The following is a 70,260-nucleotide window of genomic DNA, read 5'->3' on the forward strand; positions in this document are numbered from 1 at the left end:
AAATTTTAATTCTTTAGCAGCCACGTTTAAAAAGTAAAAAGAAGCAGGTGACATTAATATATTTGATTTAATTGAATATATATATATTATTTGAACATGTGATCAATATTCAAGTTATTAATGAGATATTTTACATTTTTTCATACTAAATATTTGAAATCCACCTCCTGGGTTCAAGCAATTCTCCTGCTTCAGCCTCCTGAGTAGCTGGGACTATAGGCATGCACCACCACACCCAGCTAATTTTTGTATTTTTTAGTAGAGATGGGGTTTCACCATGTTGGCCAGGATGGTCTCGATCTCTTGACTTCGTGATCTGCCCGCGTTGGCCTCCCAAAGTGCTGGGATTACAGGCATGAACCACCATGCCTGGCCAAGTAGTAGTTTTTTTACATTTACATTTAAGCTAATTAAGATTAAAATTAAATAGTCATTTCCTTGGTCACACTAGCCACATTTTGAGTTCTCAGAAGCCACATTTGGCCAGTGGCTACTACTGCGTTGGAGAGCATACTTCTACAACCTTGATGCTTAAGCTCATTTTTAATCAAATTCCCCGTACCCAAGGACACAGTACTATGCTAGCAAGTGACCACCTCTATTTAGATGGTGCACAAAATCTACCACTACAAGACTGGAGACCTGCCCTGTAGTTGTTTCCCTATTTCCAGTTAGCTGTGTGACCTCAGGGCAGTCACTCTAATTCTCTGGGCCTCTATTTATTCATTTGTCAAAGAGGGAGTGTCATCTCAAACATCTCCTCCAGCTCTCAAATGCTGTATTATTTCTCTCCTCTAAAAGAGGAAGGAATGAGGGCATTGGTAAAGCCCTGGGCCTGAAGGTACACACACAAGCTCTCTTCAATAAAATCTGTAAAGAGTGGAACACGTTGCCACTCTCTAGCACCTGCTGACGTGCTGCAGCAATCTGAAGGCACTCGGCGCTCTCTCCTTTTATCCAGTACTAAGGATCCAGCTAATTCTGTCTCCAGAATGCCCAGAATAAAGACGAAGGGAAGCATTGTCCGAGCTCCGAATTCCAGGAAATATTGGTAGCTTTTTCCTTTTTATACATTGCATTTTAAACAAGGAAAGGTCTACACAGAGATGGAAACTCCCGTATTACGTTTCTGCAATGGCTTTGTGCTCCTGGCTTCCTGGAGTGGGCTGTTTTCTTTCAGTATAAAAGAGAGGGCCTTTCTACTCTCCCGGACACCCGTCTTGTTAGACTGTTTAGACTGTGTGATCTTGGCTTACAGTTAGAAAGGGGCTTTTGGCTTATTGGATAGCATAAAATCTCTATTCTATTTTAGCTGCAGAGCTGTGAAAGGATGGCCGGGGGAGTCAGGTCAAAGTCAAAATACCTGTGGAGGCCCAAGGACCAGCTTCCAGATAATAATTGGGTTTCGCAGGCTGGGCACAGTGGCTCACGCCTGTAATCCCAGCACTTTGGGAGGCTAAGGCGGGTGGATCACTTGAGGTCAGGAGTTTGAGACCAGCCTGGCCAACATGGTGAAACCCTGTCTCTACAAAAATACAAAAAAATTAGACAGGCATGGTAGCCCATGCCTGTAATCCCAGCTACTCAGGAGGCTGAGACAGGAGAATCGCTTGAACCCAGGAGGCGGAGGTTGCAGTGAACCAAAATCGTGCCATTGCACTCTAGCCTGGGTGTCAAAGCGAGACTTCATCTCAAATAATAATAATAATAATAATTGGGTTTGGCCAGGACTTGCCTGCCAAATGGAGGACTTGAGGTATCAGTGGGGTTGAACTTTAGGGCTCTGTGGGAAGGTCCCAGTTCTCAAAAACAATTCCCTCACTCCTGTGACCTTTTACTATTAGAGGTTCATTTCTTTGGGGGTCTATAAGTTAGGCAGAGTGGAAATAGCTTCTTTTACCCACAAATGAGAGGTTCTAGTCTTAGGCTTGAATTTGAGAAAAGAAGAAAATAAGAAATTGAACATGAGAAGATGCTAGGAGGAGGCAGGAGGACCCAAAAGGACACTAAAGGAAGATTCTAAAGATTGTCAGCCACTTTCTATTACGCTAATACCATACCGGAGCTTATAAGATCAGGAAATACACAAAAAGTTTGTTGCCAGTAATGCTCTGCTTAAAGGAAAGACAGGCTAAAAGGAAGCAGGAACCTGTGGTTTCATTTCCTCATTTCTTCAGTCAGCGTGGGAATTGGAAGGAAGCTGATGACTTACTCATTCATCTCTTCACCCAGTAATTGTGGTAGAGAGCTCTCAAAGATGGCCGTCAATTCCCGCCCTCCCGGACATGCCTGCCATTCCTTTCATCAAGAGCTGGGGCTTATTTTCCCCTCTACTTGACTCTGCACTGGCCGGTGACTTGCTTTGACCCCTAGAATGTGGTGGAAGGGATGCTACACCGGTTCCAGGCCCAGCCTTCCGGCGGTTGCACCATGCTGTAAAGAAGCTTGGGCTACACCATTGGATGCTGAGAGGCCGAATGGAGAAGGGAGAGGCCATGTGCAGGAGCCTGAGGGGCCAGACTTACCAGCAAAGCCTCTGGGGCCTCCCCTCAGCCCAGCCACGGTCTAAGTGCAGGTGAGTGAGTGACCCCCGGCCAAACGCCATGTGAAACAGAAAAACTGGCCAGCTTGTAACACTCCAAATTCATGACCCACAGAATCATAAAGAATGTAACTTGTTGGGGTTTTAAGCCACTACATTGTGGGATGGTTTCTCATCCAGACATAAATGAACATTTATTGTATGTTTTTGGCAGCTATATTTAAAGGGATTCCTTTTTATTCCAGTTTTCTAAACTAGATTTTTAATCATAAAAAATTGTTGACATTGGTTAAATGACTTTCTGCTTTTATTGAAATGATCATGTGATTAGTTTTCTTCTTTAGTCCATTAATCTTTAATTTTTTCTGAAAATTTTTTTTTTTTTTTTGAGTCGGAGTTTCACTCTTGTTGCCCAGGCTGGAGTGGAATGGTGCAATCTTGGCTCACTGCAACTTCTGCCTCCCAGGTTCAAAAGATTCTCCTGCCTCAGTCTCCCAAATAGCTGGGAATTACAGGCATGCACCACAATGCCCAGCTAATTTTGTATTTTTAGTAGAGACGGGGTTTCTCCATGTTGGTCAGGCTGGTCTCAAACTCTCGACCTCTGGTGATCCTCCTGCCTTGGCCTCCCAAAGTGCTGGGATTACAGGCATGAGCCACCGTGCCCAGCCTTGTTCTGAATATCTTATAGTTTTTCAGAGGGAGTCCTTGCATATCTTTCATTAAATTTATTCCTAAATATTTAATGTTTTTGATGCTTTTATAAATAGTATATATTAAAAATATTTTCTAATGGTAACAGTATATTTGAATAAAAGTGATTTTTGTATATAATTTTGTATTCTGTGACTTTGCTAAATTCAGCTATTAGTTTTAGTCATTTTTAAAAAATCCTTAAGATTTTCTGTATACACAATTATATTGTCTACAGATACAGATGGTTTTACTTCTTTCTGTCCAATATTTTCAGGTTTTATTTGTTTTTCTTGCTTTATTGAGCTTGCTATGACCTCTAGGGAAATGGCACATAGAAGTGGTGAGAGCAGACACCCCTGCCTTGTTCCTGCTCTTAGGGGAAAGCATTCGTCCTTTCATCATTATGTATGATGTTAGCTGTAAGTGTTTCATAGGTGCTCTTTATAAGGTTAAGAAAGTTGCCTTCTAGTCATAATTTACCAGAAGTTTTTATTATGAATGACTGTTGAATTTGTCAAATACTTTTTGTTCATTCATGATATGATCGTGTTTCCTCCTTTCCTCTGTGAATGGGATGCATTACAATGTAGTTGGCCACCCCCAAGATGGTCTCCTGTAATCCCCTCTTCCTGGTATTCATGCCTCTGTGTAACTCCCTCTCCTTGAGAATGACCTGAACTTACTGACCCATTTATGACAAATACAACGTGGCTGGGTTGGTGGCATGTCATTCTTGAGATTTAAGTTATAAAAAGACTGTGGCTTCCATTTTGTGTGATTTCCTTTACTCATTTGCTCTGAGGAGAGTCAGCCGCTATGTCGTGAGCTGCTTCTGTGGAGAGGTCCACATGGAATGGAATTGAGGGAGGCCTTTGGCCAGTAGCCAGAGAAGAACTGAAGGCTTCAGTCCAACAGCCACAAGGAACTGGATCTTGCCAACAGCAAGATGCAGTGATCTTGGAAGCAGACCCTCCCACAGTGAAGTCTTCAGATGAGATCACCACCCCAGCTTACACTTGGCAGCCTCATGACAGACCCTGTGCCAGAGAACCCAGTTAAATATCACTTGGATTTTTTGCCCACAGAAATAGTGAGATAATAAATGTTTATTGCTTTAGGATGCCAAATTTTGAAGATGATTTCTTTATATGGCAATAGATAACTAATAAGTACATTGGTTACCTTTCTCATGTGAAATAAATCTTGCACTTGGCCATGATATGTTATCGTTTTACACATTGTTAGATTTGATTTACCAATTTAAAAAAAACCTTTTCTTTTTTTTAAATAAAATGGGAACCACTCAAACTGTGTCTTCTCCCTCTCCCAGAGGAAGAGAATGATCATCAGTGACAAATGACAGTTGCAGTGAAACACCACCAAGAGCCGGCTTCACGCTCAGGAGAGAGTGCTGCGCCTCCTCCTCATGGTTTCCAGTGTTCTACACATCTAGAGAAATTTCCCTAGTAACAAACTATAGAATGATCCCTGAAAGTTTACAGTTTTTGGGGGGTGGAGTTTCACTCTTGTTGCCCAGGTTGGAGAGAAGTGGTGCAATCTTGGCTCACTGCAACCTCCACCTCCTGGATTCAAGTGATTCTCCGGTCTCCGCCTCCGGAGTAGCTGGGATTACAGGCGCCTGCCACCACACCCAGCTAATTTTTTGTATTTCTAGTAGAGAGGGGATTTCACCATGTTGGCCAGGCTGGTCTCGAACTTCTGACCTCAGGTGATCCACCCACCTTGGCCTCCCAAAGTGCTGGGATTACAGGCGTGAGACACTGCACCCAGCTGACATACCAATTTTTTAAAAGGATTTTGTGTCTAGATTCATGAGGGCTATCAGTGGCCTTTTTTTTTTTTTTTTTATGTCTCTGTCAGGTTTTGATGTTGGGGATATACTAGCCTCATAAAATGAAATCTCTCCTCTTCTATTTTTTGAAAGAGCTATGTAAGATTCATATTATTGCTTCCCTACTTTTTTTTTTTGAGACAGGATCTTGCTCTGTCACCCAGATTGGAGTGCAGTGGCATGTTCGTGGCTCACTGCAGCCTCAGCCTTCTGGGCTTAAGCAGTCCTCCAGCCTCAACTTTTTGAGTATCTAGAACTGCAGACACATACCACTACACCCAGATAATAAACAAACAAAACAAACAAACAAAAAAACAAAAGACAAAATCAAAACACATTTTTTGTGAAGACGAGGTCTTGTTATGTTCAGCCCAGGCTAGTCTCACAATCCTGGCCTCAAGTGATCCTCCTGCCTCAGCCTTCCAAAGTGCTGGGATTACAGGTATGAATCACCATGCTGGCCCTCTTTAAATTTTGGTAGAATTTACCAGTGAGCTTGGAGTTTTCTTTGTGATAACTTTTTAAAAATTCATAAATTCAATCCTTTTATAGATACAAGGCTATTTAGATTTCGGTTTTTTCTTAGGTCACTTTTTTTTTCCTTCTCTAGCTTTAAAGGCCAAAAGAAAAAATATATATGGGCTGATTATCAATTGTAAGGCCATGATGGCATAACAGGAGTGCCCAAAGCTGCTGAGCATACCAGGACCATGCACTTTAAAAGGAGTGTGTTATGTAGAAATGCATTTGCAGAAAACAGTTCAAGGAACCAAGATGGTGGGGAAAGACAGCATAGATGAGAGAGTGGTGTTGGAGCAGAAGGGTGAAACAGATTTAGGAGCTTTAGGGTGCTTGAGAATAGAGAACAGGAAACTTTAATGGGTTTTTATGGCCTAAATTGGACTCCTTTAAAGTTTTGAAAGAAACATGAATTAAGATTAAAATTCTTGTCTGCACTATGCTTCTTTAACAATGATATCCCTTTGGTGAGGCCGGGCGCGGTGGCTCACGCCTGTAATCCTAGCACTTTGGGAGGCCAAGGCAGGTGGATCATGAGGTCAGGAGTTCGAGACCAGCCTGACCAACATGATGAAACCCTGTCTGTACTAAAAATACAAAAATTAGCTGGGCGTGGTGATGCGCGCCTGTAATCCCAGCTACTCAGGAGGTTGAGGCAGGAGAATTGCTTGAATGAGGGAGGCAGAGCTTGCAGTGAGCCAAGATTGTGCTACTGCACTCCAGCCTGGGCAACACAGTAAGACTCTGTCTCAAAAAAAACGAAAAAAAAAATGGCATCCCTTTGGGATACCACTGTGAATGCCAGGGGCACAGGGGAGGAATGATGGCACAGTTTAGTAAACATTGCTATTCCATTGCTCTATTTAAATCCACCTGAACTTCAATAAAATAACTTATGTACCTTGTTCCTATTGCTGTGTAACAAATTACCCCAGAACATAATGGAACACAACAAGCATTCCTTATTAGGCTCATGGATTCGTTAGGTCGGGAATTTGAATAGGACACAGTGAGCACAAGCAACCTCAGCTCCACACTGTCTTAGAGGCTCAGCTGGAAGACTCAAAGGTTGGGGGTGACCTGACCCTGAAAGCTGACATCTGAAAGCCTGTTAACTCATGAGAGTGGTGATTGATGCTGTTGGCTGAGACCTTAGCTACAGCTATTGGTCAGAACACCTACACGTGGCCTCTTTTGCGGCCTGAGCTTCTTCATAATATCTTGGCCGGGACCAAGCATCCCATGAGAGAAGGCCAGGTGGAGGCCTTTTCTAACCCAGCCTCAGTGGTTAGAAAGTGTCACTTTCAGCCCCTTTTCTTCATCAAGACCAACTGAAAGCCCATCCCAAGTTTAAGGTGAGAGGAAAGAAAGAGACTGTACACTTGATGGGGGAGTGGCAAGGTTCTGGAAAAGCATATGGGCCTGAAAATATTGCTGCAGCAATTTTTGGAAAATATAGTCTGCCACATACCTCCATGGTTGTCCCCTACAATGTCTGCTCTTGGAAATACTAGTGAAGCAACCGTCTCTCCCTAGTCACCTTGTGAGATGCTGACAGCTAGGTTGGAGGGGCAAAGTTCTTCTTATACCCTGCAGATTGATCATGAACTGTCACAGCAGTGGAGGCACCCATGTGCATTAACACGTGCCATGGGAGGGTATGAATGAGGGACCAGCTATTGGGGATGATACTTACATAGAATCCTATGTTGCCTCTGAGATCATGAGAAGGCTTAGAAAGCTTCCATCCCAGCTTTGGTACTCCACGGCCTTTTGTTGCCCTATCTCTTCTACTTCTGTACACTGTCCTTGGCTCTTTTTGTTATTGACCTTAGAACTCTGAGTTTTGTTTTGTTTTTTTCCCTTTTAGTTCCTGCAAGCAGAATGTGAGGTTTTTGTTGTTGTTATTTTTCTCTTACATACATACAGCAGGCACTTGGTAAATGCTTTGGGATGATAATGAGAGGAGGGAAAGGGGTGGCAGTTTTTCAGAGAGGAAGTGTGAGAAACTCTGCAGAAGCAGGGGATGCATTGCATCAGGAATCTCGAGCCAGAAGGGCTGTGGGGATTGGGTTCTCCTACAGCGGTGACCGTGGTTGCTGCAACTCGGTGAGGGGCAGCCCTATTAGACTTAGAACCAAAGTTCATTTCTACAAGCTGATGCTATTCATGTTAAAACATCCTCAGGAACCCAGAAAGCCCCCAGAACAAGATTGCAGAAGTTTTTCATTACAGAGCTAGCTCACTGGGGGCATTAAACTAGGAGTCAAAAAGCAAAAATAAGTGAGGCATCCTGTCTTAACAGCTAGAATGTTTTGGGTAAATTGTCTCCTTAATTGTAAGTCAGAGGAGTTTTAACTAAGAGAGGAGGTTTTTATGTGTTGCCCTGTGGCACTGGAAAATTGGAGGGAAGTTCCAAGTTTTTCCATGTTCTTGGCTTCTGTAATAGACCTTTCAGGGCTATTGGCACAGCCTAGGAACTCTGCCTTTCTGACAACTCCCTCCTCTTCACATCCACAGGGGTGGCAGCCATGTTTGTGTTGGGAGTGAGGTACATCTCCCACAGCCACAGTTGATTGCAGAATTCATCTTTTCTCCCAGTGAGGAATTTCAGTGTGGGTCTGAGAGATGCTAGTCAGTGCCTTCTTGTTTTTGAGTCAAGGATGAGTAAATTGAATGTCTGGGTGGCCTGGCCTGTCACAGCACACAGCTCTGGGGATAAGCACCTTTCCCTCAAGATAATCTCTTATGGCTTTTGTGAATCAGGAACTGGGAGAACAGCTTGGTCAGATGGTTATGACTCAGTGTCTCTCATGAGGTTGCAGTCAAGCAGTCAGCTGGGGCTGAGTACATCTGAAGGCTGTGATCATAGAAGCCAACTGGTACTGGGTATTGGTGGGAGGCCTCAGTTCCTTTTCACATGCACCACTCTGCAGGATTGCTTGGATGACCCCATCACGTGGAGTTCAGCTTTTCCCGGAGTGAGGGGTCTGTGAGACCAAGGTAGATTCTATGACCTAGCCTCAAAAATCACACCCTTCTGCTCCCATCGCAAATTCTAGCAATTCCATGGGATTAGCCCTGGTTCAGAATTGAAGGGGACTACACAAGGTGGACTACTGGGAGGTGAGGCTCACTGGAGCCCCTTCTGGGAGGCTGGCTGTCATAACTCCTTATATTTGCACAGCATTCCATGATTTATAAGGATTTTCCACATGCAATATCTCCCTAGATATTCAGAACAGCCCCCAAACCTGGCCTCTGCTTAGCTTTCTCTAGTCGTCCTTTCTCTCTACCCACTATGTCTCCCAGGCCCAGTCTCCTGTAAGTCCTTTAGCTTTTCCTTAACACACTCTGTATTTCTCTTACTGAAGCCATCCCTCCATGCATGCTTTCCCCAGTCTAGAATGCTCTTCTCACATCTCTTTGCCTAACTAATTCTCAGATGCCACCTTCCCTGGAAGTCCTCCCCAGTCCTCCATGCCTGGCTTTAGGGCTTAATATGGTTTGATGTTTGTTCCCTCCAAATCTCATGTTGAAATGTAATCCCCAGTGTTGGAGGTGGGGCCTGGCAGCACCAAAAGGCCATGCAGGTGTTTGAGTCGTGAGGATGGATCCCTCACAAATGGCTCGGTGCCCTTCCCACAGTAATGAGTTCGCATGAGATCTGGTTGTTGCAAAAGGAGCTTGGCACCTCCCACTCTGTCTTGCTCCCTCTCTTACCATGTGAGGATGTGCTGCTCCCGCTTCACCTTCTGCCATGAGCAGAAGCTCCTTGAGGCCTCATCAGAAGCCAAGCAGATGCCAGCGCCATGCTTCCTGTGCAGCCTGCAGAAACATGAGCCAAAGAAGCCTCTTTTCTTTATGAACTACCCAGCCTCAGGTATTCCCTTACAGTGACACAAAATGGACTGACACAGTGCCCTTCCTCTAGGTTCCCAAAGCTCCTCATATTCCCCATCTAAACACTCCTCACGTGCTACTAACTTCCTGATTCTAATGTCTGACTCCCCACCCAGAGTGCCCGCTCCATGAAACCAGAGATGGTGTCTGTGCTGTTTGAGTGCCATTCCCACCACCTGGCACAGGGCTCAACATGTTTGTTGAATGCATGAATGGACAAGGCAAGCATCATTGTCCCCATTTTACAGAGGTGAAAACAGGGTGGAGGAGAGTAAGAGTTGGTCTGATCATGGTCAGTTTATGGCATAGCTGAACCTAAGCCCAGGTCACACCACCACCCAACACCCTTGTGCATCCTGGAAACAGGTTGCCAAGCAAATTTACGGCACTGTCCTCCGCCCCCACCCCTCATGGCTTTGGTCCTTGGTACTCTGAGAGTTGTGTCCACTGTCTTTCTGGCCTGGACATCCCAGGCTGCTGGATGCGTGGCAGGAAAAGCCCTGATTACTAATTGATTTTATTCATTTCCCTGTGAAGCACATAGCAGGAGAATGTGCCATTAACGCATCTCAGTGAGACACAGCCAAAGATGCAAGCTCTATTCCCATGATTATGACTCCTGCACAACTAAAATAGTGATCTTAATTAAGAAGTAATGCATGGGGAGAGTGCTGGGGAAAGAGGCGGTGAACTTGGCGACGACAGGCTTTTGTGAGAAGAGAAGACGGCACTTCTGTCTGCTTAGGTTGTTGACATTTTCCTTCCCCCGCCACGAATCGTGACAAATAGTTGATATTTTTATTTTTCATTAGGGAAAAAGTACCAGCAATGTACTTAGGGAAAAAACCCAAGCCCAACAACCAGACTACCATTCACCGTGTCGCTTTAGCAGCTGCTATTAAAGGGGGCCAAATCAATGCCTTTGAACCCACAGACTTCCCAGAGCGGCCACTTCCAAAAGCCTGGCTCTGACAGGGGAGCCAGGAGGTGAGGCAGGGCTGGACCAGCCAGAGTGGGGACTGTGAGGTGGTCACCAAGTGGCAGGCACAGCCGCTCTGAAGGGCAGGGCCACCAGGAGCTTGTGGCAGGATGGAAGCAGAATTCAAGACAGTGGCGTCTCATGGCAGCGTGAGGGAGAGCTCCCGCAGCAGGGAGCTCAAAGGGCCAGAGGCACAGGAAAAGAAGGCACCTGGTTACCAGAGGCGAGAGATCCAGGCAGTCAGGTATGGGAGTCTATGAGTTCAGCAGCAACCAAACGACAATGAACTAAACTTAATATGGAAGCCAGATCCCACTCCACAGAGGAGCTTCCCATACACTCCCTTTTAAGGATAAAACTATTTTAATAATCAATAACACGTAGAAACACTTAACAAAAGAAGCTATACAAGTAGCCACTAAACATATGAAACAGGCCTCAACATTTTTAGTCACCAGGGAAATGGAAATTAAAGCTGTCATGAAATACCATTCATGCCACCAGCATGGCTGCAATCACAGTGACACCCACGTGGGGAACATGTGGGGCAACTGCTGGTGGGAATGCAAAACAGTAAAATCATTTTGGGAAACTGTTTCCCAAAGGTTTCTTATAAAACTAAACGTACATACATCTGCCTTACAATCCAGTCATTTCATTCTTAGATATTCACTCAAGAGAAGTGAAAGCACATGCCCACAAGATGATTTGTGTCTCAATGTTCATAGGCAACTTTATTCATAATAGCCCCAAACTGAAAACAACCCAAAAGTCTCTCAACAGGAGAAAGGATAAATACATTTTCCATATAGTGAAATGCACTCAGCAACTTACAAGAGAGAACTAACAATATAAGCAATTGGATGAATGAATCTCACAGGCATTGTGCTGAATGAAAGAAGCCAGATACAAGAGTCCACATTCATTTCTATGCAATCCAAGAACAGTCAAAACTTATGGTGATAGGAATCAGAATGCGGCTGGGGCCCAGTAACTAAGAGGGATATAAGGGAACTTTGCCAGCTGATGAAAACGTTCTATATCTTGTTTTGGGTGGTAGTTCCAGGGGTGTAGACATTTGTCAAAATCCATCAAGCTGAACTCCTATCATTGCACTTTGTTGTGTGCTAATTATACCTCAATTTTAAAAAATAATAGGCATATTGGGAGGCTGAGGAGGGCGGATCACGAGGTCAGGAAATCGAGACCATCCTGGCTAATACAGTGAAACCCCGTCTCTACTAAAAATACAAAAAATTAGCCGGGCATAGTGGTGGGCGCCTGTAGTCCCAGCTACTCAGGTGGCTGGGGCAGGAGAATGGCGTGAATCCAGGAGGCGGAGCTTGCAGTGAGCCGAGATCGTGCCACTGCACTCCAGCCTGGGCAACAAGCAAGACTCCGTCTGAAATAATAATAATAATAACAATAATAAAAATAATAACAACATTAGGCCTAGGCAAACTGGAGTCTCTAAGTCTGGAATGACAAATACAAAATTCATATACTGTTACTGCCCCGGCAGACATTATTAATTGATTTCAGTGTTCTGTGCCTCTGAGCTTCAATGAGGCTTCAAATACATTACAATATTGCTGTCTAATCAGCCACTTATCAATCCATCGATCTGTTAGGTGTCCAAACCAATGCAACTCATTACGGCTAGTGTGACCCTCAATCTGTTCCTCTAGTTTGGTAAGGGCTGGAAAAATTCAAGTTAGCTGTAAAAATAATAACCCTATTACAGAAAAGTTTTTAAATAACTCAAAATCCCATTCCTCTAGTACCACCACTAAACTGTTTTGTATATCCCCTTCTACTAAGTTGTCCTAGGCATAGCTTAACATACAAGGGTAGGGCAGGAGGGAGCCCCAGAGGGGGCCTCAGGGGAAAGGCTGCTGTGCTGGCCTATTGCTGCCAACCACAGCATCCATGCCGGTGAGGCCAGACCCTACCTTGCCGCCTCCAGCAGGCCCTCCGCAGCACCTGGAGGGTTTAAAAGGACTGTATTCCAGAGGTCAGCTGGTTTGCCATTGAGATGCATTCTAAAAGTGGCTGATTCACTCTAGTAATTCTGGTGGGTCACTGCACAGCTCAAGGTCAACCCAACAATCAGAGGCTTTCACTGAAGAGGTGGGTGATGGGAATGTCCTACCTTCAGCATCTTCCAGGGGCCCCTCTGCCCTGTCTTAGGGGCAGAACTCTGCAATGCTATCAAGTATCATTTAATTATTAAAGCTGATTCAGGCCTGCTTTTTTTTCTTTTCTTTTTCTTTTTTTTTAAGGAAAGTCTGAGGATTGCTCATGGGCACTCCTGTGGCCTGCTCGCTGGAAAAGACAGCACTGTGAGTAGTGAAGTGGCTTGTTCTGAGCCCCTCTTTTACCATATATGAAATGGGGTACTAGTGCCCACTTCACATGCCTCACATGAGGAGTAATGAGTCAGCCTATGCCGAATACTTACCAGTAACTAGTAGTTTTCTTGTTCTCCTGCCCAAATTAAAGGGCCCTAGAGCTGCCCAAGACGACTTTTTATTTTCAGCAAAGCCTCAACTTTTCCATCAGCATGCTTGCTGATTATAGCTTCTAAACCACCTTTCTAGTTAGCAGTAAAGGGCGCCTGTCCGCCAGACACTTACAGTGAGCAATTTCCATTGTGGTGGACTTTCAGGGGTATCTGCTCATCTTCTTCATTCTCCAAGACCTGAAGCCACCTTTGCACTCACAGGATGGGCCCTATGGTCTCATGTGGCTGCTCTGACCCCACTCCTCTGGCCAGAGCTGGTGGGCACACAGTCTGACACTGCCTGAGCTGGACCCTTAAATCTTATCTTTCAGAAATTTAGATTGTCATTGAGAAATGAGGTAGGTCACTCTTGGTCACATGACAAAGACAAAGGGATTTAGGGGCGGCCCCCTTTGGCCCCATGCATGGGCATATACAGACAGGAAGTGGGCAAATAGAGAACAGCAAAAACCTGCAGAGAGACGCAGAGCCCAGGGGCCCTGTGATATCCAAAAAGAGCATCTGAGAGATGCAAAAGAGGACATGCTGTGTGGTTTCATTTTTACAATGATCTAGGAAAGACAAAACAAATCTAAGGTGGTAGAAATCAGAACAATGGCTTCCTGGGGCAGGGAGTGAGGGGAGTTGGACAGCAAGGGGCCTGAGGGAACTCTGAGGGGGTGTAGTGATTATATAGGTGTAGGCATTTGTCAAAAGTCACCTTTCTATACACTTAAAATATGTGCATTTGGACCAGGCACGGTGGCTCACACCTGTAATCCCAGCACTTTGGGAGGCTGAGGTGGGTGGATTGCTTGAGGTCAGGAGTTCAAGACCAGCCTGACCAGCATGGTGAAACCCCGTCTCTACTAAAATTACAAAAATTAGCCAGGTGTGGTGGCGCATGCCTGTAATCCCAGCTACTCAGGAGGCTGAGGCAGGAGAATGACTTGAATCCTGGAGGTGAAGATTGCAGTGAGCTGAGATTATGCCATTGCACTCCAACCTGGTTGACAGAGCAAGACTTCAACTCAAAAGAAAAAAAAAAAGTGCATGTGATTTTATGTAAATTATACCTCAATAAAGTCAACTTAAAAAAATAAAAAGAGGAAAGAGTGGCAGTCCTTCACAGCCTCTGTCTTTCCTGCCAGCAGCTGGGGAGAATGGTGCCTGGTTCTCTTCTACAGTGTGAGCATTCTGTGGGACCCTTGGATTCTTTTAGCAACTTTCCCCTACCTTCTGCTTAAGCCCATCTGAGAGGGTTTTTGCCACTTACAGCCCAAAATTTTTGAACAAGATAGTTTTGTGACAACTGATCCTGGAAAGAAACAGTGGCAGGGGTACAGTAATGTGTCATCCCCTGGGTTTGTGTAAGCCTCTCAAAAAGGGGACTTGCTCCTCTCCACTAACCCAAGCTTAAGTGTCTCCTTCCAGAGCTTTTACCAGTCATGTAGGATCATGTAACATATGTGTATGTGGTAGACATCAATTGAGTTAATCCATCCAAAATCCATTCCACCGTCCCCTGAAAACAATAACCCAATTTCTTTGGGGACCACTCCCTATCGAGCTTATATTTTTTGTTTAGCCTATGAGACTCAACTGAGGGAGACTGACCCCACCTCCTGGGACAAGGGTTGGGATATGGCCCAGGCCTGGTCCTAAGAGCATTCCCCTCCCCCAGCCCATATGCAAGCTGGGCCATCCTCTCCATCCCAGAACTGTTGGGGTACTCTGGGGGCAAGGTGCTGTCCTCCCGAGCCTAGAGCTCTTTGAGCCCCTAGATTGAGTTACAGCTAAAGCTCCAGATCTTCCCCCAGACTTTGTAATTGTAGGAACCAATTCATTTCCTTTTCTTGCTTAAAAGCTGAGTCTCTGCCACTTGTAAGAAAAAATGATCTGAGTCGGATGATATACATATTCATAGAGATTTAAAAAACCACAATTGGCATCATAACATCCATACTGGTCATCAACTTAGTTTTTAAAATGTCTTCACTTACATAACATCATGGATCTCTTTCCATTTCTGTACAGACTACCTTCCCATTCTCACTGCTGCACAGTATCCACGGAGACTACCTTCCCTTTCTCAATGCTGCACAGTGTCCACGGCCTGGGTAAATTACAATTTACTTAACAGGTCCCGCTTCACGAGGATGTCCTCTATTTTTGGTTTTACACAATTTGCTAAGTTTTTATTGTTATGGTTATTAAAGAAACATATACACTTGATTGAGACAAAGTTGAACCACTAGAAAGGCCTAAAATGAAAACTCATCTGCCATCACTCCCCTCCCATGCCCAGTTTCATTCCCTGGGTATCACTACATCTAAGAGTTCCCAATTTTCCACTCCTCTTTTTGTTACCCGCTGCAGTCATCTGCTTTTTTTCCATCCTTCATCAGCCTTAGAATCCTACTTAATTTTTTTCTTTCTCTAGAGAATAATGAGCTTGTTGATGTAAAATTCCCATTGCCAAGAAATAATCGTTGCTAACAGTGATAGTCTAAGCCGAGGATATAGAGATTCATCCTAAAGTTTTCCCTCAAGGAGATCACAGTGTAGGAAGGGAAAAAGATAGATAAATAAGTGAAGGGAAGTATTCTAAAAGTTCATAGAAAGTTCAGTGGATTGGGAGGGTGAGGTGGGCAGATTGCTCAAGCTCAGGAGTTCAAGACCCAGCCTGGGCAACACAGCAAAATCGTGTCTCCACAAAATAATACAAAAATTATAATCGGGCGTGGTGGTGTATGCCCATAGTCCCAGCTACTTGGGAGGCTGAGGTGGGAGGATCACCTGAGCCCAGGAGGTGTAGGCTGCAGTGGGCTGAGGTCACGCCATTGCACTCCAACCTGGGCGACAGAGTGGGGCCCTGTTTCAAAAAACAAACAAACAAAAAATCCCAAAAGTTCAGTGGAGGTTCAAGGGAAAGAGGCATCAGTTCTAGGTGGGGATTCAGAGAGGGATTCACAGAAAAAGTGATTCCTAGGAGAAGAGTAGGTATTTTCCAGGTGGGCAAGGAAGTGAAGGGCAATCTGCTCCAAAGCAGAAGGAAGGAAGTAATGTTTCAGGGAGGGTCTGGTGGAGTGGGAAAAATCACTAGGCTATTTTATTTTATTCTAGGATATTTTCTTTCTTTCTGCAGTACATCTCTTAGATGTCTCTTTAGTGAGGATTTGTCAGTGGCAAACTCTCTTACTGTTTACGTTACTGAAGATGTCTCTATTTTGCTCATTCTAGAGAAATGGTTTTGCTGGGCTTATAAATCTAGTTGACAATTATTTCTATCACCACTTTGAAGACATCATTTCACTCTCTTCCGGCTTCCATGTTTGATGTTGAGAAGTCAAATTTGATCTATCCTTGCTCCTTTGTGAGTAATCTGTCTTTTTTTTCCCCTCAGGTTTCTTTTAAGATCTTCTCTTTGTCTTTGACGTTCTGTAGTTTCACTACAATGTGTCTGAGTATGTCCACCTTATGACTTACCCTGTTTGGGAGTTTCAAAAACTTTCTAAATATGGGGATTTATGTCTTTACTCAATTCTCCAAAACCCTCAGCTATTATATCTTTGAAAATTACCTCTTATCGCACTCTCTATTATCTGCTTTTGGAGCCCTGATTAGAGCTATATTGGACCTTTTCACTCCATCCTTCAATGTTCTTAACCAGACTTTTCCATATCTTTCTGTCTCTGGCTGCATTCTGTGTATTTTCTTTGGATCTATGTTTGAAATTACAGATTCTCTCTGCAGTTGTGTCTATTTTGCTTTTCAACTCTTCTACAGAGATTTTAATTTCTATTACATTCTTTATTTCCAGAAGTTTTGTTTGGTTCTTTTAAAAATGTCTGCTTATTTTTATAAGCTCCTGCTTCTTACTTAGTTTCAAATTATCTCTGTTATTTACTTAATCACATTAAAATCATAGTTTATATTTAATAATTCTATTTTTTTTTCTTTTGGCACTTATTCATGATGGCTTGCTTCCTTGGGCATTTTCTGATTTTATATTATGAGTTCATTTATGATGGGACTTTTCCAGTGGGAATTTTATGAGGGCTGTGTTGTGGGTACATGATTGCCTCTGTCAGGAGCTTTGGGCACTGTGGACCTGGGTCCTTCTAAATTCTTATTTTGGGATATTCTGGTATATTTCAGTGTACATTCAGACGTCACAGCTACAGGAGGGTTGGCCACTTGCCTTCAAATCTCAGAAGTTTTCATTTTTCCTCCTCTGCCAGAACTGATTCTGAGTCAATGTTTCTTGAAGTCAGCCTCTGCTAGGTAGGATACCTTTAACTTCACCCTTTTCCTCAAAGTGTAACCCCCTCTGAGTCTTGGGTTTGTGCAAAATTTTGTGGCTTTGGATCTATTACTGCTCAGGTCTAAGGCTTGGTCTACTGTTCATTCCTACCTCTTCCCCTTACTGTCTGCTTCCCTATGAGGAAATCCTAGGCTACTTTTCCCTAAAGATGACCTCAAGGTGTGAAGTGCCCTTTGGCTTGGTCTTTATTTACCTTCAAAGGCTCAGGTTCCTCCTGCTTTTCTGAATCACAAGTGATTCTCTTACTTTGCTTTGTTGCAGACCATTTCATTGCTATGGAGATTTTGCGAATACCTATATCTTTTTTTTTTTTTTTTTTTTTTTTTTTTTTTTTTTTTTTTTTAGATGGAGTCTCGCTCTGTCACCCAGGCTAGAGTGCAGTGGTGCGATCTTGGCTCACTGCAAGCTCCACCTCCTGGGTTCATGCCATTCTCCTGCCTCAGCCTCCTGAGTAGCTGGGACTACAGGCGCCGGCCACCATGCCCGGCTAATTTTTTTGTATTTTTAGTAGGCACGGGGTTTCACTGTGTTAGACAGGATGGTCTCGATCTCCTGACCTCGTGATCCGCCTGCCTCGGCCTCGCAAAATGCTGTGATTACAGGCGTGAGCCACCGCGCCCGGCCACCTATGTCTCTATCTATCTATCTATCTATCTATCTATCTATCTATCTATCTATCTCCTCCATATCCTCAGGGGATTGGTTATATATGTATATATACACATGCACATAGGTATATGTACAACTAATGCACACAGTTGTTCCTTGGTATCCATGGGGGATTGACCAGGACTCATTGCAGAAACCAAAATTCGAGGATGCTCAAGTCCCTTCTATAAAATGGTGTAGTATTTGCATATAACCTACACACATCCTCCCATATACTTTTAAAAATATATACCTATTTTACAGAGGAGTCTCATATACTTTAAGTCATCTCTAGATTATTCATAATACCTAATACAATGTGAATGCTATATAAATAGTTGTTATACTGTATTGTTTTCTTGAATTTGTATTATTCTTGTTGTATTGGGGTATTTTTTTCCCAAATATTTTCAATCTGCAGTTGGTTGAATCCAATGATGTGGAACCCATGAATATGGAGAGCCAACTGTATATGCACCTGTGTGTTTAGCACATTGGAATATTTTTATTCTAGAAGGTTTTAGGATGTTCAAATTGTTGACTTCTTCGGGCATTCCAATTTTCTTTGCACTGGCTTATCTCTGTACATATTTATTATCTTCTCTCTAATTGCATTAATATTTTTGTAGTTTTTCTTTGCATATCATGATTGTTATAAGTTTTTCCTTTATGATTGCAAATTGATTTTGAGCCTTCTATTTCCTGTTTCTTACTGTTTGTAATATTTTTATTAATTCTTTAGTGGTATTGTTTTGGTCCTCAATTTGTTTTCTTAGTTCTGAAAGATCTATTTGAATTTCAGTCTATTAACTTATCAACTCACCTTTCATTTCTTCTTTTTTTTTTAAACATTTTTTTGCCATTAGGCACTGTTTTAAAAATTTATTTATTTTTGAGACAGAGTCCCACTCTGTCACCCAGGCTGGAGTGCAGTGGTGCGATCTTGGCTCACTGTGACCTTCGCCAACCCGGTTTGAGCGATTCTCCTGCCTCAGCCTCCTAAGTAGCTGGGATTACAGGTGCACACCACCATGCTCAGCTAATTTTTGTATTTTTAGTAGAGACGGGGTTTCACCATTGTTGGTCAGGCTGGCCTCGAACTCCTGACCTCGTGATCCGCCCGCCTCAGCCTCCCGAAGTGCTGGGATTACAAGCGTGAGCCACCGTAGCCAGCCTCAGTTCTTCTTTTATTGAATTCGTGGTCCCATTAGAAATAGCACTCATGAGGAATCTTTTCTGTTTTTTGAGTTTGTGTTTTATTTTAGAATATGATCTTCAACTATCCTTTGCATGTTTTGTTCTTGTCTTTCCTTTTGTTTATTGTAAAATGTTTTCGTTGTTACCATGCTGTTCCTGTTAACTTGGTCATGTTGAATGTGGACAGCTATAACCACACAGTCTATATTCCATGAAGAATTTCCCTATAAGTATTTTTTGTTCTATCTACTTCTCTGTAACCTGAGAGCCTGGAGCAGGAATGATTGCTCTTCTAATTCACTGTGGAGTCCTGAAGCCCTTGTTTTTGTCCTGAGAAATTATCTCCCCAGTTTTACCTTATCTTCTCAGTGGCTGCTCCCATCACTCTTACTCTGTCCCCCACTCCCAACCCCAAATAGAAAGGGGAAAAGAAAATATCACTTCTCTCCAGAAAGGTGGGGTGGGCTATGAGTAGAATTGTCATCATTCTGCTGACTCACCAGAGCCACGTGTAAGAGGTATGTACACTGCACTCCATCATCTTCTGAGTTATTTTTTCCTCTGTCATCACTTCTTAATTCTTACGTCACTAGATTATGCCCTTGTCTGACTCTTACTGGTACATTTTTCTCATTTATTATTATTATTTTTTACTATTTTTGACATTTCCTTAGGAGTTGAGAGAGAAAGCTTCTGCGGGCCTATTTTACTTTGCCAACTCAACTGCGACTCATGTGTTTTCTATCTTCCAGAATTCTCTGGAACATTCTGCCCGATACAGGCTACCATTCTTGCTTCCCAGCACCTTTATAGTCTTATTCCTTAAACACAAACCAACTCCACAGGCACACACATGTCTTCTGACTTTTCCATGAAATGTTGAGGGAGCCCAGTGTGGTGGCTCACACCTGTAATCCCAACACTTTGGGAGGCTGAGGCGGGTGGATCTGCTGAGGTCAAGGGTTTGAGACCAGTCTGGCTAACATGGCCAAACCCCATCTCTACTACAAATACAAAAAAATTAGCCAGGTGTGGTGACGGGTGCCTGTAATCTCAGCTACACAGGAGGCTGAGGTAGGAGAATTGCTAGAATCCTGGGGGCAGAGGTTGCAGTGAGTTGAGATCGCACCACTGCACTCCAGCCTGGGTGATAGAGCAAGACTCCATCTCAGAATAAATAAATAAATAAAGTAAAGAAAAGAAAAAAAATGTTGAGGTAAAGGAGCTGAGGAGGGGACCATGTCTTGGCCTTCAACTTGAACCCAACGCCTCTTTGGCTTTTCTTGAGAATTGAAATGTTAAAGGATCATGGAAGAAACATCTTGGCACTACCATACAAGACACTGTCTACCCAGTTATTCAATGTCCTTATACAGATACCTTTGGACAAACTCTTCTCCAAATAAACCAGCACACAGTACAGATTCCTCTCAGGGATAAGAGAATTTGCCTACTGATATTCTGCAGTCCTTCCTTATATTAGTCAAGTGGGCACTAATGTAATCTGTTTCCTTCTTTTCTTTGGCTGCCAAGAAATTAAGGTTTGTGTTTCATTTCTCAAAAGCAACTCACTGCATTCTAGGTTTTTGGTTTCATTCATTCCTCACTCTGTTACTACGATTCTATCTTTTATGCTTTTAGGGCGGGGGTAATCATTTGCTACCACAAACCAATTTGCAAATCTGTGATATATGAGGAATGCTTCCTCCTTTTAAGTAGTCACACCTCCCATAGTAACTAGTATGCCCCTCAGTATTTATTGAATAAACTAGCACACAGTACCGAAGAAGATAAGATACCCTGCTTTGTGGGTGCTTGTAGTTTATTCTTTATTAGTAATGCTTAATCTTAATCTTGTGACAATAAAGATCCTGGTAAAATTCTCTAAAATGAAGAGAAGTTAAAAGATCTGCTTTAAGTCCTCTCTTTTTAACAACTACTGAACAATCTTGGGCAGTCACCTCTCCAATCTGAATCTCGGTTTCTTTATCTATATTTTATTCACTTATTCATTCATTCACTGACTCATGAAACAAATTTTCCTGAACAACAACTCCGTCCCACACGCCATCTTGGGGCCCTGGATATAAAGGAACATGTAGTCCAGTTTGTCAGTTGTAGAAGTGAGTGCTTTAAAACTCCATGGTAGGCCAGGCGCGGTGGCTCAAGCCTGTAATCCCAGCACTTTGGGAGGCCGAGGCAGATGGATCATGAGGTCAGGAGATCGAGACCATCCTGGCTAACACAGTGAAACCTCGTCTCTACTAAAAAAAATACAAAAAAACTAGCCGGGTGAGGTGGCGGGCGCCAGCAGTCCCAGCTACTTGGGGGACTGAGGCAGGAGAATGGCGTGAACCCGAGAGGCAGAGCTTGCAGTGAGCCGAGATCACGCCACTGCACTCCAGCCTGGGCGACAGAGCGAGACTCCGTCTCAAAAAAAAAAAAAAAACAACAACTCTATGAAAACTTAGTGCCCCTTAGCGTATTTCATCCTCATAACAATCTTTTCAGTTCCCATTTTAAAGACAAGGAAAGCAAGTCCCAGATAGGTTAAGTAACTTGGCCAGGGTCTTTTAGCTCCAAGTCCAGTACTGACTGCTCTAGTGGTTTGTAAATCAAGAACCAGGGTACTGCCATCTATTTAAACCCTGCTCACATCCGAGCATGAGGCTGGACACCCAGAAGAGGCTGAACATTTGCTTGCTAATTGAAAAAAGGTCTTTTCTTTGAGAACTCACCAAAAGAAAGAATTGCTTGAGCCTATCTTCCTGGTTCACAGGACTTATAAGAAATGCAAATACATTTCCTTTTGCTGACTATATGCAGAGAGGCAAAAAATTTCTCCTTAAATAGCTGTCTTTGGGAAGAGCAGTGTGAACCAAAGTGCACTGGAGCAGCTCCCCAGTCAGCCTCCTGCGCTGCAGACACCGACTGGCGTCTGGGCTTTGCTGGAACACAGTGTATCTGTGAGTCCTTAGTGGTCACAGAGGAGGATATTTGACAGCAGAGCAGGCCCAGAATTCATCTTTTTCCTGATCAAAACACAGGCCACCTTCAACCCATCCTGTCTGGATATGTAGCTGCCCACACGAAAACAGGCGGCCTCAATTAAACACCCCTAAACAAAAACCTTTCCACAGAAAAGTTGTGAAAACAAAGTGACATGGTGACTGAAGTCATGAATGAAAAGCTGCTTCCCATGAGGTAGTTCCTCTCCCAGGGCACTGCAGGTGTCTGCCTGGCTTAGGTCCTCCAGCCCCACCTAGGTGGGAGGGCAAATACTGGAGACTCTGAGGGCTCTCTTTCAGTCTCCCCCTAATAATGGCTGCCTGACCAGCACCTCACAGTTTACAAAGCCTTTTCACACACTAATTACATGGCACTCCCCAGAGACCTTGTGAGCTGGGTATTATTTTTATTTAACAGAAAAGGAAAAGCAGGTGGAAACAGGGAGAGTAACTGGCTCAAGAAAACGTTGGTAAAAGTCAAAGCTAGAACCTGAATGATGGTCACCAGCCTTGTCTGTGCTCCTAGAGCCCCCAGCATCCTGTGATCATGCTGGGGGCATTCTCTGCCCTTTGAGGACTCTCCATGACCCCTTAGGAAGTACCACTGAGCTACTCAGCCTCTCCCCTTTCACTTGCCCTGGTGTCCTTGGTGGAGCCAGTGGAGAACAGGAATAGCCTCAGCCAGGCCACTCTAGCCCTGGGCTTCAGGCTCATTGTGTTGCTCAGCACAAGCTGGAACCAGGAAACTTTTTTTTTTTAATCCCAACCCTAAATCTTTTGAAAACAGTCCTAGCTAAATATAACAAGGATGCCCTTTGGCACATCTTGCCAATCTTGCAGGTGAGTCATAGACCCTCACTCAAGGTGCCCAGGGATACAGTAGGTGCCATGTAGTTAAAAATACCTGCTGTGCTGGAAGGTGGCACAGATGGATTTAATGAGCTCACCTGCTCCTCCAAAGGCTTGCAGTAGTGTGGGTTGAGCCTGGCAGTGGGCAGATGTATGCTGAATTTCCTCTGGGCCTGAGGCCTGGTTATCAAACTGATGGAGTCCCTGGAGTCTTCTCAAACGCCCACAGAGCTTGCCCGACAGAAACATAGTAGAGTGTTGAGATTAGCAAGGGGTCAAGAAGCAGAAAGCCAGCTCCATTACTCCCTTCTGCAGAAATCACCTCCTTTGACAGTCCCAGAGGCAATGCCTTAGGTTGGGTTCCTCAGAAATGGAGCTTGAAACAAGGATTGACTGGGGGACTGCTCCTAGGCAAAACCTGTAAGGGACTGAGAGAGTTAGAATGGGGCAGGGAAGAAGCTGGGCAAACATGTAGCTTCAGCTGCAGTCTAGCTCAGCCTGATCCCATGGGGAGCTCACATGCAGAAGTTGTCCCAACTGGAGGGAAGCCCTTTGACCTTTCGGTCCCCATGTCAGTCATCACTCTGACTGTGGCTGTGGGCTCCCCTTAGGGGAGGACATAATCTCCCCGGCTTTTCAGGATGAGGTGGCTCTGGAGAAGGAAGTCTCTGGAGAAGGAAACAGCTGTGTCATTAGCAGCTGGCATGCACTGCAGATGGGGGATGGATGTGGTGGCCTGATAAAGAGACACTGATGAGACAGCAACTGTATCTACTGCTGCCACCATCTCTTGAAGGCCAAAATGGTCCAGTCATTAGTTCATAGCAAAACATTATTTTCTATGTATCCCAAGGGCAGAGGGAAACCACATATGGTAGTAACTCATTCTTGTTTTACTTCTGATTCTTCCATGCAGGGAGCATTCCTCATGACTAAAGAAGAAGCAAAGGCATAACCTGACTAATTCCTTCTTTCCCCTTCCACATTGAGCTCCGACTACCCACAGCCCCTTTCATAGAGACACATGCCGAAGATTGCTGTCTTGCCCTTCATTCAGGTCAGTCTGCCTTTGTTGTACAATTGCCATGGCTCTAATCAGAGGTCTGCCCAACAGACTCTGATTAGAACATGATTAGACTCTGATTAGAACATGACTATTCCCTGTGACCAGGCTGAACATCACACCTGACCTCCACCTCCATGAAACCTCCCTGAGCACTGCAGCCCCCACTGACTTCTCCCATTGTGGAACAGACAGTTACAACCATATCCCAGAATTCACAGTGAGAAGGATCCCATGTGCCAAGCACTGTCCCAAGTGTAATTGACTTAACTGCATTTACTTAATGGAGCATATGTGTATCAGTTAAGACGTGTTTGACTATCAGTAACTATCTGAGTTCAGGCAGCTTAAAGAATAAGGAAGAATCATATTCTATATAACAGGGAGTCTAGAGGTCAGGTAGTCAGTTCAAACTATCATCAGGTACTGCATCAGGCTCTAAGGCCAGATTACCTCTGGGTGATACGTATTTCTTCTCTGAGTCCATTGTAATCCCATTCTGATAGTCTATTACCCATGGAATAAATCATAAAAAACAGTAGGGGAATAGGTAAAGTAACAAAAAGAGCTAAAATACATACATGGTAGAAAATATAAATAGCTACTTCAGCCTTTGTTTCTGCCCAACACATTCACATAGCCTTAGTTGATGTTTATGACATCCTTCTTCTAAAATCTATTCCATAGCTCCCTTCCCTTTAGGGGCACCTCAGCTGAACAGAGTTCTTTACCCAATGAGCTACCCCAAACTGATTTTTGAAAAATCTAAGTTCTTGGTGGTCCTCCTTGAATGGGATTAGTAAACTCTTCCGTTAGTGTATGTTTTTTAAACACTGGACCTAAAACAACAAGGTGTTATCTCCCTGTGGTGTAGGTGGAATTGCTCCCAGGCCCTATTATAAAACAGCACCTGTCACTGCAGCCTGCCTCTAGCCTGTTCATCAAGTGGCATGAAAGTATTGAAATGGACAGATGGCAGCCTCAGTTTTCAATACAATAAAACTATTCTTTTGTCTCCTCTCTTGGGTACTAGCACTTAAAGTCAGCAGAACACAGAATTGTAGAAATAATGTATCCTAGCAGGAAATGGAATTCAATTCATTGTATTTAAACGTAGAGACTTTACTGAGGGACCACTAAGAGATGCCGGCAGGGTTAAAGACACTAACAATGGATGTTGAGGCACCCAGAGACTAATAAACAGCAGGAAGCCATTACCATGTCTAGGAGTAGGAGAGGAAATAGTGTGACCTCAGTCTAGTGAGAGCAGAGCTGGGGTGAAATTGCCCAGCAGCAGCTAGAGCTATGGAAAAAGGTAGCCCCTGACAAAGATGCAATGCTGAAGCAGGGAGGAAATAGAGAAGAAATACCCTGAGCTCGCTCTCTCTCCTCTGCTCTCTGCTTACCTGCTGGTACTGTCATTGGCTGATCCAAAGAGAAATGAGTCAGCATGGCAGCCCAAGTGAGACAGTCTTCAGAGCTAAAGCAGAGTAGAAAAGTGGAAGAATGAATGTGGGAGAATGAATACAGAATAACCAATACAAATAGGAAATGAAGCATTTGCAAATGCTAATGTGTACTAGTGAGAGATACCATCTCACTTCTACCTACTGTTCCCTAGACTGGTTTATTTGGCCTGTGGGAGACCCAGAGTCATATACTAGTTTCTAATTCAAATCATGGGCTCATTGTATAGGATAGCAGCCCAACCTCACAAGAAGTTTTCTCTCAGTGAATGCTGTTACTGAGTCTTCATTAAATATTCTAACCTTCTTTAAAACCTGTGAATGCCATATTTTTTCATATTGCCATATTTCCTCACTTCTTTTTTTTTTTTTTTTTTTTTTTGAGACGGAGTCTCGCTCTGTTGCCCAGGCTGGAGTGCAGTGGCCGGATCTCAGCTCACTGCAAGCTCCGCCTCCCGGGTTTACACCATTCTCCTGCCTCAGCCTCCCGAGTAGCTGGGACTACATTAACTGGGACTACAGGCGCCCGCCACCTCGCCCGGCTAGCTTTTTTTAGTATTTTTTAGTAGAGACGGGGTTTCACCATGTTAGCCAAGATGGTCTTGATCTCCTGACCTCGTGATCTGCCCGTCTCAGCCTCCCCCTCACTTCTTTTATTCTAAAATAAGTTCTTGCTGAGATGCAATGTGGCATGGGGTATTACTATGGTGAAGCAAAGCATTAAGTAAGTCTACTGCAGATGTTACTGAATGAAACGTGACAGCCATGGAAGGCAAATTCATATCCAGAGTGGATTATTATTGCCTGAGGACAAATCCTTGCTCCCTTCAAGATGGAAGGGGAGAAAAACCTTTCAACTTTTGGTTCCAAAATTGTGGTGTAAAGCAAGCTGGCTTTACTCTTCCATATAAAACCAAAAAACAAATATATAGCACCAAGCTCATCAACATAATATCCCAGAACTCAAATATAAGGATGAGCCAGTTTCTGGGGCCAGAGAGAAGTGAAAAAACTCCCAGCAGATGGTAAGAGATTTAGATGTCCATATCTGCAATGCTTCTTCCCCTAATCTGCTCAGCACCAAGCACATAAAACATTTCTCCTTCACTTATGGTTCCTGCACTGGAAAAAGTGAGATCAAGGTGGACCCCAGTTTCTCCACTATCTTGGTTCCCTGGGAGTAGACCTGTCCCTGCCTCAACCCATGAGAAGCATCACAAGTGCCTGAAGGGAGAAATATCCCTGAAATAGCTGGAGATGAAGTGGGGAGACAGGACTACCATCCCCAGCCCTGGAAACTCTTTTTAACTTGGCCAAAGAGGATGCCAAATCAGAGTGGCTGTTCAGCAGCACCATGCTGTAGAAGGTTCATTCCACAGGTCCTCTAGGCATAAAACTCTAGGCAGCCTTCCCACACTACTGAGATACCCCCTTTGGGACAGGCATCACTCTGATTGTTTACTAGAACCTAGGCAAATCTAGGCTTAAGGTACCATTTAGTGTCAAAAGGAGGCAGCAACCTAGCGGCAACCTAGCAGGAAAAAAATAAAATCCACAGGTAAATTACAAAGACTCTTTAAGCAAACATATCTGATAAAATCCAAAGCCAATCAGACAGATAAGACTAAAATAAATAACTAATCCTTCAACCCAAAGAATGGATATACATCCACAAGAAACAACAGCACACAGCAAACTGTGACCTCCTCAAACAGACAAAGCAAGGAACCAGTGACTGATGCTAACAAGATGGCAATATGCAAATTATCTGACCAAGAATTCAAAATAGACATTTTAAGGAAACTCAGTAATCTCCAAGATAACACAGAAAAGCAATTCAGAAATTTATCATAGAAATTTAACAAAAATATTGAAATAACTAAAGCATCAAATAGAAATCTTGGAACTGAGAAATACATTTGCAAAACTGAAAAATTCATTAGAGACTCTCAATAGCAGAATGGATCAAGCAGAGGAAAGAATCAGGGAGCCTGAAGACAGGCTACTGGAAAATACCTAGTCAAAGGGCAAACATGAAAAGAGAATGAAAAAAGATGAAGACTGACAGATACAGAAAATGACTCGAAAGACCAAATCTAAAAATTATTGGTATTCAAGAGGACATTGAGCAAAAGAAAGAGGTATAAAGCTTATTCAAAGAAGAAGTTTCCAAAACTTGAAAAAGATAAAAATATCCAGGTACAGTAAGGACAGAGAACATTAAATAGATTTGACCCAAATAAAACTAACTCAAACATATAATATTTAAACTCTCAAAGGTCAAGGACAAACAGAAGATCCTAAGAGTAGCAATAGAAAGAGGAAAATAACATATAAAGGAACTCAAATTCACCTGACAATAGACTTCTCAACAGAAACCATACAAGCCAGCAGGGAGTGGAATGACATTTTCAAAGTCCTGGAAAGAAAAAAAAAAACAACTCTGCTCTCCAGGAATACTGTATTCACCAAAGATATCCTTCAAATATGATGGAGACATAAAGTCTTCTTAGACAAACAAAAGCTGACAGAATTCACCAACACCAGACCTGTCTTACAAGCAATGCTAAAGGAAGTTCTTCAGTCTGAAAGGAAAACAGACTAATGCACAAAAAGAAAACATTTGAAGGCATAAAGCCCAATGATAAAATTAAGTCCATGGAAAAACCCAGAATACTCCAATGCTGTAATTGTGGGGTACAATTTCCTCACAACTCTACTATGAAGCCCAAAAGACAAATCTATCTAAGAAAATAATACCTATGGCAACCTAAGAGACAGATAATATAAAAGTATGTAAATTGAGACAACATAGAGTTAAAAAGTGGGGATGGAATTAAAGTGTAGTTTCTCCCCGTTTTTCTTTGTTAGTTTATATTATTTTCTTTATGACCTAAAATAAGTCATTATCCCTCTAAAATAACTTGTAATAAGATGTCTTTTGTAAGCCGCAATGCAAAAATCTGTAAAAGATTTACTAAAAATAAAAAGCAATGAATTAGGGAGGAGGAGAGAAAAAAAGAAAAAAAAAGCAATGAATTAAAACATACTACCAGAGCAAATCACTTAACCACAAAGGAAGACAGTAAGAAAGGAGAAGAGTTACAAAACAGCCAGAAAACAAGCAACAAAATGGTAATAGTAAGTCCTTACTTGTCAGTAATAACACTGAATGTAAGTGGCCTCAATTCTCCAGTTAAAAGGCATAGAGTAGTCAAATGGATAAATAAACAAGATCCAACTGTATACTGCCTACAAAACACTCACTTCATCTATAAAGGTATTCATAGACTGAAAGTGAAGGGGTGGAAAAATATATTCCATGGAATTGGAAACACAAAAAGAGCAGGAGTAGCTATAATTAGATAAAATTAGACTACAAATCAAAGACTGTAAAAAGAGACAAATAAGGTCACTATACGATGATAAAGGGATCAGTCAGTGCGAGAATATAACAAGTGTAAATATCTGTGCACCCAACACTGGAACTCCCAAAAATATAAAGCAAACACTAATGTAAAAGGAGCTCTAAAAGGAGAGAGACTGCAATACAACATGAGTAGAGGACTTTAAAACTCCACTCTTGATAATGAACAGATCATTGAGACAGAAAAACAAAAAAAAAAATCACCAGTGTCAACCTGTACACTAGACCTAATAGGCCTAATTGACATTTACAGAACATTCCATCTAACTGGTACAGAATACAAATTCTTTTCATCAACACATGGAACATTCTCCAGAATAGCCTCCATCTTAGGCCACAAAACAAGCCTGAACAAATTTGGAAAAGAGAAATTATGTAAAGTATATTTTCTGACCACAATGGAATAGAACTAGAAATCAATAATAAGAGTAGCATTAGCAACTACATAAACACATGGAAGTTAAACAGCATGCTCCCGAGTGACAAATGCGTCAATTAAGAAATTAAGAAGGAAATGAAAACAAATATTGAGACAAATGAAAATGGAAATGTAACATACCAAAATCTATAGGATACAACAAAAACAGTACTAATAGGGAAGTTTAAGTGCCTATATCAAAAAGGTAGAAAGACTTCAAATAAGCAATCTAATGATATACCTCAAGGAACTAGAAAAGCAAGAACAAACTAAACCCAAAATTAGCAGAAGGAAATCAATAGTTAAGATCAGAGCAAAAATAAATGAAATTGAGACTAAAAAATATGGGAGATCAACAAAATGAAAAGTTGGGTTTTTGGGAAAAAAAATCAAAATTGATAAACCGTTAGCTAGAATAACTAAGAAAAAAAGATAAGACCCAAATAAATAAAATCAGAAGTGAAAAAGGAAATATAAAAAATGAGACCACAGATGTACAAAGACTCATTACAGACTATTATGAACAACTATACACCAACAAATGGAAAAACCTAGAAGAAATGAATAAATTCCTGGACGCATACAGCCAACCAAGATTGAACCATGAAGAAATAGAAAACCTCAACAAACCAACAATGAGCAACAAGATCAAAGCCATAAGAAAAAGTATCCCATCATAGAAAAGCTCAGGACCTACCTGATGGCTTCATTGTTGAATTCTACCAAACATTTCAAGAAGTAATACCAATTCTACTTTATCTCTTAAAAAAAAAAACTGGCCGGGCGTGGTGGCTCAAGCCTGTAATCCCAGCACTTTGGGAGGCCAAGACGGGCGGATCACGAGTTCAGGAGATCAAGACCATCCTGGCTAACACGGTGAAACCCCGTCTCTACTAAAATACAAAAAAAATTAGCCGGGCGAGGTGGCGGGCGCCTGTACTCCCAGCTACTCGGGAGGCTGAGGCAGGAGAATGGCGTGAACCCGGGAGGCGGGGCTTGCAGTGAGCTGAGATCCGTCCACTGCACTCCAGCCTGGGCAACAGAGCTAGACTCCGTCTCAAAAAAAAAAAAAAAAAAAACTGAAGATGAGAGATACTCCCAAACTTTTTCTATGAGGACAGCATTACCCTGACACCAAAACCAGGCAAGGACATGACAAAAAAAAAGAAAACTACACGGCAATATTCCTGATGAACATAGTTGCCAAAATCCTCAACAAAATACTAACAAAACTGAATGACACATTAAAAATATCATTCACCATGATCAAGAGGGATTCATCTCAGAGATTCAAGGATGGTTCGACACATCCAAGTCAACAAATTGATACATCACATTAGCAGAATCAAGAACAAAAATGATATGATTATTTCAATAGATGCTGAAAAAACATTTGATAACATTCAATATCCCTTTATGATAAAAGTTCTCATCAAAGGGAACATACCTCAAAAAAGGCCATTTATGACAAACACGTGAGTCATAATGTCATGTTCAACAGGAAAAAACTGAAAGCCTTTTCTCTAAGATCTGGAATAAGACAAGGATGCACATTCTCATCACTTTTATTCAACATAATACTGGAAGTCCTGGCCAGAGCAATTACACAAGAGGAAGAAATAAAGGGCATCTAAATTGCTAAGGAAGAAGTCAGATTAGCCTTGTTCACAGATGACATGATCTTATGTTCAGAAAAATCTAAAGATCCCACCAAAAAAACTGTTAGAACTGATAAATAAATTCAGTAAATTTGCAGGACAAAAAATCAACACACAAAAATCAGTAGAATTTACGTACACCAAGAACAAACAATATGAAAAAGAAATCAAGAAAGCAATTCCATTTACAATAATATATAAATGCAAATAATATAAAATGCCTAGGAACCAACTTAACCAAAGAAATGCAAGTTCTATACATGGAAAACTGTAAAACACTGATTAAAAATACAGAAAAGGGCACCAAAAATGGAAAGACATTCCATGTTCATGGATTGTAATAATTAATGTTGTTAAAATGACAATACTACCCAAAGAAATTTACAGATTTAATTAAATACCTATCAAAATACCAAGGACATTCTTCACAGAAATGAAAAAAAAATCCTAAAATTTATATGAAATGACAAAAGACCCTGAATAGTCAAAGTAATCCTGAGCAAAAAGAACAAAGCTGAAGGCATCACACTATTTGACTTCAAATTATGTTACAAAACTATAGTAACGAAATCAGCACGGTACTGATATGAAAACAAACACATACACCAATGAAACAGAATAAAAAACCCAGATATAAGTCCACTATTTACAGTCAACTCATTTTTGATAAAGGCACCAAGAACATCCAACAAGGGAAGGGCAGTCTCTTCAATAAGTGGTGCTGGAAAAACTGGATATCCATATGTAGAAGAATAAAACTAGGCCCTTATCCCTCATCATATACAAAATCATATCAAAATGGATTAAAGACTTAAATCTAAGACCTGAAACCATAAAACTACTAAAGTAAAACATGGGGGAAACATTCCAGGACACCAGTCTAGGCAAATATATTTTGTGTAAGACCTCAAAAGCACAGGTAACCAAAACAAAAATAGACAAATGGGATTACATTGAGCCAAAAACCTTCTTCACAGCAAAGGAAACAATCAACAAAGTGAAGAGACAATCCTTAAAATAGAAGAAAATATTTGCAAACTATCCATCCGACAAAGATATTAATAACCAGAATATAGAATCTCAAGCAACTCAATAGCCCAAAAAAAAAAAATTTTTTTTTTTTTTTTTTTGAGACGGAGTTTCGCTCTTTTTGCCCAGGCTGGAATGCAATGGTGCTATCTCGGCTCACTGCAACCTCCACCTCCCGGGTTCAAGCGATTCTCCTGCCTCAGCCTCCCAAGTAGCTGGGATTACAGGCGCTTGCCACCATGCCTGGCTAATTTTTTATATCTTTAGTAGAGACAGGGTTTCACCATGTTGGCCAGGATGGTCTCGATGTCTTGACCTCGTGATCCGCCCGCCTCAGCCTCTCAAAGTGCTGGGATTACAGGCGTCAGCCACTGCACCTGGCCAAAACATTTTTTTTAATTTAAAAATGGGCAAAAGATCTGAACAGACATTTCTCAAAATCAAACATACAAATGGCCAACAGGTATATGAAAAAAATGCTCAACATCACTAATCATCAGGGAAATGCAAATAAAAACCACAATGAGATATCATTTCACCTCAGTTTAAATGGTCTTTATCAAAACACAGAGAATAGGAAATGCTGGCAAGAATGTAGAGAAAAGGGAACCCTTGTGTGCTATTGATGGGAATGTATTATAAATTAGTACAGCCACCATGGAAAATTGTATGAAAGTTCCTTTAAAAACTAAAAATAGAACTGTCATATTATCCAGCAACTCTACTACAGGGTGTAAATCAGTATATCAAAGAGAAATCTGCACTTCCATGCTTATTGCAGTCCTGTTCACAATAGCCAAAATATAGAATCAGCCTAAGTGCTCATCAATGGATGAATAGATAAAGAAAATGTAGAACATATACACAATGGAATATGTTGAGCCATAAAAAAGAATGAAATCCTGTCATTTGCAGCAACATGGATAGAACTGGAGATCATTATGTTAAGTGAAATAAGCCAAGCACATAAAGACAAATATTGCATGTTCCCACACATGTGGGAGCTAAAAAGGTGGATCCCATGAAGACAGAGTACATCCATGGCTACCAGAAGCCAGGAAGAATATGGGGGAGCGGGGAATGAAGAGAGGTTGATTAATGGGCACAAATATACAGTTCGATAGAAGAAACATGATCTAATATTTGATAGATCAGTAGGGTGACTATAGTTTACAATAATTTGTATGTTTCAAAATAGCTAGAAAAGAATAATTCAATTTTTTAAACGTTCAAATAAATAAAAGACAAATATTTAAGGTGATGGATATCCCAATTACACTGATTTGATCTTCACGGATTATACTAATGTATTAAATTATCACGTATACTCTGAAAGTATGTAAGCAATCTGCCATCAGGTAATGCTATTCTCCTGATATAGGTGCCATAGAGGTGCTCAACAATGATCTTTGCTGCTGGCAAACTGGGGAAACGGTTATGGCAGATCAGTATGGTGAGGGGAGTCCCTGTTATTGAGCCCGTGTATAACCTCTGTAGGTGCTATTATTGCCATTTTGTTCAAGAGTCCAATGGAATGGCAGAGGTAATTAATATCCATTGTCAGATTGTCCATCTCATTTTTTAGAGGATACCCCATAGAAGAGTCCTCTTTCTGAATATTCACATGAGACTCCATATTATCATACACTTTGAATACATTCTAAGAGACCTCACATACCTCTTCCTCGCATTTTCTGATGCCAATCCTCCAATATTGTTGGATTCAAATTTCTGACCAATTAGCCAAACCATTAGCCATAGCCCATGAATCATAATAATTCCATTCCTCTGGCCATCTTTCCTTCCAGAAAAAGTAGATAACTCAAAAGTTCTTCCCTCTGGCAGTTTTCCCCTTCTTACTGCCTTTTAAAGTTGTATCTGGATGAGTTTATATAAACTTGCAGAAAGTGGAAAGCCATCTATAAGCTACACTTGACCATCTATCTCCTCAGTCAATGGTCACAGGAACTTCCTATGAGGCCCAGGGTGTGGGTTGAAGGAGAGGTGGCCACTCAACTAGAGAAGGTGCACTGGAGAATGTGAACATCCTACCCGTGCAACTCATCAGTGGTTTCAAAACTGCTCACACCCATCCCATATGTACTACTTCCACTTTGCCTGATTTTATGACTTAGCATATCAGATAATATTCAGTTATTCATGGAAAGTTTAGATCTCATGGCCATTTGGTATCCTTTGATCATGCAGTCAGCCTCTACTAAAGCTCAGAAGCAAACCAAGAGTTTTTTTTTTTTCTCTCTCTCAAAAAGGAAACAGCTGTTTGTGAGAATGACGTGGTTCCTCTCTTAAACTCTTGAGTGTGCACTGTAATTATCCTATGGGTGCTTGCTATATGCTTCACCTAGCATCTCAGTCTGCCATACACAGTGTGAACACTAATGGATCTTCTGGGTTATTAGCTCCAAGAGGAAGAGCGTCTTGCACCACAACCTGGCCTAGCCAGAGAGCTGACTGTTACCCTGGGCCCTATGCAAAGCTGGTAGTCTTTTGAGTGACTTGGTTAATAAGTTGGAACAACACATTCAATTGTAGCATGTGTTTCCTCTTAAAAACAAATAAGCCCAATGAGCATTGTGCATCCTCACCCCTGGTTTGTTGTTGTTGTTGTTTCTGTTTGTTTTGAGACTGGGTCTTGCTCTGTCACCCAGGCTGAAATGTAGTAGTAGCTCAATAACAGCTCAGTGTAGCCTCAACCTCCTGGACTCAGGTGATCCTCCCATCTCAGCATCCTGGATAGCTGGAACTACAGGCATGTGCCACCATGCCTGACTAATTTTTTGTATTTTTCTTTAGAGATGGGGTTTCACCATGTTGCCTAGGCTGGTCTTAAACTCCTGGGCTTAAGTGATCTGCCCACCTAGACCTCCCAAAATGCTGGAATTGCAGGTATGAGCCACCGCACACAACTTACTGTGTCCTTTTCTTAGTATTGGGTACAACTATTTGTCTTTCATTTTAAAGGAATCATTACATTATTTCCCAGATCACTGTATACCCAGAAACTTCACCAAGGTGTCAAGAGTTAGTATGTTCATGGGATTTATTTCTCACCTTCTGGCATCCATGTGTCTTGCCAAGGACTCTAGAATGCCTGCTACTTCCTGCTGTTTGGATTCTGTAAGCATGATATCATCAATGTAACATATGATATCTTGCGGGATGTTGAAATTAGCAAGATTCTTGTAGAACAAATTTTGGATCAGAGTGAGAGTTGACATAGCCCAAAGTCAAAATGGTGAAGGTATACTACTGTTCCTGTCAAGTGGAAACAAACTGCTTGCAGTTTTTCTCTGCTTAGTAGAATAAAGAATTTTTTTTTTTTTTTACAGATGAGTAGCCACAGTTCCAGAGACTATGTTTATTTGCTGAAATAAAGATCTATATTTAAACAGTAATTAAATTACAGTTGTGGTCTGCCCTTAATTAAGCTTATGATAATTTGTTTTTGTTATTCAACACCCATCTTTTATCTTCACAGGTTGAAATTGATTAGTTAAATGGAGGGATATGATTGAACTCAACACTCCTACATCTTCCACATCTTTGAATATCTTAAATATTAATTTTTAGTTAATATTAACCAATTTCCTCATGGATGCATGGTTTTTTTGGTTTATAGTTTTGGAATGGAAGAGAAGCTCCAGGGGCTCCCTCATGGCTCTGTCTACTATAATTGCCTTTAGTCTGAGGTCATAGAGTCAGTATTCTACTATACGGTCAGAGTCAAGGTTCTGCTTCTTGTTGAATATGTCTAGTCCAGCTATACACTCAGGAACTGAGAAGTGAGGCACTATGTGCTAGGATATGAGTGTTTAAGATGTCAGTGGGCTGACTAAGGTGGACTAATGATTTCTGGTCCCAAAAGACCATAGTGGAGTGCTGTGTCTCTCAGAAAAGATGTTCAATTCTTCTCAAGTGATCTGATTATCTTTCTTTCCCTAAGTACAGTTACCCTGATCTGTGGCCATGAGTCATCTGGGAATTTAGTGATAGTGGGGCTTGAGGGGAGCTTGATGAGATGCAGATTTTCCCATAAAAGTAACTTCTCTGAGTGATATCATTACAGGGCCTCAAGCAAGGCAAGAAGAGCCTCTTTAAACAGGGAGGAAGGGATACTTCCCAACAAGAGCAGATTATGGGGCTTCGCAGCTCTCTCGCTGAGCTTCCAGGGCCATTGGAAGAAGGCAGTTTCTCCCAGGCTATGTGTAAGATTTAATGTACATACTTCTGATATTATCATGTTATCAAGGGGCCTTGAGTATTTTAAACAACTCAGATCTGGGAACTGTTCTGGTGCCTCAAGTTAAGCTCTAACTGACCAAACTAGAGGTTTATGGTTATAAGGATCAAGTAGGACCATAGGTAGAGGCCAATCTATTGTAGTCCTAAGAACCCCGTGCTCAATTAGCTACTCCAAAAAGCTCAGGGTTAGGGTATTCTGAGTGCCGCCTCAGCTTCTCTGCTGATTGCTGTGACCCTGAAGCATCTTCTGGAAGCTGGGCGCCACCTCTTGGCGCAGCCATCTCTGTATCCTTTCACCCCTTCCTCCTGCCCTGCTCCCATGTTAAGGAACTCATTTTAATGCAGTCTCTCCCACTAGCACACCCCACCTGTATGTAAGAGCTACAACAGCACCTCTCAAAGATTGTTTATTTCCCTATCAATGTAATTCTCAATATCTGGCAAAGAGCATATCTTCAGGGCCCTTTCCAGAGACATAGTTAGGGAAGGGTAAGTGGATCTCATAGAATTAATCTAGTTCTACATTTATCTCATTCCTCTGCATTACACATTGGATACATATTTTAATCACCTGGGGAGTTTTGAAAAGATACCGCTGCTCAGGCCCTGTCCATGGATATTCTGATTTAATTGGTCTGGGGTGAGACCTTGGCATCATTATTTTGAAAAGCTTAGGTGATCCTAATGTGTAGCTAGGTTTGAGACCCACTATTCTACATTATGTCATAGAATTTCTGAAACTTAATTTTATGTTGGTTGCCACTGGATTCAGGATTAACTCAACTAATCAATTAGAAAGAGTAATTAGAACTGCAACCATCAGCTCAAGATAGTATATTAAACACAGAATCTCTCAGGCCAGAGCATTTCTTCTACTGATAAATTCAGCCCTAACTAAATTATGTTCCCTCCTCCTTGGTCTAGAATCTTTAGAATCCATTTTAAACACATTAAACATGCATTCCTCTATGCTTCTTTCTGGCACAGATTTGCAAGTTCTTGCAATTCTTTTAATATAGATGCCCCTTCTTCCCAGGACAGACTTTGTATTTGGCTCCTGTGACTGCTGGGGTCTGATTTTGCTTATAGGTCAAAAGACAGTGACGGTGGCAGGGGTGAAGGGAACCTGCAGAGATTTGACTTTCCCAAGCCAAGTAACTTCTGTGAGTGTGACATTCGAGAACCTCAAGCAAGGCAGGCAGAGCCTCTTCAAACAGGGAAGGAGGGGATACTGTTCTGACAAAAGCAGATTGGTGGGGCAAGGTGTCTCTCATTAAGCTGTCCAATGCAGCTGGGAACAGTTTATCCTCACAGGTCTGGAATTTCTCATAGTTATTTATTCCACCCAGGGTGGAAAACTGCTTAAAGGCATTCTTAAACCACAGACAATAGCATGAGCGATCTGTGCCTTAAGGACATGCTTCTGCTGCAGAGTGTTGGTAAAGCCCCTGAAGTATATCAAAGTAGTTTTATTTTGCAATGCGAAGGGCCCGATGGACAACCTGGGACTATTCAACCAATTATAACTTCTGTACCTATAAATTTATGGGGGAGAGATTTATTACAACAATGGGGAGCACAAGTTCTAATTCCAGAGCAATTATCTGAGGAAGAGATTCCAGGAGAAACCCGAGGACCCCGGTTGCAGCCATGTTAAGGCTGACGCTGAGGAAGACCCCAACTGTCATGAGCAACACCCATCAAACACAGCCACCCACCTGGGGACTGATCAGGAAGCTGTCGCAGATGGTGGAACGAAACCCGAGGAAAGTAGGACAACCAGTCACAATGAGTAATTTAATGGTAGCTATGATAGCTCTGAAGGCTGTGAGACCCCTGATTTCCCACTTCACACCTCTATATTTCTGCATGTGTGTCTTTAATTCCTCTAGCACCGCCAGGTTAGGGTCTCCCCGACTGGGCTGGTCTCAGCACACCACCCCTGCTAATTTTGTATTTTTAGTAGAGATGGGGATTCTCCATGTTGGTCAGACTGGTCTCAAACTACTGGCCTCAAGTGATCTGCCTGCCTCAGCCTCCCAAAGTGCTGGGATTACAGGTGTGAGCCACTGGGACCAGCGGAATTTTTCTTCCTCAAGGAAACTTCAGTTTTGCTCTTATGGCCTTTCAACTGGTTGGGTGAGGTTCATCCACATAATCCAAGAGGATCTCCTCTATGTAATTGTAGATATGAACAATGTCTGCAGAATTCCTCCACAGCAACAGCTGGGGTAGTGTTTGACTGAATAACTGGGTAATATAGCCTGGCCTAGTGGACACACAAACCCAACCATCACAGCTGGTTATTTCCCAAAGTTAACAATGGTGTTCAAAAGGTACCATGAAGCCAGAGGCACATCAAGTGTTTACAGCACACCCCAAACTCACACTAAAGATGATGATGATGACATCATATTACTATTACTACTTTGGCAACAATTTATTGAGCTCCTACCATGCAGCAAAGGTTTATCATATTAATATCTCATATAATCCTTATGATAACCCTAGAAAGCAGTGATAATTACTTCTGTGTTATTATTAAGGAATCTGAGGCTCAGAAAGGTCAGTTCATGATCACAGTGCAAGTGGAGTACAGAAAATGAAATCCACTCTGCCAAATTCAAAAGCCCATTGTTCTCTCCTCCACATGCTGCCTCTCCAATTGTCATATGAAGCCCCTTGGGTAATTTAGCCAATGTTCAATACCTGTACTTAGGAGGGGAGGAAGAAAATCATTTAAAGATTCTTAACCTTTATTGAAGATGTGTGTCACCCAGAGAGATTGTTAAAGCACAGACCCCTGGGCTCCTCCAGCAGAGATTTTGGTCTACAGGGTCAGAGGAGGGACCTGAGATTCTGCATTTTAAACAAATGCCCAGATGATGCTGATGCTGCTAGTTTGGGCCAACCTTTGAGTAGCACTGGGTTAAAGAAACTCCCATGCAAAGCAAGCCTCTCTCCCCAGTGAAATCTTTACCTGCAACATCTATAAATAGCAGACAGGCTGACTAGAGTGGTGCCTTTCTTTTCTTGCCTATGGCTGACAGCAAAATGATGTAATCAAGGAAGAAGAGAAGCAACAAAGGACAGCTTGCTAATCTCTTTGTCAAAGAAGAGATGGCTGTCAGAGAGGAAAAAAAATCAGATTTCAGCTTGTGAGCCCTTCTGCAAGCCTACAAGCACCCTGGCCCTTGCTCTGAGAGACCCTTGCTAAATGAACAGTTGACATAGCACCATCTTCCCCACTGAGAAGACCCAAGGCAGAAAGTCAACTCTTGGAGGAAAGGAAATGGTCTCAATATAAGTGGGGCTGGTAGCTGTCTCACTTATAAACAGTAAGAGCCCCTGGAGTTCTGCCCAAGCACACACTAATGATATGTGAGGTGACCCTGTTGCTTTTTCCCAGAGGCTTACTAGAGTAGGAATTTAAGATGTGGTCCTGAAAGCTACCAGTGCTGGAATGAGCATTCAGAAAATGGGGTAAGAGTTCCAGTTCAATCACCTAAACTAAAAAGCACCTCTGAGTCTCAGTTTTGTCACCTGCAAAATGGTATAATACAACTTTCTACCTTATAGGGAAAGGCTTCAGTGAGTGATAGTAAACTTTTGTATTGCTTTGCATCTTTCCTTGTCTCATTTCCCTTTTTATTTATTTATTTTTTTAGCCAAATGCAATTGTTACTATAATTGGGCATAAATTGCATGGAGGAACAAGGATTTCAGTAACCTGAACTTGCTCAAATACCTGGGTGAATCCTAGAAAAGACATCAAGAAGAAGGATTTCTTAGCTTAAGTGCTCTCAAAAGCAGAGCCTGAAACAGAGGCTAAACAACTGGCACTAATTGCTTGAGAAGTGCCAAGCCTGGTTAGTGAGAGTGAGGAAGGGGTAAGAAAAGATGCAAAACAGCATACCGCAACATGTTACCACACTGGATACCACAGCCTGGCAAGCCGAGAAGCAGCAGAGTGGGTGGCTTAGCAGGTGTGTCTACTCAGCACATGGGACTTTTCCAAAATAATGACTAAAGAGAGCTGCCCTTGTTACAGTGTAGTCCCTGGAATAGAGAAAGGAGTGTGGGTTGATCCGTTTGGTTCAGCATCACCTGTTCTCCTTGGTCAGCGTTCACCTAACAGGGAGCTACTTCCTGCTGCTAAAGAAAAACAAAAATGGAAGCCACAATTTAGATAAACCCCAAGACCATCTATCCATAGCTGCATAGCCAAAACTGAAGTCATCCTGATTTCCCCTAAACAATAGATGTAAATATAAATGAAACACAAAACATAACCTTTACATCATTGTCAGCATGCTACAGTGAAATCAGCTGTAGACAAATCAGCTTAAAAATCTCTACTTGCCCTAAAAAGAATGTTAATGTTTAACAGCCAATCAGAAAAAAAAGTAAAAAATACTTCCTTCTTTATACTTTATAAACTGTGATGTAACTGCTGAAAGAAGGGCTTCTTACTACTTTTAGTTCAAAATCTCCCAGTTTGATAACTGTTCTTTTGCATGCACAATAAGCTTTTACAATTTTTCTAACTTGATCTGGTTTTATTTTTATTTTATTTTAGTTTTTGAGATGGAGTCTTGCTCTGTTGCCCAGTCTGGACTGCAGTGGCGTAATCTCAGCTCACTGCAACCTCTGCCTCCTGGGTTCAAGCAATTCTCCTGCCTCAGCCTCCCAAGTAGCTGGGATTACAGGCACATGCCACCATGCCCAGCTAATTTTTGTATTTTTAGTAGAGACAGGATTTCACCATGTTGGCCAAGCTGGTCTTGAACTCTTGACCTCAGCTGATCCACCTGCCTCAGCCTCCCAAAGTGCTGGAATTACAGGTGTGAACCACCACACCCGGTCTGATTTTATTTTTGATCCCCACATTTCTTCACTACCTGTTGGTAGCCACCCATGGAACCCCATGGTTCTTTCAAGTCTGAAAGTGGAGAGTAACCAGTGGAGGCTGGGCTGTTGACCAAAGGACAGAAGGAAGGAGGCAATAGAGGGAACTTTAGAAGGCTTACAAAGGTCTCTGTGGATAAAAAATAGACTTACTCTATTTTTAAGAATTTACTCAGATTATACCCACAAGCTTTTTTCAGTCAATGGGATGAAGGCTTGGAGGAGTATAACCCGGTCCATACTCTCGGTCAAGCATGCTGGCCTCAGGTCCCTGCGCATGAAAGCTCAGGACTAGAAAAGTGAAAGTATTGCTTAAAGGAAATTTAATGGCCAGACTCCCAAATGTCATCCTCATAGTTGTTGGGGAAGTAATGTTTCATATGTATATATACATATATACCCTTGATCTGAATAATGAATGACTCTAAGGGGCTGTGCCCTATCATGGCTTCTCTGACTGCACATGTCTCAGTCTTTGGTAGAAGCTTTTAATTAAATGGGAGGAGCCTCTGGGTCCTGACTGATATTGGCCATTTGTATCACAAAGTCAGAGCACACCAACAGAAATATCCCACACCGTATGTCATAATTTTGCTTTACCATCTGTATTACTTTCCTTTTGGCTGCCATATCAAGTTACTGGGTGGCTTAAACAACAGAACTTTATTTTCTCACAGTTGTGGAGGCTAAATTCCCAGATTCTAGTGTTGGTCTCTGATGAGGGCTCTCTTCCTGGCTTGCAGACCAGCTGCCTTCTTGCTATATGTCATTACGTGACCTTCTCTCAGTGCGGGGTGGGGATAGGAGGCTCTCTAGTGTCTCTTCCTATAAGAACATTAATCCTATTGCATTTGGGCCCCACTCTTATGTCCTCATTTAACTTTAATTACTTTCTTAGAGGCACTCTCCAAGCATGGCCACACTAGGGGTTAGAGCTTCAACGCATAAATTTTGAGGGGACACAAACACCCAGTGCAGAACACCATCCATAGAAATTGGACTAGATGACTATTAACAGATGAACCAACTGATAGTTATTCCACAAAGCCCAGCAGCAATGAAAGAACTTCAAACATAGGAAGGGCATATACAAAGCACACATGCCACTGGTTTCTCATCCCTTGCCTGAGGCAAACACTGCTAATCAATCATAGTATTTCTTCTACTGAGCCAGGATACAGCCTTACAGTCCTTAACACAGAGCTTCAGGCAGCCACTACTAATTGACTGGGGTTGGCTTCTACATTGGGAATTTTTCAGGTATAAGTGAGAGAAATAAAACTTAAACGCTGTCTTAAGCATAGAGGGGACTTTATTGGCTCATATAGCTACAGACTCAAATGGTGGGATCAATGCCTAAAACGGTACCATTAAACCTCTTCTCTCTGATGGCAAAAATGGTTAACAGTAGCGGCTGGCTTTACCAGTTGAGAAACATCACCAGAAAAAGAGTCTTTTCAACAATTATTCTGATAACATTCCTAGGACTGGCTTTTCAATTGGCCTGGCTCAGGTCTGATTGGCCACCTTGGATCATGTGCATAGCCTGAATCAAGTAAGTGGCCAGGGGGATGCAGTATTCCCAGTGACCACATTTGAGTCACTGGCCCACCGGGATTAGTTCTGCTTGAGCCAACAACTAATTGAGTCACAGGATGAAGTTTCCAAAGGAAATGTGAAGATTCCAGAAGGGGTGCAATGGGGACTGAGCAGCCTAAACAACTGTAGGGGAGAAAACACAAGTTTTTTCTTCTTTTGAAAGGTTCTTAGTTGAGACATTCTCCCCAAAATAAAAGTCAAATCAACAAAAGAAAACCAAACAGAAGTCTATTCAAGTGTGTTACATCCATCATATGGGAGAGGCCTCAGTTCAAAAGTATTTTTCAGCCAGGTACGGTGGCTCACACCTGTAATCCCAGCACTTTGGGGGGGCTGAGGCAGGTGGATCACAAGGTCAGGAGATCGAGAACATCCTGGCTAACACGCTGAAACCCCGTCTCAACTAAAAATACAAAAAATTAGCTGGGCACGGTGGTGGGTGCCTGTAGTCCTAACTACTCGGGAGGCTGAGGCAGGAGAACGGCATGAACCCAGGAGGCGGAGCTTTCAGCAAGCCAAGATGGTGCCGCTGTACTCCAGCCTGGGTGACAGAGCGAGACTCTGTCTCAAAAAAAAAAAAAAAAAGTATTTCTCTCTTAAGCCAGTGGTTTAGGGGCCTTGTTGAAATAGTATCTTAACAAAGAGCCATACATCTTATATAAGGACAAGACAAAGAAGGGAGTATCTGCAAGCAGGAAAATGTGGGAAGGTAAATTGATGGGAAGAGTGAAGTCTGCTCCTGGATTCTCTGGCACCGGCTGTCTCAGCTCTATTTTGAACTGCTAAAAGCAGAGAGGAGGGGCAGCATGAACTCCTGTGTTTTGACCTTTTACCTTTAACTAAAATCCCCAGCATTTTAAGAGGATATTTTTGTTTCCTTCCCAATAGCGTCTAGAAGCTCTAGAAGTTAGCTAAGTGCCATCACTGGGGCTGCAGCCCTCTGAAAAGCCAGGGTCACAACACAACAGGGACCACAGGAGGGAACCCAGACCTGCTGCATACACATTGGGACTTAGAGAGTTCCCATTCCACTCTGCCACCCCTGCCATGTTTAACCTTCCCATCAGCTTCTTGGTGAGACCTCCACCAAGCCTTTATCTCAGATGCTTTTCATCGCCCCTGTTCTCACCATAGTGAAGGTGGAGTCCAGTATGCACCTTCTCCCCAAACTTCTTATTTCTAGATCTTTGTTGACTTCTCTCTTTTATCCATGAACCTCTGTAATAATATCAAAATAATAACTAAACCTTAAAACCAGGGTTCCCATCGAGACTGCATTCGGGATCTAATTGGACTCTTAGCTGGGCTCATCCAGAGACTGCTAAAAGTCCATCAAGTCAGTGGAAAAAAAGAAGCCGAACAAACTCATCAACCTCTCAAAATAGGACATTTCAATATGAATAGATTTAGTGTCATTAGTCTGTGAAAAAGCTCAAGAACTCACATATAAATCTCTTCAGATCTGAAAAATTGTGGGTTTTACAGTACAATATAGCAGAAATATCACAAATCAGCATGTACTACAATTGTATGCTTTTGTCTTAAGTACACATGAAGCCTAACCTGCCTATCAGATATTTTGCAACAAACTCCGAAAAGCCTAACCACCTCCCTGATTGAACAATCTTCAGGTAAGTGCAGCTGCAGCTCTTGAAAATGCTTGGCTGTCCCAGGGAAGAACTCAGATGGACCTGAATGTTGAAAATTGAGCAACATTCAATTTGATAAATGTTTAAGTTCCTATGATGTGCAAAACTTTGTGGTTGGTGCGCTAGGAATTTTTTTTTTTTTTAAGGAAGTTCCTGCTTTTTTGGCACTCACACTCTTGCTCATACCTTGTCAATAGAGGTCTCCAAAATTTAAGATGATTTTAGAAGCAGGCACACCTGGGTTGAAATTCTCGCTCTGTCATATACTAATTTTATGACCTTGTTCAAATTACTGTATGCACTGGTTTATTCATTTATTTATTTATTTATTATTTTTTGGGACAGAGTCTCACTCTGCAGTGTGACTCGATCTCGGCTCACTGTGCAGCGGCACGATCTCAGCCCGCTGAAACCTCCGCCTCCGGGGTTCAAGCAATTCTCCTGCCTCAGTCTCCCAGGTAGCTGGGATTACAGGTGCACGCCACCATGCCCAGCTAAGTTTTGCATTTTTATTAGAGACAGGGTTGCATCATGTTGGCCAGGCTGGTCTCAAACTCCTAACCTCAAGTGATCTACCCACCTCAGCCTCCCAAAATGCTGGGATTACAGGCATGAACCACCTCACCCAGCCAGGTTTATTTATTTCTAAAGTGGGGATATTAACAGTAAATAAGTTTTGAGATTATTATGAAAATGAAATGAATGTTTAACATATGGGAGCTTCTTAGGAGAGTTGATAACACCTGGTGAGTTCTTGTTAATTAGTTGCTGTAATTAGTATCATTGTTGTCTTGTAATTAGTATCATCAAAATTACTAGCCCTACTTTCTTGTAGCTCAAAGAATAATGACAGAATAGGATTGAGAGTTGTGATGGGTTACTGTGAAGAAGGTGAAAAACTGGTGCAGGATTATATCAGATATATATATATATCAGCTGTTGGGTTCACAACACCAAATTAACTCAAAATAAAAAAGTCCTTCCTAAGGTATAGTGAAGAATACATGAACTTCAGTGATTGCCTCAAGTAGACATCCATTGTTTTGTCTATCCAGACTAGAACTCTCTTTCTCTCTCTCTCTCTCTCTTCCTCTTTCTCTTCTATCTTCTATTTTAACCAAGTGGCTTGATTGGGGACTGCCTGGGCAACCGGGCGAATATATATATATATATATATATATATATATATATATATATATATATATATATATTTCAGATATATGTATATATTTTGATCCAAGGTCTCTCACTGTTGCCCAGGCTGGAGTGCAGTGGTGTAATCTCAGCTCACCGTAGCCTCAACCTCCCAGGCTTGTGATTCTCATATTCAGCCTCCCAAGTAGCTGGGATCATAGACACATGCCACCATGCCTGGCTAATTTTTTCAACTTTTCGTAGAGATGACCTCTCACTATGTTGCCCAGGCTGGTCTCGAACTCTTGGGCTCAAGCATTCCTCCTGCTTTGAACCCCCAAAGTGCTAGGATTGCAGTCATATGCCACCGTGCCCAGCCGGGAGCTGCCATATTGAGACACGACTCAACTTCCCTGACCACAGTGATTGGTGTGAGTTGGGCATCAGGCCCAATCTGAGCCAGTAAGATGACTTGTGGGATTTTGTTTTGTTTTTTGAGATGGAGTCTCACTCTGTCGCCCAGGTTGGAGTGGAGTGGCGCCATCTCTGCTCATTGAAACCTCCGCCTCCCGGGTTCAAGCAATTCTCCTGCCTCAGCCTCTTGAGTAGCTGGGACTACAGGCATGCACCACAATACCCAGATAATTTTTTGTATTTTAGTAGAGATGGTGTTTCACCATGTTGCGCAGGCTGGTCTTGAACTCCTGAGCTCAAGCAATCTGCCCGCCTCGGCCTCCCAAAGTGCTAGGATTACAGGTGTAAGCCACCGTGCCTGGCCAACTTGTGGGATTTTTGGCATTGGAGAGATAGAGCTGGAGCTTGTCTCTAGAGATACAGTTGAAGGATAAGCCAACAGCCCACTTCCATATATGAGGGGTAGTAGGAACAGCAGAAGGACAGATTGCAGAGGTAGAGAGAGATCTGGCAGGACTCACGTCAGACTTACCTATCTATCTGCTAAGGCAGCAGGATGTGTATGAAATCAATTACGGGTCTGAAGACAAAAAAGAAAAAGAGAGAATTTCCATAGATCCATGATTATAGTTAACCTATGTAAATATGATCAACTTAATTCTAGTGCACAAAGTCTTTACTTGATCTTAGCCAAAAGGCTGAGAAGCAATGTGCAGAGTCTTTAAAAAAATAAACAGGGAAAGAGAGGGAAGTTTCTCATGTGTACTATGCCTCTCTGTCAACTTCCCTTTCTGTTCTCTCAATCCCTCTTCCCCTTTACCCCTGTAAGTCTTTCTTTCAAAGTCCCCAGTCTACAGCCCCACAATTCCAGGAGCCTCAAGCAGCTCCACTCCTGTCATTGAGCTCAGAATTTCTATATGGTAGGAATCAGAAGGCAGCAGTCTTTATGGCAGGTGAGGGAACAGGAGTGAGGGCTACATGCTTGTTTCACAAGTATGGGGGTGGGAGCTTTTTTTTTGGTGTGGCCTAGACTGGTGTTGATTACCCCCAGACATTGCCCCTGTCCCTTGGTGCTGCCACCGACGCATGCCAAAGGGGAAAAGGGCTTTGCTTCTCTCAGTCTCTTGTATTTTGTAAATGTGGGCACCTTGGGATTTGCCTAGAAATTAATTGATGTCCTCTGGCCTCCTTAGTAAGGATGATGGTGGATACTCTGATTCCATTCTAATCTCCCGACCCATGAGAGCTGCAGAGGATTTTCTTACAAGTTGTCCATGAAGCAAGCAATCTTACTGAGGCAAGCGTTGACCTCATTCCCCACAGAGGCAAGTCCAGTCTCAATATGAGGACAGTCTCTTCCTGCCATGAGCATGACTGTCATATCCTTGGTATAATTGTGCCAAGGAACATGAGACTTTCTCTGCCCCTACAAGAGTTGCCAAAGTGACTGCAAATGGCCTCTGTGTCAGCCACCTGCATGGGTGGTACCAGCATGGATTAGCATCTTATTGATTCCAGTTCATTCTGATACAGTAGCCAATGCAGAGGAGATGCACAATATATACACCTACCCCTTTCAACACTCTTCTTACTTATGATAATGTTGCACTGGTCCCATCAAATAACTATTTTCCTCATCATCTTTTTCTCTCATCATTTTCTGCCTTCCCTCTTCTTTTGCTTCTGACATCACCTTTGTTGTTTGACCTCTTCTTTGTAGTCTTTGTGTAGCCCTTGTAATTATGAAATGTATGAGCTTTTTGGTGATAAATTCTTGAGAAAGTCTTACTGGAGAAGAACAAGAAATTTAAAGTCTCCCCTCCTCATCTCACCAAGGAGCCGGGGTGCTGTTTACATCAGTAGAGTTGCAATCAGAAAGTACTAAACAGACCATATTAATGCTCCAAACAGCTTCTGTGTGGGTGGGCAAGGCAATTAAAAGCTAGACATGCTCAAGTCTTCAATCCGATGTCTAGGTGATAAAAATGCTGTCAACACATCTAAGGATGATTATGCAAGCTTTTGTTGAAACAACACAGTTCTTATGTCCACAAAGGAAACTTTCATCTTTTCATCAAGTCTAGTGTCAAACAGGAGAGGACTACTAATGGAAGCAGGCAGGGGAATAGGGAGAAAGCAAAGACAGCAGGTGGCTTTGTGTTTAAAGGACAGCCAAGGAGATGCCCACTTAAACTGAGATTATGCTATAGAACTTTAAAAAACCAATATCTAAATTTCTAGGTGGAAAGAAACTTGCTTCAGGATGTTCCAAAGGCTTCCTTCAAATGTCTGAAGGATCCTTCAACGCTATCAGCCTGCAGCTTGGAATCACTCATTGTCATTGCCATTAAATTTTTGTTGAGCCTCTTTATATGTACAGGAATGCTGTTATGAGCTTCATGTATACCACCTCACTCTTCACAATAGTGGGCACTATAACGTCCAGCTTGTAGATGTCAAGATTGGGTCTTCCAAAAGTTATGAAGCATGACTAAAGTTATACAGTTTCCAGAGGCAGGATTCAAATCCAGGACTAAGGACCAACTTCCAAGTCCTTTGAGTTCCTACTCTATACATTTGGTGTCTAGTCTCTAAAAAGGCACTTTGGAGAACCCACCACAGCCCCTGCAGAATGGGGTTCAGGTGCAGACACCAACATCCTTTCTCAGAGGACTGGCTCCCATTCCTCCTGAAGCAGTCAGGCTCAAGAGGCTGGATTTATGAGGAGTGACAGTAGGAATTCTCCCACCCATAAGTGTCACTCTTGCCATCAGGCTATGAAGCAGACTTGCTAGTCCCTAGAGCCTTAAAAAGCATTTTGTAAAATCAACAACTTCAGCTTCTGCCTCTGTCATTTCAGTCAGGATTAAGACTGGTCCAAGGAGATAACAGAAAACAAACCCCATTCTGTGTGCTTTCTTGAACTCATCTCTCTACTCCTTACCTCACTTCTCCTCACCCCCAAGTACCAGTACCTCCTCCCTCCTCAATTAGCCATCAGAGAAGAGTTTCACACATATCAGCTCATTCAAATGGATGCCTTCAGCACCTTAAAATGTAACTTTGTCCTTAGCTAGGATGTCCCTGACACACAGGCACATAGACACACAGAATCCCCCTGCCTCCAACACACACACAAAGGCAAAAATACATATTTGCGTCTGTGTTTTGCAAAAATGATATCATGTCCATATGTACAGTTGTATATTCCTTTTCACTAAACATTGCATTGTGAACATTTTCCCATATTACTAAATACTCCTTAAACACATGGGTTTTTTTTAACAGTGTGACTTTTTAATAGATGAATTAGCATAATTTATTTAACTATTTCTTTATGGCTGCACACTTAGTCCTTTCTAATCTTTTGCTCTTATTACAGTGGATGTCCTCTGGTTACTTTATGTAGGATCAGATTCTCAGCAGAAACTTCTGCATGTAAGGATATAACCATTTTAGAGTGTTTTGATAAATACTGCCAAATTCCTTTCCAGAACAGTTGCACAAATTTGTATTTTAAGAGTCCAGCTAACTACATCATTACTGGCATTGACATTGACTTTGAAAGTATCTTTTTCCATTTTGTAGGAAAAAGTGGTATCTTGGTGGTGTTTTAATTTGTATTTCCTAATTTTTGAGATTGGATATATTTTCATAATGTTTATTATCATTTGCACATATTCTTTTGTGTCTTGCTTATTCATGACTTTAATTTTTTTTTATTTTACTTTTGCACTGTTAGTGTTTTCTTACTGATTTTTTAAAAGTCCCCTATATTTTAAATACATTAAACACATTATGTCTTTATATATAATGTTTGTTCAAATAACTTTATCCCACCTTGTCCCTTACTTTTTAATTCTGTTTTAATTTTGACATGTAAAAGTAAAAAATATTTACATAGCCAAACATACACTGCAGTTAGTGACTGTATTAAGGTTCTCTAGAGGGGCAGAACTAATAATATATATATATGAGATCTATCTATAGGATATACATATATGTGGGAGTTTATATATGTATATATGGAGTTTATTAAGTATTAACTTACACTATCACAAGGTCCCACAATAGGCTCTTTGGAAGCTTGAGGAGCAAGGAGAGCCAGTCCGAGTCTCAAAACTGAAGAACTTGGAGTCCGATGTTCAAGGGCAGGAAGCATCCAGCACAGGAGAAAGATGTAGGCTGGGAGGCTAGGCCAGTCTCACCTTTCATGTTTTTCTGCCTACTTTATATTAACTGGCAGCTGATTAGATTGTGCTCACCAGATTAACAGTGGGTCTGCCTTTCCCAGCCCACTGACTCAAATGTTAATCTTCTTTGACGACACCCTAACAGACAGACCCAGGATTAACAGCTTGTATCCTTCAATCCAGTCAAGCTGACAGTATTAACCATCACAGTGACCATCAACAGATATTATTTTCCACATCTCTATGCTGTGGAAAGCCTATATAGAGTAAATGGTGGCAACTGAGTATTTCCCACTTCCTCACCCCTAACTCCTGCTATGTAGGGTGGATATGAGTGGGGAAGCTGGTGAACGCCACATTCCCCCGTTCACCACATAGCTATGTTGCAGGACAGCTACTTTAGTGGGCCCAGCAGCCAACTGGCAACTCTCACACACCCCAGCTTGCTAGGACAGAGACCTATTCTGAATAGTTTAGGTAGCCAGTGGACATTAACAGATCCCAACCGCCCTGGCTCTGGGCTGCAGAAGATCCATACTGAGTGGTGGCAGCAGCTGAGTGCCAGCATCAGTTCCTGCCCCCACCACCAATTCCTGCACCATAGAGAAGACCTGAGTAAGACACCTGGTGAAGAATAAGTTCTCCAACTCTCATCCCACCCTCAGCTCTGTAGAGCAGAGGTTCTTTCCAGTGGAAGACTGAGGCAAGTCTCAAAGACTGGCAACATTCTGTCCTACTAAGGGATTTGACTTCAACTGGATCAGACTGCAGAATGATTTACATCCTAGAGCATCCTTAAAAGCAACAGAGCAATCAAGACAGCAATTTGTAGAGGTGAATGACTGGGTGTGATCTCAACAGATACAGATTAATGGAGTGGTCAGAGAAACAGACAATCAAAGAGAGTCCAGCTAAGATCAGAGTCATTTCTGGTGATCAAGAAGATGAAGTGCATTCCCAAGGCTATGCCCTTTAAAGAGCAATATGAGAGCCTGCACGCTGTGGGGGAAGTAGACTTCACTGAACCCGTGCAGCCAAGTCACTAAGCAAATAAATAAGCAAATAACAACAAGCCCTGAGGGAGAGAGGGAAATCAGTATCCAGAGTTGTCATCTTTCCTAGAAGGAACAGTTCTAAATGAATAATTATTACACATTCAAAGAAGCAAGAAAATGTGACTTATACACAAGGGGTTAAAATCAGGCACTCGAAATGCCTTTGAGGGGGCCCAGATGTTAGACTTAGCAGCCAAATACTTTAAAGCAGCTATTAAGAAAATATTCAAAGATCTAAAGGAAACCATGTTTAAAGAATGAAAGGAAGTTATAATAACAATGTCTCCTCAAATACAGACTAACAGTGATAAGATAGAAATGATTTTTTTTTTTTTTTGAGACAAGAGTTTCTCTCTTGTTGCCCAGTCTGAAGTGCAATGGCACGATCTCGACTCACAGCAACCTCCGCCTCCCGAGTTCAAGCCATATTCCTGCCTCAGTCTCCAGAGTAGCTGGGATTACAGGGATGCACCAACACGCCCAGCTAATTTTGTATTTTTAGTAGAGACAGGGTTTCTCCATGTTGGTCAGGCTGGTCTCAAACTCCAGACCTCAGGTGATCCACCTGCCTCGGCCTCCCAAAGTGCTGGAATTACAGGTGTGAGCCACGGCACCCAGACTAGAAATGATTTTTTAAAGGAACCAAATAAAAACTTTAGATTGAAAGTGCAATAACCTAAGTGAAAAATTCACTAGCAGGAATCAACAATAGAGTTGAGCTGGCAGAAGAATGAATCAGTGAACTTGAATATAGATTGATAGAGATTATACAATATAAAAATGAGAGAGAATAAGAATAAAGAAAAATGAACAGAGCCTCAGGAAAATGTGAGACACTATTAAGTACACCAACATATGTGTAATGGAAATACTACATGGAGAGGAAAAAAGGAAGAAAACTTATTTGAAGAAACAATGGCTGAAACCTTCCCAAATTTGATGAAAAACATCCAAGAAACTCAGCAAACTCCAAGTGGAGTATATGCAAGGAAATCCACATCATAGTCAAATGTTGAAAAAGACAAAGAGAAAATCTTGAATGCTGCAAGAGAAAATAACTCATGTGCATAAGATAACTCCCATAAGATTATTATCTGCGTTCTAGTCAGAAACAAGTGGCTAAAGGCAGTAGAATGACATGCTCATAATGCTAAAACAAAACAAAACTGCTAACCAAGAATTGCATACCCAGCAAAACTATCTTTACAAAAATGAAGGAGAAAAAAAGGTAAAATAAAAATATTCCCAGATAAACAAAAACTGAGAGAATTTGTTGTTGCTAGCAGACCTACCTTACAAAAATATTACAGGTAGTTCTTCAGGCTGAAAGCAAGTGATGCCAGGTCATAAATAAAATTTACACGCACAGAAAAGAGTGCTGGTAAAGGTAATTATGTGAGTAATTTCATATTTCATTTAAAAGAGAGTATACTTTCATTTTCCCCTTATTTTTATATTCTATAAAACAAAATATTTACATAATTGCATTGTTGGGTCTATTACATACAGAAATAGAATACATTTGACAATAACAGCACAAAGGAAGCAGGTGGAGGATGAAGCTATGTTAGAATAAGGAAATGATACTAGATGGTAACTCAAATACACAGGAAGAAATTAGGAGAATCAGAAATAGTAAATATTAATATAACAAACTCTACAAAGATATATTTGTTGTCCTCTCAGCTCGTTTAAAAGACAGAAAACTGGCTGGGCACAGTGGATAACACATGTAATCCCAGCACTTTGGGAGTCTGAGGCAGGCAGATCATGAGGTCAGGAGATCAAGACCATCCTGGCTAACACGGTGAAACCCTGTCTCTAGTAAAAATACAAAAAAAATTAGCCAGGCATGGTGGCACGTACCTGTGGTCCCAGGTACTTGGGAAGCTGAGGCAGGATAATCGCTTGAATCCAGGAGGTGGAGGTTGCAGTGAGCCAAGATTGCGCCACTGCACTCCAGCCTGGGTGACAGAGTGAGATTCTGTCTCAAAAAAAAAAAAAAAAAAAAGAAAGACATAAAACTATATATTTATGTCTTCCTAATGGGTTGGCCCTTTTATCATTATAAAATGTTCCTGTTTAACTCTAGTAACATTTTTGCTTTAAAGTCTATTTTGTCTCATATTTCTATAGATATTTCAGCTCTCTTGTGGCTGCTCAATGATTTTATATATATATATGAAATATATAATATATATTATATATATAGTAATACTTACAAGGTATTGTAGAGTAACATACATGTATAGACATATTTGTATAACTATAGTAATATATAAAAGGGTACACAGGAAGTAGAGCTATGTAGGAATAGAGTTTATACATATCATTCAAATTAAGTTTATAAATATGAAGTAGATTCTAAAAAGTTGAGGTATATATTATAAGCCATACAGCAACTAATAAGGAAATAACTTGTTAAAAATCGTTAAAGGAATTCAAATGTTACACTAGAAATGATCCACTTAACGCAAAAGAAGGCACTAAAAGAGGAACAAAGGAACAAAAATAGCATGCAACATATGGGAAAAAAAGGACAAAATTGCAGAAATAAATATAACATATTAATAGTAACAATAAATGCAAATAGATCAAGCATTACAATCAAAAGTCAGAGATTGTCAGATTGCATTTTTTAAATCCACCTGTATGTTCTCTACAGGAAACACACCTTAGATTCAAAGATATAAGTTCAGTCATGCATCACCTAATGACAGGGATACATTCTAAGAAATGCATCATTAGACTATTTTGTTGTTGTACAAACCTCATAAAGCATACTCACACAAATCTAGATGATATAGCCTACTACATACGTAGGTATACAGCACAGCCTAGTACTCCTAGGCTAAACCTGTTCAGCATGTTAACTATATGGAAAACTGTAGGCAACTGTAATACAATGGTAAGTATTTGTATATCTAAACATAGAAAAGGCATAGTAAAAATATTGTGTTATAATCTTATGGGACCACCATCATATATGCAGTCCATTGTTGACCAGAACATTATCATACAGTTCATGACTATAGATTGAAAGTAAAAGAATGGAAAGAGATATGCCATGCAAACAGCAGCCACAAGAGAGCTGAAATATCTATAGAAATATCAGACAAAATAGACTTTAAAACAAAAATGTTACTAGAGTTAAATAGGAATATTTTATAATGACAAAAGGGCCAGCCCATTAGGAAGACATAACAATTATGAACATATATGCACCTAAGTTCAACAATTATGAACATATATCCTAAAATACTTGAGGCAAAAACTAACAAAGTTGTTAAAGCATGAGCTGCTCATGAGAAAAAAAGAAAAAAGAAAAAAAAAACAAAAACAAAAACAAAACAACAGCATTGAAAGGAGAAATAAAATATTCAATAATATTTGAAAACCTCAATACCCCACTTGCAATAATGGATAGAACAACTAGGCAGAAGATCAACAAGGATATATAGGACTTGAACAACACTATAAACAACTAGATCTAATAGACATGTATAGAACAATCCATCCAGAATATATATTGTTCTCAAGTACACATGGAGCATTCCCCAGGATAGATCATGTGCTAACCTATAAAACAAATCTCAATAAATGCAAAAAATAAAATAATACAGAGTATATTCTCCAATTACAATGGAATCAATTTAGAGGATCAATAACAGGAGGACATTTGGAAAATCTACAAATTTATTTCTAACTAAAAAGAGACCAAAGAAGAAATCACAAGGGAAATTAGAAAATATCTTTTGTATTAGAAAATACAAAAACAGGTGGGCGTGGTGGTTCACACACCTGTAATCCCAGCACTTTGGGAAGTCAAGATGGGCAGATAGCTTGAGGCCAGGAGTTTGAGACCAGCATGGCCAACATGGTGAAACCCTGTTTCTACTAAAAATACAAAAATTAGCCAGGCGTGATGGCACACACCTGCAGTCCTAGTTACTCAGGAGACTGAGGCATGAGAATCACTTGAACCCGGGAGGCAGAGGTTGTAGTGAGCTGAGATCGCGCCGCTGCACTCCAGCCTTGGTGACAGAATGAGACTCTGCTCCCCCTTCCTCCCCCACCAAAAAAAAAAAAGAAAGAAAATACAAAAATATAAAACACTAAAACTTACGGAATACAGGTAAGGTACTGCTTAGAGGGAAATTTACCGTTACAAATGCCTATATTTTAAAAAAATATCTCAAATCAATAGCTTAATTTTCCATGTTAGGAAATGAGAAAAAGAAGAGCAAACAAAACTCAAAGCAAGCAAAAACAAGAAAATAAAAATTAGAGTAAAAATAAATAAAATGGAGAATAGAAAAACAAAACTTATGTTTTAGAAATAATTAAATATTTTTAAAGAAAAAACTGTGTATTAGTACCTTTAAAAGCCACTTGTCTCCTATGTGGACAAGGGCCTCCACATTTTTGTTTGCACTGGGATCTACACATTAACCAGCCTTTGAAGCAGGAATTGGTCTAAAATGCAAGCCATACTTGGTCTTTTAACTGCTTAAAACCCTTTGCTTTTTCCTAACTCCCTATGCCTTTATGTGGCTTTTCAGTATTCCCCAAGGTTCTTGCCAATTTCATTTTCTGCTGTTCTTTACATTACACCTATACTTCAAAATCACAGGCTTCCTTGTCATTCCCTGGGCACCCCATGCTGCTTTTCATACCTCAGTGCCTTTTCACACACTGCTGTGTTGTGATGTGTCTTCCCCTCCTGCTCTGCTTTCTACCCCACCTTTGACATTTGTAACCCCACTCAGCCTTCATCTCTGCCCTGAAGCCTTGTCTGGAGTCCTAGTTAACTGACAGCTCTTTTGTGTTTATTCTGTACCATTTACACACTTCTCATTGCTTGTACATGTTTTAACTGTCTAAATGCCAACCTCTCCTTGATTGACTGAAGTTTCCTCTAAGATGGGAACCCTTTCTTACTTATTGCTATACTCCAGGGATCAGAGTAAATATTCACTGAACTGAACCATAAAGAGAATACAGCTGTTCTCCGCCTGAACCAGGGAAAGCATTAAAGAAAATGTAGGTTAGCATATTAACCAGGTATGGTGGCACACACACACATGAGCAGAGAGCTGTCCTCAGATCACAAATCTGAAACCAACCAGCCTTATGACCCTTGGCAATTTACCTAACACCCCCAAACCTCAGTTTCCTAAGCTGTAAATTGGGGGTGATAATACCAATTTCCAAAAAGATGTTGTGAGCAATAATGCAATACTATGAATAAAGCAATTGACAGAGGGCCTGGCTATTACTAATTATCATCATCAAGCTCTTTGACAAATAGCATTTGGGGAAAGGAATGAGATTCCCAGATGAGAGACAAAGTTACCATCAGAGTCTGCAGAGTTTGCATACCCACATGGTATCACAGAGGTCTCCAGTGAATGCAGTTACTCCTGGGAGCCATGAAGACAGGACAAACAGTGGCCTGGTAGCAGCAAAAGCTAATCAAGTTAATTGAGGTTCTATGACCAGGTATTTCTCTGAGTGCTTTACTTACTAACTCATCCATTTCTCACAGCAAGCCTATACCTTTGCTTATATAATTATAATTAACCTATTTTATGACAAATAAATGGAAACAGACCTAATTGTATGGTGTGTAAGCTGGAATACAGAGGGAGGTGGGTTGCTAGGGTAACACAGCTGATTCTGGTGGAGCAGGGATTTGAACCCAGAGGTGTGGCTTCAGAATTTAGGTCCTTAATGACTAAGTTACGCAAACTCTTAGTTAAAACATTGTGCAGCTTTTTTTTTTTTCTTTTTTGAGACTCTGTCTCAAAAAAGTGAGTCTGTCAGCTCACTGCAACTTCCCCCTCCCAGGTTCAAGCGAGTCTCCTGCCTCAACCTCCTGGGTAGCTGGGATTACAGGCGTGTGTGCCACTACACTCGGCTAATTTTTGTAGTTTTAGTAGAGACAGGGTTTCGCCATATTGGCCAGGCTGGTCTCAAACTCCTGACTTCAGGTGATCCACCCCCGCTTGGGCTCCCAAAGTGCTGGGATTACAGGCGTGAGTCACCGCTCCCGGCCTAAAACACTGTGCAGCTTCTACGTGCCAGAAACTGCATTCAGTTTTCCATAGATGTACTGGCTCACTCAATACCCTTTCTAACATCTTTCTAAAGTACTTGTGCCATATGGCAAAGACTGAAATGCTATGGCATTTTCCAGACCCCCTAACAGTTAATTTCCAAATGTGATTTAGGTTCAATGCATCTGATCATCTTGTGTGAGACTTTGATTTGTAACTAAGTTACTTAAATAGAGAAGCAGGGTGGAAGGCATCCATTTTCCTGGTGCAACTTAGGTAAGAGGCAGCATGGTCCCGGAGTCAGCAACTATAGTGGCAGTATCCTAATTCTGTAGTTTCCTGGTTAGGCGGAGGTGTAGCTCTTTTGGTGGTCCAGGTCTGCAGTGTAACTTTGGCAATTGTTCCTGGAAGACCAGCCAGGATTCAATTTTGGCGCATTTTCTATTCTCCTTAATAAACTCCTTAGCGAGAACAGATTCTGTTGTCTGCAACCAAAAGTCTCCATTAATACTCTACACAGGGATTCCTTTCCTATGGAACTAGCTAGTATCGGAAATTGAAGCTCAAAGAAGTTAAAAGACTTAAAGTCACTCACTGAGTTTTGTACATGGTAAAGCAGGAACTCAAACTTAGTTCTGTTCAACTCCAAAGCCTGACCATTAGCCACTATATTTTACTGTTTCTTACCGTTGACTGGTTTTTTTTTTTTTTTTTCTGCTAGGCTCTGATGTCAGCACAACCCATCATTTTGGAGAGTTCTTTCCAGCCTGAAAGTGATGCTGCTTGTTTTATTCACAATCTATTGGCAAGAACTCAACCACGAGGCCACACATGATCTCAAGGGATGCCAAAAAATGTAAATTTAAAAAATACATCACATGTAATGAAATGAAGCCTAGCTACCTGCCCAGGAAGAAGCGGGAATGGGTTCAATTATCATTCACCAGTGCCACACTGTCCAAGCTGGCTTCACAGAAGCCTCAGTTGAGTCAGGGCCAGCCCTCCTCTCCTCCCTGTTACTTAATGGTCTGTCAACAGCAGTGATGCAGAAGCAAGGGTGCTAGAATGGAGACAGGAGTCCTAGTGCTGATGGCCACTGGCTGTATGACTCTGGGTAAGTCATGTCACTGTTCTCCACCTCAGTTTCTGCCTCAGTAGAATGAGGGATTGGACTAGCTACGTCTACCATTGCTCTCACATTGAATGAGATTTTCACTACGCTAGTTCCATCAATTATACTTTTGTCTAGAACAGTTTTCAAAATGTTTAATCCTTCTTTCAAAAGACAGGTCACCTGGAACCCCAATATATTAGATAGATAAGAGGAGAGCTACTTTGGCTGGAGGCAGGAGGGGAGCAGGGATTCCACTCTCCTGTGGTGACCCCTAAAGGGTGTCTGTGGACCTTAGGACTCATGGGCATACTTGTAAAAGCAGTTGTCTCAACCACAACAGATCCCAACCAATGTGAATACTCAGGTTATCTGAACAGCACAAGTAACCCCTGGATTCATTTTTTCATTCCTTCCCCCATCAAATCCTGTTGAGTTCCTATTTTGGCTTGTATTTTATTATTTTTTAAATTCAAACACCAATTCGAAGCAGAGAGTTCCTATTTTGTGAGCAGGAAAGGGGAATGTTAGGCATGTGGTGTCAGAACTTGGTTTAAATCTTGAATCTGACACTTAATAACGAAGGTCTCAAATTCTGGACAAGTTTTTATTTCTCTCTCTCTCAGTTTTCTCATCCATGAAAAGAGGGAAAATATGTATCTCATCATACATATTATTCTGTCCCCTTCCTTGCATTATCTTTCTCCTTAGCACTATCATCTTGAATATGCCCTATAATTAACTTATTAATTTGTTTAGTGTCTGTTTCCCCGACTAGAATGTCAGCTCTATGAGGCTGGTGACTTTTGTCTGTTCTGTTCACTGATGTATCCCTAGCAGCTACTACCAGGCCTGGTACAAAATCATTGCTCAATAAATATTTGTGAAATGTTGTTGATAATCTTAAAGCATTCAGGATGGGGCCAGGTGCATTATAAGCATTTAGTAAATGTTGACAGTTATTATTTTTATTAAGTGTTATGGATGAGGATACAGTGTTGAAAAAAATCAGATAGTGCTCCTGCCTTCATGAACTTTATACTCGGAAGGGAGACAGATATAAAACAAAGAAGCAAAAATATATATTGTAAATTGTGACAAGTGTTAAAAAGAAAATTTAGGGTGTTAAGAAAGGGTACAACAGAAAGGTATCATTTGGGTTTGGGTGAGGAGTAGAGGGTAGGGCTGGCCTGAGAGGAAACCATTTACACTGCGACCTGACAGGTGACCAGGGATGGACCAGGCATGAAGGGACAGCGTTCCAGGCAGGGGGAACAGTGAGTGTGGATGTTTAATGGAGGAAGGAACATGGAACTTCTGGGATCTGAGGAAAGACCAGTGGGGCTGGTTAGTGAGGTGGACATGGACAGGAAACAGCTGGAGGGGCAGGGGGCAGAAGGTACAGCGCATCGTCATCCCTATGGGGCTGATAATATACCCAACAAGCCATGGGGCCAACAGGCAAGTGCTGTGACTTAAGCAGAGGGAGAGGGTCATGTTCACAGACCCCCTGGCTACTCAGTGAATCTCCCTGGAGGGCGAAGAGGGGGAATGGGGTTCAGAGGCAACATTTCACCACCTGTGCCATATTCCATTTGTCACCGTTCTCTTTCTGTCATTTGTTTGCCACAAATATTGAGTTACTTAGTCAAACTTTTGCCCCTTGATGTTTACTAATCAAATTCTAGTGCTTAATATTGAAACTGCAGGCTCTTCTAACTGTTGGTGAAAGAACTCTCATTCCATTAAGAAAGAAAAATGTTGCTTCCTTCCCTGCAGCTGCAGAAAAGCAGACACTATTCCATTCTAAGCGGTCTTGGAAAATGTTCTTTATGAAAAGGTGTTTTCTAAGATGCCTAGATTTTGGAGATGGTTGCTCTGCCCTATAACTATAATTTTAAGCCCTAAAAATTCTATAGTTTTAATTGATTGCCCTGGTAGATAAGATTTTAAGTGACATTCTTATCTTCTAAAAGCAGTAAGTACCTGTGAAGCTTCTTTCTTATGCCTAGAACAGTAACCCTCCTTCCTTCTTTCTTTATAAGACAAATATACCCTTTGTAATTCTTATTTCAGCAGAGTTTGGGAGCTTTGGCTTAGTTAAATTAACAGAGGAGACTTACAAGGAGCTTTTGCAAAGTCAGGTAAGAGATATGGCTTCGGTTAGGATGGGGGCGGTGCGGAGGAGAGAACTGGGAATTGGATGGAATGGGGAAAGATTTTGGAGATAGAATTGATAGGACTTGGGAAAAGACTGAACCGCACATGGGTGCTGAGTGGGCAGTTTGAGGATGACTCCCAGGCCCTTGGCATGAACAACATGGAGGGTTGTCCCTGAAAAGAAGGGGGAGGGCGGAATGTCCCCTGGAAATCTGTTTATGCCACAATAGAGATGTCAGGAGGCCCTTTATGCAAAACTTCCCTCCTTAGAGTGAAACTTAAAGACCATTGAGTGCTCCTGTGTCAGAACAGTATTGGAGGAAATGGGGTGGGTGTGGGTGGAGGTGATACAAGTTCTTTGTGACTCAGAAGGTGCGTTTTCCTCTACAGATGTCTCTGATGATGGATTGGGACATTAATGGGACCACAGCTCCATTCCAGAGTCCCCAAAGAGGAGGCACTCTTATTCGAGCTTCACTCAGCTGTGTCCTCTGGATGCTGGGATATGAGGGTGGCATGGGGTTGGGGACATATTTCACACACCACTGAATATGTGATATCAGATTTTTCTGTAGGAAATAAGGATGGGGCTGAACAGCTAAGGAAAAACTTATTGGAAACTCCCTTTGAGAGAATGAATATATGAATGGATAATGGCCAGGCTGTATGTTAAAATAGAGCTCTGTCCCACAATCTGCAACCTCCAGTTCAGGAAGCTAAACCACAACCCTTATAAGAGTTGGCCACAAAACAACTGGAATGTAATCAATAACTGCCAGCTTCTCTAATTTGTATCCCTTTCCAACTTAGGACCAGCCATGGAAAGCCAAATGTGCTCCCCTAACCAATCACATAGGATGCCCCACTTCAAGTTTGCCCACCTACAGCACCCTTCATGCCAGCAGCCTTCTATTGGGGTATATCTGGAGCCTTCCCTTTACTAACAAGCTTTCCCACTCCCCTGCCTGCCTGGGAGTCTCTGCCAAATGCAACTGATGTTGCTGACTTCTTTGCTATAGCAAGCTCTGAATAAAGAGCCTTTATTTGTTCTCATTTGGGTGGACTTCATTTATTTTCACACATGGCCCCCATCTGGGCGTCATCAAAGCTACCTTGCTCGGGACTTGAAGGGAAGGCAGACTAGGGCATTGAGCTCTCTATTTGTCAGCGTTCAGGTGGGAGGCTGATTCTTTATCCAAAGTAATGCTGGCAATGCCTAGCAATCAACCCAGCACCTTCCCAGTGTAGCAGAGAAGTATGATGAATGGTAGGAGGGCTGTCTGCTGGCAGACTCTCCAAGAAACAGCTGTCCAAAGGTGTGTGTGCATGCACACACATGTTTTCCCAAAATCATTTGTCTTCTTTAGAGAAAGAAAGCCCATAATGGCTACTGGTATACCTTTAGAGTTCAGAGCTATACAAGAGACCCACGTGGTATGTTCTCCTTTGCAGAGAACTCACACAGAGTATGTGCACAGCTGTCTGGAGCTGAGTCTAAACCCAGCTTTCTCCCTCTCCAGGTGTGATCTTGGACAAGTTACTTGACTTCCCGGGGTCTCAAAGTCCTCCTGTTTTATTCCATGGACATTTCCATGCTGCAGTGCTGGTCTAAGTGTAGTTCACACACCACCTGCATCTGTATCCCTTGAAGTACTTGTTAAGCATTTAGTTTTCTGGGCCCCACCCAGAATTAATGAATCAGAATTTCTGGCACTGGACTGGGAATGTGCATGACTAAATAGCTCCCCAAGTTATTTTTCTGTTCATTAAATTTTGAGAACCTCAGGGTTACCGTATCTTAGGTACGTGACAGGTTACAATGATGACCAAGACCTGATACCCCTCCTCACCCGAAGGCTTATGTACATACACATCTAAGGCAAAGCATATTGCAAGAAATACAGAAATGGAAAAACCGAGTGCCACAGGAAGAAGATATGAATTCCAGCCTGGGAACTCTGAGAAGACTGGATGAAGGAAGTGGCTTTCAGTCTAGGTCTTGGGGGAGATGAAATTTCATCCTGCAGACATGAGGACACGGCCAGAGATAACCAGCAAGCAAAAAGACACTGCTAACTTTTACTGCATAAAGAATTATCCCCGGCTGGGTGTGGTGGCTCACGCCTGTAATCCCAGCACTTTGGGAGGCAGAAGTGGGTGGATCACCTGAGGTCAGGGGTTCAAGACCAACCTGGCCAACATGGCGAAACCCTGTCTCTACTAAAAATACAAAAATTAGCCAGGTGTGTGACTCACTACTGGCTCACTAATGCCAGCTACTTGAAAGGCTGAGGCAGAAGAATCTTTTGAATGCAGGCAGTGGAGGTTGCAGCAATCTGAGATCACACCACTGCACTCCAGCCTGGGTGACAGAGTGGGACTCCATCTCAAAAAAAAAAAATATCCCCAATATTAGCAGGTTAAAATACCCAATATTTACTGTTGTTCTTGAGTCCATGGGTCAGCTGAGAGGTTCTATAAATCTGGACCTTGTATGTCTGATCTCAGCCTGACTTGCTCAAGTGTCTGCAGTCAGCAGGCGGGTCTGCTGGGATTGGCTGACCTACAACAGCCTCATTCACTCTCCTAGTGTTGACTGGTTGTAGGCTGGGTGGTGGGGAAGATGGCTCTGTGATACTCCAGCAGGCTAGCCTGGGCTTCTGCACTTGGTGGTGGCAGAGTTCCAAAGGTAAGAGCAGAGCATACAAGGCTTCTTGAGGCCTGGGCTTGACACTCGCACATCATCACTTCTGTTATATTCTATTCATCAAAGCAAGTCATGGGCCAGAGCTGATTGAAGGTGTAAAGAAACAGCCTCTACATCTTGCTGCAACCATCTGCAAATATGGCAGCCATTTGCAAACTCTACCACAGACTTCAGTGCAGAAAAATGCTGCATTCCCAGAACCCAAGACAGCAGGGTGTTTGTCGGAACAGTGAGAGACCTGAGAACTGTGGCGGTGAATGTCCAAAGTCTCTCTGTAATTGACTCTCTCCTTCCTTTAACTGTTGAATGCCCAGAATGGGCAGCAGCCAACAGAACCCTGACAGAGGGAAGGGGAAAAGGAACAGTTTCTCCCATTCTCTTCCCACCCTGGAAGGGAGGAATTTTTTTTAACTAATGAATTTTGGAATCAATGATGCGTGTGAGTTTTAAAAAGCAGACCAACTCTTAGTCTTATTTCCCTTTCTAATTCTCTATAGACAATGCACCCGTTATTGCCTACTCCCAAGGCAGACTCCCCTCCCACTGCCTACCCTTGGTATGCCACTGCCAGAATCAGATCCAATGGCCAGATGGAGCCCTGCCTGGGGAGCTGGTATTGGGGAAGACGAAGGTTTTTTCCCTGCATAGTAAGAGACACATAGACTCAACACTTTGTACACAGATCACTGATTACAATTGCATAGGCCCATTCTAAAAAGCTCAGTTAGATGCTGCCTGCCTATACGATAGAGAGTATTGTCTCTGTTTCATGGACAAGGAAATAGAGTGCCAGAGACGCCCCGGGACTTACCCAAGGGCATCCAGCTAGGACAAAAAGAAGCCAGGGCCGGGCACAGTGGCTTACGCCTATAATCCCATTACTTCGGGAGGCCGAGGCAGGTGGATCACGAGGTCAGGAGATCGAGACCATCCTGGCTAACACAGTGAAACCCGTCTCTACTAAAAATACAAAAAAAAAAAAAAAATAGCCAGGCATGGTGGCAGGCGCCTGTAGTCCCAGCTACTTGGGAGGCTGAGGCACGAGAATGGCATGAACCTGGGAGGCGGAGCTTGCAGTTAGCTGAGATTGCACTACTGCACTCTAGCTTAGGTGACAGAGTGAGACTCCATCTCAAAAAAAAAAAAAAAAAAAAAGGAAAAGAAAAAAGTAAGCCTGAGGTTTGACTATGGAATAAGTGAATCCACGTAAAAGATAGGGTATCTGTGCCATGGAGCATTTGAGAAGAGCCTTGTTGAACTGGTTTTTTGGAGAAGGGGTGTGGTGCTGACTAGTTACTATGGGAAACCTAGCCTCAAGCAGGGGAGGGCTGGTGTCTATTTAATAACCAGCTCTGGAGCAAGTGGTAGCCCTGGATCATAATTTGCTGATTACTGTGGTGTAAATACTCCCACCATGGCTCATTTCAAGCTGTCACATGCTGCTGCTGAATAGAGCCAGGAAGAAATGCTCATGATGGACCCTCCTGAGCTGGCACAAGCTGGCTCCAGCACACTGTGGCCAAGGGCTGTGCATTAAGAAACGTGAGCCAGACACACCAGCTAGAAGGAAGTGATTCCTCCGGTAGACAGAGGCCTCTGGCTGGTTCACAATGCCTAGCAAGGGAGGCCGAGGCAGGCAGAACACGAGGTCAGGAGCTCAAGACAGCTTGATCAACGTGGTGAAACCCTGTCTCTACTAAAATATTAGCCAAGTGTGGTGGAGCTCACCTTAATCCCAGCTACTCAGGAGGCTAAGGCAGGAGAACCCCTTGAACCCAGGAGGCTGAGATTGCAGTAAGCCAAAATTGTGCTACTGCACTCCAGCCTGGGTGACAGAGCGAGATACCATCTCAAAAACAAAACAAAACAAAACAAAACAAAACAATGCCCAGCAGTCTCTTTGCTGGGTGCACCATCCTACCGTGTCTGGAATTGGTGGGTTCTTGGTCTCACTGACTTTAAGAATGAAGTCACGGACCCTCGTAGTGTTACAGTTCTTAAAGATGGTGTGTCCGGAGTTTGTTCCTTCAGACATTCAGATGTGTCCGGAGCTTCTTCCTTCTGGCGGGTTCGTGGTCTCGCTGTCAGGAGTGAAGCTGCAGACGTTCGTGGTGAGTGTCACACCTCTTAAAAACAGCACATCTGGAGTCGTTCATTCTTCCCAGTGGATTTATGGTCTCGTTGACTTCAGCAGTGAAGCTGCAGACCTTCACGGTAAGTGTTACAGTTCATAAATGAAGCATGGACCCAAAGAGCAAAAGACCATGGCATCCAAGGCAACCCAACCAGGTTGCTGCTGGCTGGCTCTGGCAGCCTGCTTTTATTCCCTTATCTGACCCCACCCACATCCTGCTGATTGGTCCATTTTACAGAGAGCTGATTGGTCTACTTTACAGAGAGCTGATTGGTCCGTTTTGACAGCGTGCTGATTGGTGCATTTACAATCCTTGAGCTAGACACAGAGTGCTAGAGGAAAAAGTTCTCCAAGTCCCCACCAGGTTAGCTAGACACAGAGTTAGCTAGATACAGGGTACCAATTGGTGTATTTACAAACCCTGAGCCAGACACAGAGTACTGATTGGTGTATTTACGATTCTCTAGCTAGACATAAAAGTTCTCCAAGTCCCCACCAGATTAGCTAGATATAGAGTGCTGATTGGTGCACATACAATCCTCCTGCTAGATACAAAAGTTCTCCAAGTCCCCATCCGGCTCAGGAGCCCAGCGGCTTCACCTAGTGGATCCTGCACCGGGGCTGTAGGCGGAGGAGCTGCCCGCCAGTCCCAAACCGCGCCTGCACTCCTCAGCCCTTGGGCTGTGGATGGGACCGGGCGCCATGGAGCAGGGGGCCGCGCGGGAGACCACCGCAGGTGGGGAGCTCAGACATGGCAGGCTGCAGGTCCCGAGCCCTACCCCGCGGGGAGGCAGCTAAGGCCCGGCGAGAATTTAAGTGCAGCGCCAGCGGGCCAGCACTGCTGGGGGACCCGGTGCGACCTCCGCAGCTGCTGGCCGGGGTGCTAAGCCCCTCACTGCTCTGGGTCGGTGGCGCCGGCGGCTGCTCCATGTGCAGGGACCGCCGAGCCTGCGCCCGCGCCCGCCGGAACTCGCACTGGCCAGCGAGCGCCGCGCGCAGCCCGGGTTCCCGCCTGCGCCTCCCACTCCACACCTCCCCCACAAGCAGAGGGAGTCAGCTCCGGCCTCAGCCAGCCCAGAGAGGGGCTCCCATGGTGCCATTGCCGGCTGAAGGGCTCCTCAAGCGCCACCAGAGTGGATGCCGAGGCCAAGGAGGCACTGAGAGTGAGGGCTGCTAGCACACTGTCACCTCTCACTATGGCTTCTTTGCCATGCCCTTTCTGAAGAGCTTGAGCCATTTGGAGCTAAGGAACCCTGGCAAGGTGTAGGGGGAAGGAGTTGAGAACTTCTCTCTTACACTCTATGTCAGAAGGGAAAGCATCTACAGTCTTGACAAGATTGGAGTTTGAAAAACAATGAGTTTCAGCATGGCCTTAAGAGCTCTGTGGGGCTGACAGGAGAGCCAGAGGAGAATGAGTTTCCTGACCATCAGGGCGCAGGTGTTGTTAGCGCTAGGAATGTATTAGAGTCACGAAGCACAAACATATGTTACTGATGGCGAATCTCTACTGGTCTGCAGCAACCTCCATTCTTGCCTCCTCAAAAGAAAGAATTAGACTGAGGGGCACAAGGTAGAAGGAGAGACCGAGGCAAGTTTTAGAGCAAAATTTATTAAAAAGATTTAGAGCAGGAACGAAAAGAAGTAAAGTATAATTGGAAGAGGGTCAAGTGTGAAGCTTGAGAGATCAAGTGCTCTGTTTGACCTCTGACTTGGGGTTTTATACTTTGGCATGCTTCCAAGGCCTTGCGTGCCTTCTGCCCCTGATTCTTCCCTTGGGGTGGGCTGTCTGCATGCACAATAGCTTGTTAGCCCTTGCGAGGGGCCAGCCCCAAATACAGTGTGTTTACTGGAGCTGTACACATGCTCACTCGAGACATTCTTCCCTTAACAATCTAGCATTCCTAGAGAAGGTCATATACCAGTTAAATTCTGCCATTTTGCTTTTTAGTGTACATGCATGAGTGCACTCACTTAACTCCTGAAATCTTATCAGGAAGCGGCTGATCACCAGTTTCAGGTGTTTCTGTTTATTGGGAGACTGCCTTTCCCTGGTGCTGGCTGCAATCAATTATTATTTTAGAAAGACAGTTAAGGCCGGTGGCGGTGGTTCACGCCTGTAATCCCAGCAATTTGGGAGGCCGAGGCAGGCAGATCACCTGAGGTCAGGAGTTTGTGACCAACCTGGCCAACATGGTGAAACCCCATCTCTACTACAAATACAAAAAAAATTTGCAGGGTATGGTGGTGGATGCCTGTAATCCCAGCTACTTGGGAGGCTGAGATAGGAGAATCACTTGAATACGGGAAGTGGAGGTTGCAGTGAGCCGAGATTGCACCACTATACTCCAGCCTAGGCAACGAGAGTGAAACTCCATCTCAAAAAAATAAATAAATAAAAAATAAAGACAGTTAACAAACTGCCTATCACTTGATGGTCACCTGACACTCCTGATTGGTGGTGGTGGGGCTCTTCTGCCCTGCTCATGTCTGATTAGCTACCTACTGTGACAGTGGGACAGGTGTCTGGGAAGGCAGAGAGAGGGGAATGGGACCTCTGTTTTAACTGTGTTTTCCTAGACTCTGAATTTGTCTGTTTGACATCCTTTCATCACTGGGCCAATTACTCTTTTTTCTTATTTTCTGTATTCTTGATGCTCCAGCATTTCTGACCTTGCTGAGAGACTGCTCCTCCCAGGGCTAACCAATTATTAGAGATAGCAAAGGGCTCCCTTGAGCATGCCTTTCATAGGTAAACTAACCATGCCTGAGCCCTGGATTTATTCTCCATGCCCTACATCAAGCCAGGGCCCAGTGTCAGACAACTAGGAACAGTCCCTATGGCCCCAAAGCCATCCAGAATCATTTACTCCTAAACTGCTTACCCTATCCCACCTGTCTTTCCCACAGAAACCCCAATAAAGGCTCTGGCCCAGGCTTTCCCCTTTATGATTTGCTTTTGACTCTAGGATTCTCTAACTCAAGAGTTAATTAGACAGTTCTGGGCCTAATGAGGCCATGCACAAGTTTCATCCACAAGGAAGGGTGGTCTGTGGAGCTACCATGCCTAGGAGTTCTGCCACAGTTCCAGGGTAGGCTTAGGTCGGGGCAGCAGGGGGCTTCCCTCCCCCAGCCCCACGAAAAACAAGTATTAATGTGTTGGAGTTAGGGTAGGGGTCCAGATAAATCTTCTTCAATGTAGGTTTAGCCACACAGCTTTACCTGAAGGCCTACAGCCCTGGTCTGTCTGGGAGGGTGTGACTCCTGGACTGAAGTCACTCCCAGGCTCAGCGGGGAGCTGGTCCTCAGGGCCCTGGGAGCATAGTAGATGTTCCTTTAGACATTTAGAGGCATGATTCCAGGAGGGATTTGTGGAGGAGGAATCACAGGAGCTGGGGCTTTGCTGACTCCACCATTTGGCCTAAGTCATCCTCCCTCCCTCCATTTTCTTACAAGTCGTCCCAACATGGGAACATTTTGTTAAATACTCCCATGCACACACCACCCCCTGTTCACCATGTTCCTGACACTTAGTTCCTCACTGGGTCCCCTCCCTGGCATTGAAATGGAGGCCAATTTAATACGGTATGAGCATCATAGGGAAGGGGGCAATAGAGTCAACACGCCAACAAGCCATGGCAGGAGGCTCTCCTTCCACTATGGCTGAAAGATAAGATCTGGAAGGGCCCTGCTACCCTGCCAGCCCCATCTATCCTCAAGGGGGCTGCTCTGGAAAAGGGAAAGAGGCTGAGTTGAAAATACTTGTTCTGTTTATTTCATTCTGGTCCCAAATAACAGTCCTGGAGGCAAGGATGAGCTCTAGGCTACAGACAGGCTGCCTCGTGGAAGGAGCCCAGCTGGTTGCTGAAGGACCGTGGCTGCCTCTCAGATGGGCTTGTTTGTCTTACAGGCCCAGTCCAATTGTCCCCAGTGCAGATGGCAGCTGGCATGATGAGACCCTAATTGGAAGAGGATCCTGTGACCTCCAAACCAATTAAATGATTTCTCAGGAGCTGGGAACAGCTGCATGAGGAAAGCGGTTGTGATTGCTTTGAGAAATGGTTGATTTTTTTTTCTTCCATGGAAGTCGCTTTAGTGATCTTAAAAGGTATTGGCTGTGGGTGCTATTCAGGTCCAGAAAATTAGTCTCGGGAGAAGCAGGAAAAGTGACATTAGCAACCTGGCTTCTTCAACACAGTCTCTAACGAGGCCCAGCTGGGTTGTTGGATAAATCATTGCTTCCAACTATCAGGAAAGTCGTCTGGCCCAGAAATAGGAGAAGGAACTGCAGACACACTTCTTTGACTGGGCAGAGAATTTAGGGGATTCGGGTTTGGAGCCTAACTCATGTCATTGGAACTCCATTCAGGAATGGCCCTCAGGTGATGAAACTCTTCTATGTCTTGATTGTGGGGCTGTTGCAGGATTATATGCATCCGTCAAAACTCACAAAACTGTAAACTTCAAAGGGTCAATCTTACTCCATGTAAACGATTCCTAATTTTAAACACACACGTACACAGTATCCTCTAGGCCTGCTCTCCTCACCTGGACCCAGGCAGGCCTCTGGGTGGTCTGATGTTAACCCCGTGTCCTGCTCACACCTTCTGGGGATCCTTGTGAAATTTTTAAAAAATGAGGAGGAGGAGAAAAACACACCAACATAGTATTATGAACACGGAGAGATCTTTAAGTCCCTGGAGAGTTCTGGTAATCCCGATGCCTAGGCCACCCCTGAGTGGAATCTCTGGGGCTGGGACCTGGCCTCATGATATTAAAGTTTCCCGCCTGCC

The 70,260-nt window shown here is 42.7% G+C and overlaps 1 long non-coding RNA gene and 1 other non-coding gene across 2 annotated transcripts; one reads left to right on the top strand and one right to left on the bottom strand.

Moving 5' to 3' along the window:
- Positions 1-4,536: 4,536 nt before the first annotated feature.
- LOC112426475 (small nucleolar RNA U3) lies at positions 4,537-4,742 on the bottom strand. The gene has a single exon (XR_003017803.1). It is a non-coding gene; the product is annotated as a small nucleolar RNA U3 (small nucleolar RNA).
- A 19,206-nt stretch (positions 4,743-23,948) lies between these two features.
- Positions 23,949-60,609, top strand: LOC105480332 (uncharacterized). The gene is made up of 3 exons (XR_011619399.1): positions 23,949-24,080; positions 58,080-58,472; positions 60,546-60,609. It is a non-coding gene; the product is annotated as an uncharacterized lncRNA (long non-coding RNA).
- The last annotated feature ends 9,651 nt before the right edge of the window (positions 60,610-70,260 follow it).

Source organism: Macaca nemestrina, chromosome 2 (genome assembly GCF_043159975.1).
Source record: "Macaca nemestrina isolate mMacNem1 chromosome 2, mMacNem.hap1, whole genome shotgun sequence".
NCBI classification, from domain to species: Eukaryota; Metazoa; Chordata; class Mammalia; order Primates; family Cercopithecidae; genus Macaca; species Macaca nemestrina.